Source organism: Raphanus sativus, chromosome 5, assembly GCF_000801105.2.
Source record: "Raphanus sativus cultivar WK10039 chromosome 5, ASM80110v3, whole genome shotgun sequence".
NCBI lineage: Eukaryota > Viridiplantae > Streptophyta > Magnoliopsida > Brassicales > Brassicaceae > Raphanus > Raphanus sativus.
In genome coordinates this window covers 22,419,170-22,473,928 of record NC_079515.1, presented here as the reverse complement: position 1 = coordinate 22,473,928, position 54,759 = coordinate 22,419,170, and the positions used below count along the sequence as shown (strand labels likewise).

The following is a 54,759-nucleotide window of genomic DNA, read 5'->3' as shown; positions in this document are numbered from 1 at the left end:
CTATATATGTCATCATATAATTAATTGTATTGGTCCATCATATAAATAATCATATAATTAATAGTATTTTATATGTATCATCTTATAAATAATCATATATATTATATTCTTCAAGTTTAATGTCAAATATAAAAACTATAATTTAAGTTAGTATATGAAATTAATCTTTTTGTTGTATTTTTCTTATATATATTGAAAACATTTTTTTAATAATGGTTATTGATTGTTTTGATTGTTTTTAATTTATAAAATCATTATAAATTTCTAAACCATTGGTAATTACTGTGTTTTATAAATGATTAAGTGGATCCTTATTGATGACAATTTTGAATCTATATATCAACCCAAATGTTAATCTATTTGTGCAAGTATTACATTGTATATATAAAATATTATGTAATGTAAATGCTATTATTAAAATTAAAAATACAAATGCGGTGACTCACTAACATTTGACAGGTGTTTTTTTAATGTCATGTGTATAATATATAAGATATAAAACTACAATGCACAGGATATTAAATGTACATTTTAAGTTTTTGGTAAGTGATGTCAGAAAAAAAAAAGTTTGGTAAGTAAATCATCCAGCTAAATCTGGCCAAATCATGTTAGATAATAATAGTAATTTAGATTAATTATTTGTTTTAAATGCAGTGGCAGTCTTTTGTAATATTTGAGCAACTTTAAGGGGACATAGTTAAGTGTACTTCAGCCTTAATAGTTTAGATGGTATGCCACTGACATTAAATAATATTTCCTATTTTAATGATGTCTTTTCCACTTCAATTAATGTGTTTTCCAAATTAAATTTAAATTAAATACACTTCATTAACTTCTCCATTAAATCAATGTCAAATTCAAAAAAAATACATTTTTATTAGACAAACGATTCTGGAAATTATAATATCAACTCTTCATTTAAAAAATTTGAACGAAAAAGTATTAGCATATTTGAACCTAAACTAGATAATATCCAAACGGATTTACCATTTTGGTACCTAGAGAACCATAACCAAACTTCATCCGAACGAAATATTTCGGATATTCAAATGTATTTAAATCATATTTATATACTTCAATATGTTAGCTATTTTTCGAATTAATATCCAAGATATAAACTATTTTAAGTTGGTTAAAATATTTGAAATATAAAAAGTAATCAAAAGTAAACATTTTAAAGTAGATAAACAATAATCAAAACTCCAAAAATATTTAAAATATATATTTATTCTTCATCCAAATATTCAAGTTAAACCTATTTTAATTTTTAATTTAGGTACTTTGGCTTACATTACTCAAATTTACATGTTATATTATTTTTATTTTTAGATTTAGGGAAATTTAAAGATATATAAATTTTGAAAATTCAAAAATAGTTTAAACGGGTTATCAAACCCGCAAAGATCTGAATCAAACCGGAACCAAAGTTTATAAATACCCGAATAGAGGTAGAATCTTTAAACTCAAAAAACTCAAATCTGAATAGATTTTAACCGAATTCGAGTGGATACCCAAATACCCACCCCTAACTTAGTCAATATAAAACGATTAAATATTATAAATATATTATTTAGTATAAAAAAAAACTAAAACTGAAAATTAATACCCGTGCGGTCGCACGGGTCAAGATCTAGTGATACATTGAATAAGCTCGTCGTTTCGAATTCATGATTAATGTGCTTAAGTTATATATATTACATTTAAAATATTTTATTCCTTCAGGTATTTGACTAAACTGCCGTTAGAATTTTCTGCAGTGAAGATCGTTTCTTGTTTTCAATGTATTTTATACTACAATCTTTTTGCTTATAGGTCAAACTCCACCACCTCATCTCTTTCAAATCTTTCCAACTACTGAACCTTCATCACCTTGAACCCTTCAAATATATCATCTAAATTATATATTGGAACTAACTTAACTAAGAAGATTTCTGCCACAAAGTATATCATTGCAATGATTAACCAAAGCCTCTTAGTAATCCACTAATCCCTCGAAATTTCCATGTTAATTTCTACGTAACGCCAAAAGATATCAATTTGTAACAGTGCTAATAGGGAAGAAAATTAACCTTTCCCGTTTCTATAGAAAGATATGTCGTTGAGGCAAGGAATGAAGATGAAAAATACTTGTTTCCTTATGCTTTTGAAACTTTTGTTGAAAACGTTTTTGATATTTATTTTTTTTATCGTTCACATTAAATTAATCAAAATCTTAAGGTTCTAGTAATTGTAAGAAACATAATATCAATGAAATAATTAGTTCCGACTGTATGTCGCCGTTAGGTTAATTTCATCTGTTAATTATGTAAGTTGAGTCCTAGAAAACTCTTGCGTATGAAAAGGGGAATTAATCAAACACATGCATTATAATATTACATCATCGTGTGATCTGCTACTTGAATCATCAAACGTCAATAAAAGCGAACGCGTGATTTTATAGTAATATGCTTTTATCATTTGTCCCTTAAAAGACGGCTAAAATGATGTTGAAATTGTTGTTTTGATGTAATGATGATGAGTTTTGTCTTCGCCGGTCTATTTGTATTCGAAAGATAATTATGACTATAGAATGATGAAAAATGATATCGTATTTGTTGGTATAAGATGTTACATAGTCATAATAATGGGAAAGGAAAATAAGCTAAAGAAGAAAAAAAATGGTTCAATGAATATCTATGAGTCTTCTTAGGATTCTATTTCACTGAAAAGCCTTCTGCTTGTGCGTCTCTCCTTTTCACTATATTGAGTAAGACCCACCACATTGATATGAAGAAAATTACACTCTCTTCCCCTTATGTAAAGGCGTACATACGGAGACACGTGCGAACATTCTCATGTTTACCTATACGTGTTGGGGTAGGAAAAAAAAAGAACCTATACACATCAGGAAGGTTGAATAAATAACCTCTACTACTAATCTAACACATTTTCGTGGAGAGAAAGAGAGATAGAGAGGGAGAGAGATGAATCTTCATGAGAAGGGTTTAACTTTTAAGTCTTCAGGCTTCCTTGCATGGCTTAGAGCATCTTCTAATTCTTCTTCTCCTTCTGTATTATTCCCTATGAAGATGAAAGATGTTGTATCAAGATCATATCATCAAAGTCAGATGAACATTTTGGAACGATCTCTATTCTTATACCAACCACAAGAACCACTCAACACAAACACTACGTCTATTCAATGTTTGCCTCTTCTAAACAAGCTCATGGAAGATGAAAGTCAAGCATCCGATGATATCAAAGAAGAGATAGATGATGATGTGGTTACCCTCCAAATCGGATTGCCTACCTATCACCGTGGTAACTCAGTGGAGGATGACTCAGATACAACTTCCGAGCATCATCAGAAAAAGTCCATTAAGAGAGAGAGAATAGAAGATGGTGTGGTGATGATGAAGAAGAGGATAAAGATGACGTTTGAGCAGAAGATGATTGATGATATGGAAGTCTGTGGGAAGAGATTTTGGATACCAAGTCCGGCTCAGATTCATGTCGGTCCAATGCAATTTGCTTGCTCTATTTGCAGCAAAACCTTCACTAGGTACAATAACATGCAGGTACGTCTTCTCGCTTATCATCTCTATAATATATACTTTCATACCTATCCAGTAATTCACTTACAAGCATGCTGTTCTATGGGTTGAAATCTTGATTTATAATGTAATCAAAAACATTATCACTAGATGTATTATATTAACAAAGAAGGATATATTATCACTATATCAACTTTACCTTTGCCTTTGTCCTTGTCCATTCTAACCATAAATTATTTCATTTATGGTTATATTTCCTTAGGATAAAATATTTAATACATAATAATTATTTTTGAATTAAAATAACAGAATAAATTAAACTTTGATTTCATACTTAGGAGTACTGAAATAAACATCATAACATACATAATTTTGCAAGGAAAGTTTTAAGTTTTGAATAAAAGATTTTGAACTTTAGTGGCTATTACGGTAATTAATCTCGGTTGGTGAATCATCGTATTAGATATATAAATCCCAAATCAACAAAAAGAAGATAGTTGGGTATAAAACTTCTGGATTAGTTGAGACATCTTCGAAATCTTTTGACTTTTTTCATTGTTTGTCTTGCCTTTTTTGCTGAAAAGCCAGAAAGCAAAAGAATCACGGAGTGGGATTTGGTAAAGTAATTTAGCAACAAACAAAAAAAGGAGAAAATAAAGACAAACAATGATCATACTCTACTTTTACTGAATATATGCAATCGATTACTTAAGCTAATAATCATCTGATTAAAAGGACATCTAATTAAGAATCATTGGTTTATACTTAAAAATTTCTCACTTCAAATATTTCGAATGGGTCTTCTTGTAACTTGTGTACATAGAATATATTTGTAGATTGGTGAATATCAATTCAATTTGAATCACTCAAAACTTTCTCACATATATAAGTGAAGTTTTTTTTTTTTTGGGGTCAAAAACATAAGTGAAGTTATCCACATCATTGCTAAGGTTACAATGGATTTCAATAAACAACACAGATGCATATGTGGGGACATGGATCAGAGTTCAGAAAAGGAGCTGACTCTTTGAAGGGTACAACCCAACCTGCGGCTATCCTGAGGCTGCCATGTTATTGCTGCGCGGAAGGATGCAAGAACAACATCAACCATCCGCGTGCCAAGCCCTTGAAGGATTTTCGTACACTTCAGACACATTACAAACGTAAGCATGGCTCCAAGCCTTTCTCTTGTGGAAAATGTGGCAAAGCGTTGGCCGTTAAAGGTGATTGGAGGACCCATGAGAAGAACTGTGGAAAGCTTTGGTATTGTACATGTGGATCAGATTTTAAGCACAAGAGGTCTCTTAAGGACCACATCAAGTCCTTTGGCCATGGACATTCTCCTCACCCGTCTCTTTCTTTTGATGGGTTTGAGGAGGATACGGAATGTGTCACCACGGAGTGATAGAGATGTTAGATAAACACACCGGGTGACTCTGATAATCATCGATATATCCGGTAAGATCTGAATTTTCTAATGTTGCTTCGTAACTATGCACCACAAAACATCTCAAGTCTACCAAAGAATTTTTATCTTGAAAAGGGAGAAATTCTTTGTTAGACTTGGACTCTGATATTTAAAAATATAGCAATTTTTCCAAAGAAAATGAAGCAACATTTTAAAATTTAGATCTTTTACTTGTGATATTTACGACGAGTCTACATAGAACCCGGTGAGGATTATCTAATACTAATAAAATTTAAGATATTGGTTTCACGTAGTTTGTGTGTTTAGCTAAGTACTATGGCATGTGATTTTCTTATTTAATAAGGGTGATTATCTCTTGGAATTTTGTGAAGCACGTGAATTTTCTGTTTCTCTTAATGTGTTTGCTTGTATTAGAAGAGAAAATTGGTGTGCTTCACTTCATTATTGTACGATAATCCTCAATATAGACCCTTGATATATTTTGTAATCTCTTTTTTCACTACATGTCTCCTTTCGATCTTATTTTTATCACACTTTTGCTTTGTATCTATTTGATGTGTGTGGATGATTAATCCTTTATTCGTTTGTGTCACCTCCTCGTGAAACCAGTAATCGCATTCGTCTCAATGTATTAAAAAACGTTACTGTAAGAGCACGTCATCAGACGATTAATTACATCTCATTTCAAAACGACGTCGTTTCACTTAACACCAATATTTAACGATGTCATTTTTTCTGTTAAATTTGCTGACGGCGTGCTAAATTGGGAAGTCAACGAAAACATTGTTAATTAATTCTAAAGTCAATGAAAAGTTTGTGTTTTGTTTGATCAACCCATATGTCGAGGTTTCTTTTGGTAATTCCTACAAAGTTCAGTGTTTTTTTGTCCGATTTCCCGTTTTCAATCTAGTTATATAGATCTGACCTGCCTAGTAGATAATTATGTTAACAATGAAAACCAGACCGGCCAGTCGAATCGTTAAAAACTAGATTTGAGTTAAATCGGTTTAGTTCAATAAAAAAATAGTTATTTTTTAAAAAATTAGTAATTCGGTTTGATATTAAAATCAGTTTTTTGCAAATTCAAATTAAAAATAAATAAAAATTGCAAACTTAAAAAAAAATCATATTATTTTTAATAAACAAAATTAGTTTTCATTATATTTTTATATTATTTTATAATTATATCTTATTTAGATTCTAACAATAATATAAAATTTTATAAAAGTGATTTTATAGTTATACATAGTTAATTTAAAACCGGTTGAACCAGCATTGACCAACTATAATGCCAATTCAATGTCTGGTTCGATTTAAACTTTAGTTAATACTTAGTACTTAAGTACTTTAGTAGTAAACAAATAATTTTATTTTAATAGTAAACAAATATTTTTGTTCAAAAAGATGTAGTAACGCAACGACTCAACGTTCTTCATTTGAAAAGAGTTCATATAAGACTGAGTTCGTGTGATGGTAAGTAAGAATTAGTTAGTGATACATTACATACTATATGTGATAAGATTACAACCAATAAGTCCCAATCTCTGTGTAAGGGAGTGAATGCTAGAAAGCTACAAGAAGCGGAAGTTCCGAAGATGGAGAAGGAAAACTACATGTAACAAGAGCAAGTAATAATAATCACTTGTATAACTACTCTTTGAACTACTCTCTCTCCACTGCCCTGTGCTTATTACGTCTTTGCTTCTTCCTCCTCTTGTCGCTGAAACGTTCACCTCCTGAGAACCTGTAACGTAATCAAACTCTCGCAATTTCATTAATTATACTCTCCTAATGTAATAGGGTGGGATATGTAAATCAAGCCGAAATGTATTTATAAATCTATCGATAGAAACCATGTTCAGTGTATAAAATAACTCACAGTCGTATTCTGCCCATCCTATCCGTTGGCGGACAAGATCGTAGACCACCACTTTGTCTTTAAGAACCAAATCTGCATATCAATCCAGCCAGGAGAAACCCATTCAGAACACAATAACTGCACTCGTTTTTAAGTTTCACTTGATCAAGTTACAAAAAAAAATATGAGTCATTACCACCGAGAATTGTTATACGGCGATGCGACATTCTCTGGAAACCAATGCACCATATTGAACTTCCTGACTAATAGGTAGCAAATGAAAAAGAGAAAACAAAAAAAGAAAATCAATTTTTTTTTGGTACCAGATAGATAACACGTTTACCCAAGGGCTGAAAATGAATACATGAGAACTATCTATAGAGTAACTTGAATATGCTAGAAGTTTAGCACAAGTCTCTTTCTCAGTCTCACAAAATAATAACAGCTCTAATCTGCTAGATTCAGTCCTAGGCTAGATACATTATTCCTGTAGCTAAAAGTTGAGTAGCTTAACTTTCTCAAAACCTTTATCATTGCCACAAATCCAAGACAACTTATGAAGTAGTGTATGAATATATGCTTACACTAGAAAACATCTGAAGATAGCCACGAGGGGTTAAGACCATTGATGCACCACCAGCGAAGTTCAAACTAACTTCTGGAAAGACATCAACGGCACTGCAAAACATGGATTCAAATTCTTGTTAGCATTATGAGAGATAAAGGCTTCTTATATATACAGAGGAACTTTACCCAGATGTTATATCAAAGCACTGGTAACTCTCATATGTAATTGGTCGCCCATACTGTGAAACAGCACTTGAAATCTGCAGGTTTGAACGGTTTATTAATTTTCTTTCTTGTAAGGTATAATAACATATATCTTTTAAATTTGATTGTAATCAGGAAGAGAAAAAAACACTCACAGCTTGGACGAATGGAACATAAGCTTCGTCAGGAAGATAAGCAAGAGTAGTCCCTGTATCAATGATGGTCCCATCACCAGTGGCTATTGTGAAAACAGATGGATCAATCGGTAATATCTGATTGTTCACAGCAATGCTCTGCAGGTTCACATTATAATGTGGCCTGAAAATGTTTTTTTTTTTTTTTTGCATCATCATATTATCTGAATCAAGATGTGGTGTTTTTTATATATATTTTAGTTTTTCTTTTCTATTCCAAGCTAAACAAAATCACACGTTTTATATTCCAAGCCTTGAATCTACCTCCTGGTCTTATGTAATCAAGTTCAGAGAACAACTCACTGTGATGGAACAAGAGGAGTGTAGACAGTATCAGGTCTCTTGATTTGACCAAGAACCATTACACCCCCGCCGCTTTTATCTCCCTTCAGACAATGCGAAAAAACTCGTGGTGCGAGGCCTTGAGTAGCAAGCTGTGAAATTACAGACAAACGCCCCTGGCCTAACCCAAATATGCCATCTACCGCTCGCCTAGGCCGCTGTAAATCTCCCGTTTGTAAATTGCTACACCTGTTTTTTTGTCAAATATCGAAAGATAAAGCATCACATATCAATATAACTCTTTTAAGGAATCATCATTAGTAGCTGCTAAGCTTACCCGAAGACAAAGGGAGCAGAGGAGTTTATAGCCAAGGTACTGGTGACAACAGTGTCAAAAGACATGAAATCTGAGATGTAGTAACCAGAAGTACCACTTCCGTCACCATACTTGAACGTATACGAACAAAGATTGTTAGGAGAACAGCCAGATTCCGTCTGGAAATTAGAGTAACATCTCCTATCCGAACACGAAACCATTGAAGCTGAGGATGAGGCTCCAGGATCAAAGAAACTCAGCTGAATCTGGAAACACACACATAAAGAGAGTTTAAAAACAAAAAGTGATGTCATAAAGATAAAACCCTAGAGATCATAAAGGAATATATATATACTTGGAGTTCACTAGTCTTGGGACAGCCGTTGCAAGGAGTGCAGCTAACCCATAAAACATCACTTCCCGTGTCGATTTGCACATTGAACTCTCTTGGGGGTGTCCCAAGTTTAACCTTCGTATAGTAAAGTCTGTCATTGAAAGCAAAATAACAGCAGGTAATTTATAAAACAAGACGAGATTTCTAAATAAGGATAAAAAGACAAGAGTCAAAGAAAGATTCTATTTTGAAACACATGAATGCTGACTTAGTGTCCTGCCATAGCACAAAGTTCATTTATATTTTATAATCACATCTGATATGTAAAACGCATCGAATCTTTAAAGACAGAACCGAATCACATTACTCAGCCTAACCAGAAACACATATGTTTCTCCGATTAATTTTTTTTTTTTTAAAAAGGACATTTTTGGATATGAAAAAATAAAGAGAAATTCAAAAAAGAAAAATCGATAAACAACAAACAGTGTGTTATATTATTACCCAACGAGAAACGGATCGGAGGCTCCATAAACGGGAAAATCAACAACTCCACCGACAGGAGACTGAAGTAACCTTCCATGGCGAGCTGAATCAAAAGCTCTGAGCTGAGCCAAGCTAAGTTCGTGGCTCGGCGGAATCAACCTCTCCAGCTTGAGAACCGAGTCGGAGCCGCAAACAATGGTCGTCGCAGCATGTAGCAACACGGCAAAAGCGATGATTACTCCTGCAGGAGAATACACCGCCATTTCTCCGAGTTACCGAGGAGATGGAGAGAGAGAGAGAGAGAGAGAGAGAGAGAGAGAGAGAGAGAGAAACGTCAAGTGAACGTTCCGATGACAGTACTAAAGTTTTTGTGGATTTTTTGGTGATTAATTTATTAAAAAATTTGGAATGAAGCTTCGCTTAAATTATTATCGTTTTGGCGTGTTTACAAATAATGGCGTTTTTTGGTAAATATTTGTGATCTCTGTAAGTTACTTTGCTTTTTTTCTTTTGTATCTTCATGGTTGTTGCATAAAAAGACATGTTAGTGCTGCACTGATGTAATGTGTCTATGCTCCACCAACCATGAAGCTAAGGATGTAACTTTTCTTCTTTTTTAGCTAAAGAGTTAAAAGTCAATGTTTTAAACTTTTAATAGTATCCTTTAGGCATTAATCGAAAGTTTTGATATCACCTTTGTCACTCAACTGGGAATTTTGGTTGCCGTATTATTTCTTTAAACGTAACACTCAAAATATAGTCTGTTAAATATACAGTTCAGTGCTGTATTACTGGTTTTCGATTTTAGCATTTTTAAAGGATAGGCATATATCAGTCTAAACGTCCATCACTAATATAGAGCGGAAGAAAATATTCTCTATTACGTTGAAGGTGCTAACAAAAGATAAAAGAGATACATTTATTATTGTCTTCGGTGAGCCGTTCTGAAATTTAGTTGTTCCACAGGAGCATTTGTCTTTTGAGACAAGTCTCCGGTTTAAGCATCTATCTGGTCATGTCATGGAACAGAAAGAAAAAAAGACCCTCAGATGTTTTATTTGCATAGGTGAAACTCTATCAAGAAGGTGCTCCACAAGATGTTGTTTAAAGAAATTTTTGTAGCACTTCACTATGAAACATTCCAGGTAAGGCTAAAAAACAGCTGGCAATAATAACGATGGAGGACAGTACCTCAAACAACTGAAGATCTTTCCTGTCGCCAAACGATTGAAGAAATGGTTTGCTCCACGAGCTGATCATTTCCTGTCAGACACAGCAACCAGCAGCATAGAAAGAATTAGACAAGCCATGATACAAGGTCACATTTATCAACTAGTACTTAATCACTGATAAAAACACTGTATCATGCAATGCAACCATTCCTTAATAACCTCAACATGCAAAACACTTCCGCTAATACTACACATCTCTTCATAAAGGCTAACCAAACATTCTACTGGTTTCCAATTGAAGTATGTAACAAAAAAAAACAGAGTGGAATTATTATCTGTACCTGAGAGCTAGCTCGGACAGACAGACAGACAGACAGACAGACCAATGATACTCTATGAACAGCCAAACACTCTGTGCTAATTCCGGAAATTTCACAGCTGACACAGCAGGAAAGGAATTACAGACTTATTTGCAGCTGCTATCTACAAAAACATCAACTTATCATTTAAGAAACATCACAAACCCCATTGATCATGTATATCTAAGTACATTAGCAAGACCAACGAGATGGTGCCCTAGTGGTAAAGGAGTGTCAAGTATGCACTCCCCCACTTGGGTTCAATTCTTAGTCGGGAGGGAATATTTACTTGATTTTACCTTACCGCCATGTTCCTTGAATACTTTCATATCAGCAAAATATCCGCGATTCATCTCAACGTTACTGCCCTAGATCGATCACTCACACCATTATCCACTCTAAATAACTTCTCAGTGAACTCCGAAACTAAAATTGAAAGGGGGGAAGCACAGCTTACAGTCTAGCACGTTCATCCTCAATTGCTTTCTTTTTCTCGAACTGTAACAATCCAAAACAACATTGATAGATTACCTTCTACGTGAAATGAATAGTAGTTCATCAGATTACCTTATAAAAATCGAGGAAAGAGCGGGTGGTTGATCCAAGAGCTGGAATTTGCCAAGGGAGAGATTCATGACGACTGAATTTGAAGAGTCCTTGATACTGCTGGTTCGATGCGAGACTGATCTGAATAATCGATTCAATCCTTCATTATGACTCTATAAATAAATATAGCTACAGGATAAACAAAAGCGTCTGTAGTCCAACGGTTAGGATAATTGCCTTCCAAGCAATAGACCCGGGTTCGACTACCGGCAGATGCAATCCTTTTTTTTTTCGTATTTAATACAAATTTGCTATCTGTGGTGTTCGAACTAAGAGGTGAAAGCATTCTTTAGACTTTAACATTATATAAGCTTTTCCTGTGTTATAATAAACTTTCAAGCCTAACATTTTTTTTTCAATCGCAATAAGACCACCCGCAACAGGGTATGATAACGAGTCCTTAGCATTCAATCATATGTCAAAATGAATTGAATAATATTAAAAGAGCTATTGTAGGTAAGGATTGGTCCGTTAATAAGGCATTTAAGGATTCAATCCTTATAGACGTGGCATGTTGCCATTGGCTCTCTATATCTCTCTCTTGTTTTCTCTGCTCTGTTAATTTTCTCGTCGCCTCCGATCCCGGGTGGGTCTTCTTCTCCATCATCCTGATTTGCAATCTGATAGATATCAATCTATCTGTTTCTGAGTGAATCGATCGTCTTTTGAGCGACGAGGCTTCTACTTCCGACGAAACCCCTTTAGATTTGTGCTTTTCAGGTTTGGTTCCTCTCCAATTTGTAGTTTTATCCTTTTTCCATCAATTCATTGTCAACTATCTTTGGATCGTTTCACCGATTGATATTTTGATACTTTCTTGAATGTTTGATAGAAAACCTTTAAAAGATTGAATCTGTTTTTAACATTCAACCAATCAAAAGACATTCCTTCTTGAATCTGTTTTTAGAAGTACAAAAAAGAGTATTTTTAACAGTGTTGGGCTATCCTTCTTGAATCGCTGATTCAAGTGCTTGAAGTTCGTCTAGGGATGAATGAAACTTGATGTTGTTTGATCAAGATGCATGTAGCTGTATAGTTTCTTCTTTTGACGTAACATGTTTATTTGTCAAAAAAATGTTGCAGCCGGAGCTTGTTCAGCGTGTTGAGAGAGACTTACTGAACATCTTGAGTGGCGGAACAATCGGAAACGTAAGTTCGTTTTAGTCTAATTGCTTAGTTGATATTGAGTTGTGGGTAAGGTCCATTTTTTTTTACCTGAACTTTTTGGGGTGTGTATGTAGGTAAATGAGCAGCAAGAGGAAACAGTTGCGAACGAGAATACTAGTGTTAATAATGCAAACAAGAAAATGTCTTCTTCTTCACCTGCTGATGCACCTGGTGAAAAGCCTGAAGAAGCTCTTGAGTCAGCAAGAAAAGAGTGTTCCGGTCTGGTAATAATAATAACCTCTGTGAGTTTGTTGTGAGAGGCCACATTTTGATTAACTAAAGAAACTTGTATTGTCAAAAGTACACATACATGAATCTCTGTTTGCTTCTCTATGATATAATCATCATTCTTCTTGGAAGTTCAAGCTTTTCCTTCTCTCTTTTTTCTTCGGTGGAACAACTGAATTTCTTTACAAAGTGAGGCTCACCATTGTACATACCATTTAGTTTAGGATCTTTAACTATTCAAACAAAAAAATTTTTTTAAAAAAAAATAGTATTATAAAGCTAAGGACTCCATGGTGAACCTCACGATTGCAGTTGCTCTAACATATATCTTATGGTTTCTCCATGCTTTCATTACAACTTGTATGTTTTTTTTTTCGCCACAAAGCAGTGTCTTATGTTGAGGATGATGGTGACCAAGGAGTCATATCCATGGGATAACTTCCCAACACACGCAAGAACGACGTGAACTCCCGAACCTCCGAGAGCGCGTTCTGAGCACGCGTCTCCGCCATCGAAGCCTCAAAATCCACGTAAAACATGTACTCGAAATGCTTAGCCGTCCCTACGTTCACATCATCAACGAGCCTGATCGGAAGGTTGTGATTCGGCCTAGACTCGATCTTCGTCAAGCTGATGTCCCTAAACGCAAAAGCAGAAAGTACCTTGAAAAGCACGCTAGTACCTTTCTCATGCGAGAAGACAATGCTCGTCTTGAACGGACGATCAGTTCTCGGTATGATAGGCTCACGCGCCAGCATCACGAAGCGCGTCACGTTATTCACGTCGTCTTGTATCCCGTCTTCCAAAATCTCCAGCCCGTAAATCTCGGCGGCGCGTGCGCTCGCTATCGCGGCCATGTTGTGGAGTTTGTTGGCGGCGATGAACTCAGCGGCTCCCGCGGTGTCGTCCACAGCCTCGCGAGCGACGTTGAGACCGAGCTTTGTGAGTGTGCGCTCGCACTGAGCGAGACCTTGAGGGTGTGAGATCACGCGCGTGAGGAGCTCCTTGCGTACGCCGGGAAGAGCTAGGAGACAGTGGTGAACAGGGAGATGGACTTCTCCGACGATGTGGAGACGGTGGCGGAGGAGAAGATCATAGTTACGGTGGATGGAACCGCCGAGAGAGTTCTCAACGGGTAGAACAGCGTGATCAGCGATAAAGAGCTCTACCGCTTGAAACGCAACTTCAAACTGATCGCAAGGGACAGTTTGACAGTTAGGGTAAGCCTTACCGGCGGCTGCCTCAGAGTAAGCCCCGGGAACGCCTTGATACGCGACGCGTAGGTTAGATCCGTGCATGGGAGCTGGAGAGAGATCAGTGACGCTAAGAGGCTTCTGATGATGATGATGCGGGACACGTGCAGTGCTGTTATTACCGTTCACATGATCAACTCCGACAGAAACTGGAGGCATTGGTATGGTTTCAGACTGCTTTTGAGACACAACCTTGCTTGTTAGAATAGTACATGAGCTCTGCCATTCCGAGCGATTAATTTTGCACGTGTCAGTTCTCTACGTGTTTTGTTCGGATGGATAAGATCGTCCCAACTGCGCTGCAGCTTTCATGTTTTGGCAAAGGTGTTTGAAAATTTTGAAACTGCAAGACAGGGAAATAGCAAAGTAGATAAAGCAAGAAACAATGTGGCCTGAGTAGTTCGCTTGTTTTGTCAATTCTCTACCTACTGCTACCACCTTCACCAACTCCCTCATACTTGACTTGTGGTATTAGGTTTTGTTATTTTATTGAGTTTATAAGCCATATATATCTTCTGTCCCAGTATGATCAACAAAACTTAGCCCAATGACCAATTCTCTCTAATACATCCACGTATCTAGTTTGGGCCAAGCCTATAAACCAAGAGCCTGTTGAAACTTAACCAAAACCGCAACAAATCAAAACGGAAAATCGGACAAAAAAACACTGAACTTTGTAGGAATTACCAAAAGAAACCTCGACATATGGGCTGATCAAACAAAACACAAACTTTTCATTGACTTTAGAATTAATTAACAATGTTTTCGTTGACTTCCCAATTTAGCACGCCGTCAGCAAATTTAACAGAAAAAATGACATCGTTAAATATTGGTGTTAAGTGAAACGACGTCGTTTTGAAATGAGATGAAACGACGTCGTTTTACATGATTTGAAAATAAAATCAAGTCGACCACTGGGATTGAACCCAGATTGTTTGGATCAAATGACACGGTACTTTACCACTGGGCTAGTGGCTCAATCAATGAATATACTAACACATTTAATTATATTTGGTATTGATTGAATATTAAAAAAAATTATCTAAAAACTTAAAAAGATCTTTAAAATTTCTAAAAACTGAAAAATTAATTCCAAAAAAGAAAATTTTCATTTTTCGGATTATAAAAAAAATCGAAAAAAATCGAAAAAAATTCCAAAAAGTTAAAATATTTCAAATCTGAAAACATATAATCAGAAACTATAAAAAATATATTTTTTATTATTTTTTTTGACATCTAATATATTTTATTTTTATTATTATTATTATTTATTTTTTATAGTTTCTTGTTATATGCTTTCAGATTTGAAAATTTTTATCACTTTTTTTTGAATTTGTTTTCGAATTATTTTATTTTTTCAAATTTTCTTTTAATAATTTGAAAAATGAAAATTTTCTTTTTGGCATTTTTTTATAAAAAAAAAATAAAATAAAAAAATTATTTTTTTATAGATTCTGATTGTTTTCAGATTCAAATTTCTTTATAACTTTATTTTTTGTTATTTTCGATTTTTTTTATTTATTTTCAAATTTTTTAATCCTAAAATGAAAATTTTCGTTTTTTTGGAATTTGTTTTTAAAAATGAAAATTTTGGAAGATTTTTGATTTTTTAAAGGAAAAATAAAATTTTATTTTTAATTTCAGTTTCAAAATTAATTTATAAAAAATTCTTTATTTTTCAAATTTTTAGAATTTTAAAGACTTTTTAAATTTTTACAGAATTTTTATATTCAAAATCAATACCAAATAAAAGTAAACGTGTTTGTTCATACATTGAATATGCCACTAGTCTAGTGGTAAAATACCTTGTCATTTGATCCAATCAACCCAGGTTCGAACCCCGGTGTCTACCTATTTTTATTTTCAAATCGAATAAAACGAAACGACGTCGTTTCACTTAATGTCAACAGTTAACGTTGGGTTAACGCTGTCTTAACTCTCATTTAACGGTGTGCTAATTTGGTCAGTCAATCGTAAGTTTGTTAATAATCTAAATAAGTCAACAAAAGTTCAGGTTTTTATTGGCCAGACAAGTGTACAGGTTTCTTTTGGCAATTCCTGTAAAGTTCAGTGTTTTTTTTGCCGATTTCCCAAAAAAAAATTGATTTTCTTTTTTTGTTTTCTCTTTTTCATTTGCTACCTATTAGTCAGGAAGTTCAATATGGTGCATTGGTTTCCAGAGAATGTCGCATCGCCGTATAACAATTCTCGGTGGTAATGACTCATATTTTTTTTTGTAACTTGATCAAGTGAAACTTAAAAACGAGTGCAGTTATTGTGTTCTGAATGGGTTTCTCCTGGCTGGATTGATATGCAGATTTGGTTCTTAAAGACAAAGTGGTGGTCTACGATCTTGTCCGCCAACGGATAGGATGGGCAGAATACGACTGTGAGTTATTTTATACACTGAACATGGTTTCTATCGATAGATTTATAAATACATTTCGGCTTGATTTACATATCCCACCCTATTACATTAGGAGAGTATAATTAATGAAATTGCGAGAGTTTGATTACGTTACAGGTTCTCAGGAGGTGAACGTTTCAGCGACAAGAGGAGGAAGAAGCAAAGACGTAATAAGCACAGGGCAGTGGAGAGAGAGTAGTTCAAAGAGTAGTTATACAAGTGATTATTATTACTTGCTCTTGTTACATGTAGTTTTCCTTCTCCATCTTCGGAACTTCCGCTTCTTGTAGCTTTCTAGCATTCACTCCCTTACACAGAGATTGGGACTTATTGGTTGTAATCTTATCACATATAGTATGTAATGTATCACTAACTAATTCTTACTTACCATCACACGAACTCAGTCTTATATGAACTCTTTTCAAATGAAGAACGTTGAGTCGTTGCGTTACTACATCTTTTTGAACAAAAATATTTGTTTACTATTAAAATAAAATTATTTGTTTACTACTAAAGTACTTAAGTACTAAGTATTAACTAAAGTTTAAATCGAACCAGACATTGAATTGGCATTATAGTTGGTCAATGCTGGTTCAACCGGTTTTAAATTAACTATGTATAACTATAAAATCACTTTTATAAAATTTTATATTATTGTTAGAATCTAAATAAGATATAATTATAAAATAATATAAAAATATAATGAAAACTAATTTTGTTTATTAAAAATAATATGATTTTTTTTTAAGTTTGCAATTTTTATTTATTTTTAATTTGAATTTGCAAAAAACTGATTTTAATATCAAACCGAATTACTAATTTTTTAAAAAATAACTATTTTTTTATTGAACTAAACCGATTTAACTCAAATCTAGTTTTTAACGATTCGACTGGCCGGTCTGGTTTTCATTGTTAACATAATTATCTACTAGGCAGGTCAGATCTATATAACTAGATTGAAAACTATATTTCACGTGAACAATCATCCATCACTGAGTCAATAATAGGAAAAAAATCCATAACAATTTGAGTAGAGAATAGAATGTGACACACTAACGAAAACCTTATTCATCTAACCATTAATAATAATGCAAATGCATCCACATGTCTTTTAAATCCCTCATTTTCTGCTCTTTCCCATTCTCTCTCACAAACCTCCCTCCCTCTCTCTCTCCCCTCCACACCCAATTGATTACATTGTAACTACTAGAGAATAGAGATCACGCGTTTCTATCTCCACCGACAACAACAATGGCGAACGGAGCCGATCGATTGGATCTGGACGGGAGGCCGATCAAGCCGATGACGATATGCATGATCGGCGCCGGTGGATTCATCGGCTCTCACCTCTGCGAGAAGCTCATGAACGAGACTCCGCACAAGGTCCTCGCGCTCGACGTCTACAACGACAAGATCAAGCACTTGCTGGAGCCTGATACTTCTCGGTGGGCCGAGCGGATCCAGTTCCACCGCATCAACATCAAGCACGATTCCAGACTCGAGGGACTCGTCAAGATGGCAGATCTGGTAAAATATCTATTCTCTCAGTAGTTAGTTACACACTCAGATCTGTGATTCATTATCGGAGAATCGAATTTTCAAATTACGCTTCAATCGTTTGTGTGATGTTTTGTTGTGTTGCGTTGCGTTGCAGACGATCAATCTAGCTGCGATCTGTACGCCGGCGGATTACAATACGCGTCCTCTTGACACTATCTACAGCAATTTCATCGATGCTCTCCCTGTGGTATGTTTTTTTTTAAGTGAATCAATTCAATGTTTATAGTGGTGACATTGAGTGGTGTTAATGTTAGGTTAAGTACTGCTCTGAGAACAACAAGCGTTTGATTCACTTCTCCACTTGTGAAGTCTATGGCAAAACTATAGGAAGCTTTCTTCCCAAGGATCATCCTCTGCGTCAGGTCTGAGCGTTTATATCATTTTTTCTTCTTAAGATGTGTTCAGAAATTTAATTATTCCAATTCTTGTTGTTTAGATTTCTTAAAATTGATTTAGATGGTTAAGTTAACGAGTTCGAGTCCTAGCAATATCTTCTTTTAATAGCTTTGGTAACAATGTAGTTTATTTTCCTGCAATTATACCTGAGTGTGGCTTTCTTAGTTTATGTCTTGTGGTTCTTATTATTAGTCTTGTTGACTCTGTATTTGTTGTTTCTTCACCATTCACTAGTGATGCTCGTCTTGTTTTCTTCAGGATCCTGATTTTTATGTACTCAAAGAAGATACATCCCCTTGCATATTTGGTTCTATTGAGAAGCAGAGGTGGTCTTATGCTTGCGCCAAGCAACTTATTGAGAGACTTGTCTACGGTTTGCTGTTTTTATTTTGTTTTAACATGAAAATCAAATTTAATGTACGTTAAGAGTCAGAAAAGGTTCTCACCTTTTTTTTCTGGGTTGTGGTTGCAGCTGAGGGTGCTGAAAACGGACTTGAGTTCACCATTGTTAGACCTTTTAACTGGATTGGACCTAGGATGGATTTCATCCCTGGCATTGATGGTCCTAGCGAGGGTGTTCCTCGTGTCCTAGCATGCTTTAGCAACGTAAGAATACAGACTCGGTCCAATTACCTGACTTCTTTTTGTGGCTGGTAGCTTAATTGTTTTTACTTTTTGGGGTTATTGTCAGAACCTTCTGCGGCGAGAGCCTCTCAAGCTTGTGGATGGTGGAGAATCACAGAGAACCTTCATCTACATCAAAGATGCTATTGAAGCTGTCCTTTTGATGATTGTGAGTTTGAATTAATGCTTTATCCCTGGTGATATCTCGTTTGTTGCATTGTTGTTGAAGAAGTTGCAATATCTTTACCAGGAAAATCCAGAGAGAGCAAATGGGCATATCTTCAATGTAGGCAACCCAAACAACGAAGTGACAGTAAGACAACTTGCTGAAATGATGACTGAGGTGAGAAAGCTAAATCACAAATAAGACTCTGGATTGTTTTTTTTTTCTTTTGATACACTACGGCACACTAAAATGCTACAAAAAATATATAATGGACAGGTCTACTCAAAAGTGAGTGGAGAGACGGCGATTGAGAGTCCAACGATAGACGTGAGCTCCAAAGAATTTTATGGAGAAGGTTATGATGACAGCGACAAGAGAATCCCAGACATGACCATCATAAACCGTCAACTTGGTAATTACTCTAGTTTTTGCTGTCTGCTTTTTTTTCTGTCTCTTGGAACACTTGCCAAATCAATTGTTTATCTGATATTTTTGGTCTGGGTAATAATTAGGATGGAACCCGAAGACGTCTCTCTGGGACTTGCTGGAGTCGACCTTAACTTACCAGCATAGGACCTATGCGGAAGCTGTTAAGAAGGCCACTTCAAAACCAGTCGCATCTTAGAGGTCATCACCTCGAATCATTTGGTGGCTACCATTCCATTCTTTTTGCTTTTTTTCTTCTTCTAAATTTCACCCAATATTCCCTTAAAATAGGCTATTCTAAACGAATGATTATAATATCATATGGTGGTTTGGGTACTAGTTTTCGTTTGATTGTAATAGTAATTACTGATAATTTCTTTTGAACTCGTTGTTAAAATGCTTCATATCTTTGTATTTTGTCCGAAACTAAAAAAGGGAATGGTTTGTTCAAACTATAACATTCATATTTTACATATCTTCTTTGGTATATTCAGCTCTTAATGTTTTGTATTTGGTTCATAACCTTGAACTTAAAAAATAAGTTTTCTTACCTTTTTCTACAACCATCACGTAGTTGCCAGTTAAGCAGCAGCATTGCAGTCTCTGAGAGACAGGTTTCACCACATGTCTATACAATAGTTACTGTTTACCCCAAATCCAAAGACCTTTCTTTTATTTAACCACTGAACATATACGATTTTACTAACGAATGCGTAGGCTAGTATGTTGAAACCTTGTTTGGTTCGTAGTGTTTTGTGTTTTTCTAACGTTTTTAGTGTTTTGTGGTTGGTTCATAACCTCTGTTCTTTGTGTGCGTCTCGCGTTTATTGTTCTACTTTTGTGTCCGTTTCTGTAAACACTGTTTTTTTTGCTTTCATATTTCTAAGCAATATTTCTAGGAATAATTTTCTATATAATGGACTTGTGGGTTTAAAATCTTATATTATCTATTTCCAATATGGTATTTTGAAAATTTTGTTCATTTATAGCCAGGGCATTTAATACAAAAACTTGATTTCTATCTCTACTATTTAGATTCAAATTTGATTCATTTATAAGTGTTGTTCTAATTTTTTTTGTTACACAAAAATATCACTTTACAATTTCAATGTAAATTATATTTATTTTTTTGAAAATTAATTGCAAATTATATCGATTCTATAAATAATTTTATTTATCTATATATTATAAATGTAATAAATAACAACTTAAATATATTTCTCTCATTTTTTTTAATTCGTGTGAAAAGTGTCAAAGCTAGACTTATATAGAAACAAGAGAAGGAGGGAGTAAAATGTAGAGATAGAGACGCTTGATAAATTTTGTTCATTTATAAATGCTTGTTTTCTTCCAACTTTTTATAAATACAACTCGATCATCAGATCATAGCCAGAAAATATTGATTCCTCTAAATTCTTTATTGTTGATCGAGTTTGAAATTTATATCTTCTGCAAAGCTAAGTAAAATAAACTTTGAGAGATCATACACTATATCATCATCTCGTCAAGAACATATTAGTGAACGAGAAAAAGATTTCGTTCACAAATCGATGACAAGAAGATATACTACAACTCGATAAACAAGAAACAGAAAAATATATTCAGGAGAAACATTGCCAAAGATTCCGAAATTGCCCGGTCTGGGAGAAATATACAATGGACCCTGTGTACTGGTTGTCAGGATCTACGTTTTCAAGTAGGTCAACATCTCGATCTCTCCTCTCGTCCGAGTATTCATCAAGTCTTCTTACTGTTATGCCCTATAGTAGCTATCGTCGATCCCTTATAATGGTTTAGGACAAGATTAGAAGAAGACATAATCATAATCATCATTAAACTACTAACCGGAAGATCTTTGTCTTGAGATATAAGCTTGTGTTTGCTCTTGTTGTTAGCCATGCAAGCTTTCGGAGATGAGAGATGACGATTGTGAAAGGTATAGGAAGAAGATTATATAGAAAATTTAGGTGACACGCGCGAGTATGTGAAACTTGACAAAGAGTTATTGCAAAGTGGTGATACATGTATGCATTCTTTTTGTGTTCAAAAAAAAAGTATGCATTCTTTTACACCAAAAAAGTATGCATTCTTAATAAGTATAATCAACTCTAGAATAGTATATAGTTCAAGTGAGATCTATTGACGTTATTTAAAAATAATAATAATCTGCAATATATTTCAACAAATCGAATAACTAATGGAATATTCCTTTGGTGATGCTTATGGTTAGGTCGATTATATACATTACCGTTTTGTTATGTTTACACATACTGCATGTATGATTTATCTCTGAGTTGTTTGTGTTTATATGGTATATAAGTCTATATACAAACTATATATACAAACACACCAAGAGACACACACGTAGATACCATACCTATATACACAAACATAAACATACATATACATTTTTACTTGCATGCATATATATCAATGGATGTATAGTTCCTGGTGGAGAAAGTGAAAGAGAAAGGATCTTCCAAGGGATATGCGGCGACCAACTTCAATACATGCAATGACTACTTTTACTTTATACTTTTCCTTGCCCTTTATCTTTTTCCTCTTCTTCTGCATCACTTATCAATAGTTCAATACCTCTGTTTCTATAAACCAGGGGTGTCAATTCGGACCAACCCAAATCCGTTAAACCAGTAAATATTTAAATTTGGTTCGGCCCAGAAATATTTTGGGCCTAAAGTTCAAAATCCGGCCTGGTTCTTATAAGGTTATAGGGTTTTCGGACTTTGGTTTTTTTAAAAATAATTTGTCATTATCACTTTTATCGTTTTAATACATTTAAATTTTCATCAAAAATTAGTTTTAACATTTTGTTTTAAAATATAAAGTGGATTTAAACTTTTCTTTTTTTATCAAATATTTTTTCGTATACTTTAGAAACATATTATAAACTAGCCAAATTTAATAAGATTTAAATAATCAAATATAAATTTAAACTAAACATATAAGAGAACAAAATTTATGATAAACATATCAAATGTTTTAGACTTTGTATGTTGAAAAAATATGTTATAAAAAGAAGATATATTTTGCAGAATTTAGGATGTGTGACATTTGTAATGATCAAACAATAAGATGCATTGACAATTTTCATATTTGTTTTATTAAATTTGGATAAAAATATTAAAATAATATATTAATATATTAATAGTGATTTTGATTGGAAGAAAGATAATATTTAAAGTGAAGTATAAAGTTTTGGGTTTTCGGACCGGTTCTATCCTGAACTGACTTAGATTTAAAATGTCTAAAGTCCAAATAGATTTAACCCTAAAGATGAGTTTTTATGCTTAAATCAGAACCTGGTAATTTTTATAGTCAGGTGGCCTATGACCGCGAATTTCGACCCTAATTGATATGTATATCGTAGACGCACACAAGATCGTACTTAGTGCTACATACAAATATTCTACTCTGATGGATCTTATTAATTTGACACACTTAATTATTAGTGGTGGCCGTTAGGTAAACACGCCTCATGAACAAGAGCTTGTGGCCCATTGATTTATTAGAGTGGATAAATAATTCGACGTGGTTCAAAGCTGTGGATCCAATTCCAACATCTACTAAATCATTGTGGTTTTCTCCTATTCAGTGTAAACGCCTCAAATGGCAAGAAGTGATGTTTATATTAACAATTAGGGTTAGGCATGTGACCTGTCGGCCCATGCTATGTATATACACTTGTAAATCATGCTTCATTTTATCATTTCTATGTTCTACGCAAATGATTTGGGAAATGAATCCATAATCCGTTTTTCTTATTTTCTTCACTATTTGTTTTCTGGCTATCTTCTTTCAGAAAATGGTTTTCCATTTATTAATTAATAGGCTGTTATCCACCGAAAGAGTTAGGTTCAATCAAATAGGTGGACATTTTATCTGTTAAATTTGACTTGTTTTGTTATTCGTTTGGATTCGATCCAAAAAATCTGGTTATCCTTAAATCTCTAAATCAAAATAAATATTAAAACTTAATATCCGTTAAAATAAATAAATTACAAGTACTAAAAAATTTAGAAGCGGATATCTGATCCGCTCGAACTTATATACATATAAATGTATAATCTTATATAATTATTATTTTAATGTATAATTTTATTAATTTGTTTATAAAATTACATATAAAATATAAAATTAAGAAAAATATAAAATCTTTATAAAAAACTGCAACTAAAAAATTTATTTGAGGTATTTTAGTAACTCAACTGGAATGTTGAAGCTACTGGATAAAGTCCTACTCTTTTATTTAGAGTCTAGACAACTTCGGATGGTTCTTTTCTAAAATTATTAATTTCAAAAATTCATACAACATATAATTTCATTAATTTTATTTTATCTTTTATATTATGTAATTTTTTTTAAAAAAATTATATAATATTTTGTAGATTAACTTGTATAGAACAAGTAGATAAAATATCAGTGAATATTCGTAATTATCCATAAATTTTTCAGATATCTGAAAATCAGATATCCGTATTTTTCTTAAGCAAAACAAATCAAAAAATTAGATATCTTTAAATTACAAAGCAAATCATAAGTACCAAAAAATATGGTACTATTCGATCTCTGCACACTGCAATTTTCTTAATATTAGAAAGGGAAAGGAACTTATTTTGAAATGCCAGTTACAAAAAAAAGGAACTTATTTTGGGAATTGAATCGATTAAATCCTTTTTCTTATTTTGTTTAGAAATTTGTCGCCATATCTTTCCTTTACATATTTCAGGTAAGGAATAAAGGCTTCCAACAATGCAAAGGAAATAACAAAAGCACAACGATGTTTCACAAAAAAAAAAAAGCACAGCGATGTTAACTAAAGTGAGTGGAAGTTTATCTGTATCTTTTTACCAAAAAAGAAAAGTTCCTCTCTCTCTTCACGAAAGAAAATACTATTTTATTTTTTCTAAGCTGTCGGATACACTGATGAGTGATGACTAAAAATCTCAAATCTTTTTTCTTCCTGTTCTGTTAAAGAACTGTAATAATTACATATGCATTATATTTTTTCTGAATATCACATATACATTTGGTTATTAAGTAAACTAACCAAGTTTGTTTTTTTCTGGATTAATCAGGAGGTGATCTAGTGGAAGTGACCAACCGACTAATCCCCTTAGCTCGGAAACAGTCTGAGTTTGTATCTTTAAAAGACCTAAATCATTTTGTAGTCAGTACAAATCGAACCCGAGTCCGTATTGGGGCTGAAGTTTCCTTAATACCACTAGACCAACTTGGGATGGTTAACCAAGTTTGTTTCAAAAATAGAAAAAAGTAAACTAACCCAGTACACAGATTTTCGTTTTTTCGTGTGTCTCAAATTCTCAATTATGAAATTGATTCGGATCGTTTATTGACTTAGATTTTCTATAAATACATAACTAGTTAAGTACATATATATACACGACCAAATTTACAGGTAAATCGGAAAGAAAAATGATATTATTTGATAGTTATAATCATCCAAATTCTAGCGACAACATTACAAGAAGAAGCAAAGAATTAAAAAAAATAAACTAAAGAAAAACAAGCAAAAAGTACGAATCTTCCAGCTTCTAAGATTTCTTGATTTATTCACAAGCAATGCCAATAGTTTTGGGACTAATCCTTACACAAAGGCAAAGAATCTAACTTCAGTGGTAGTCCCTTATATAAATGTATCAAAGAATAGCAACACAATCAAATTAATCTTTGCTCCTATCTTTTCCTACCAATTAACTAGAAACCAGTTATATACATCTCCATCAAAACCCTCTCTAGCAATGGCTCCTCAAAACCAACAGCCTAGGCGAACGCAACCGCAACCGCTGCCAGGTAGGGGTTTGAACCCCGTCCTATGCATCATCTTTGCTCTTGTCCTCCTAGGACTCCTTGTGGGTCTCGCTATATTGATCACATACCTCACCCTCAGGCCAAAGAAACTCGTCTATACGGTAGAAGCCGCCTCGGTCCAAGATTTTGCCATAGCCAAGGACGATCACATTAGCGCCAAATTCAACTATGTGATCAAATCATACAACCCGGAGAAACATGTCTCCGTGAGATATCACTCCATGCGCATCTCCACGGCTCACCATAACCAGTCAGTGGCTCACAAGGAGATCCCTGCCTTCAAGCAGCGTCCTAAGAACGATACAAGGATTGAGACACAGCTTGTGTCCCACAACGTCGCATTGTCTAAGTTTAATGCTAAGGACTTGAGGGCTGAAACGACCAAAGGGCTGATCGAAATGGAAGTCTATATAACGGCTAGAGTGAGTTACAAGACGTGGATTTTTCGGTCAAGGAGACGTACGTTGAAGGCTGTATGTACGCCAATAATGATCAACGTTACGGCGAACTCGTTGGATGGATTTCAGAGAGTTTTATGCAAAACTCGTCTTTAGTTTGGATTATTTATCAACTTGAAATGGTTCGATTTGTGTGCATCAATACGTTTATAAGTTAATTTGCCATGTGTCCTTGATTGATTGTGTGTATGTGTGTGTTTCTTTTGAAGTTCTTTGTTTTTTTTGTTCTTTTGTATGCATTCACTTATCCATTTTTATCTTCTCATTATTATTCTTTTTATATGATAAAATGTTTTATATTTGTATATATCAAATTAAGTTTTATTTATGTATGTATCTAGTGAGAAGTTTCTTACAATTCAACAACCCTCCTAGCAAATTTTAATATATATTTTTCCAGCTGCAAATTTTTTAGTTATACTCAATAAAATGCAAAAATATTGAACAGAAAATTAAAATAGTTTTATAGTAATTCATCTACAACTTTCTAAAACAATAAACACCTGAGATTGCATGCAGAACTAGCTAGTAACAGATACAATTCGATGGAACCTCTTAAATAAGCAGAGAGGTAAAACAAACATAAAGTAACCTTGTCTTGGCGATTAGTCACAAATATCTAAATATGCACTGTTAGTTATTTTGTGCAGTGGATCTAACCATTCACCGAATAAAACAAAACAAAATAATTAACCGCACGTTCGACTATGTTTAGCAGAGTAAACGCGTTCGTTTATAAAAAAAGATAACATCAACTTTTCTGTTTATTTTGTAATTTTCTGGAGACTGTAAATATTTTCTCTCGATTTTCTTCTTCTCCGGCAAGAAGAAGAAGAAGAAATGGATTTCGGCAACACTACCTTTTGGGACGAGATAACGTCGCATGGATATAGCATTACTGAAGATGGGACCACGTTCTGCGAGAAACAACCTATTATTGTGAACTCTATTGGCGTGTGGGAGAAGTTTCTACTACCAAGTCGTGTAGGGATGGTGATATGGGAATATAGTCTTCCCCAACTCGAGGCCGTAATCGTCATAGTACTCTGCTTATGGAATTTTATTTATTTCTTGCTAAAGAAGATACGTCTTCCCGTTCCAAGAATCACCTCCATGATGCTTGTAAGAAAGAGCCTTTCTTTTCTTTTAGATAATTTTTTTTTCACTAATCCCCGAGATCTCCTAATAAAATTGTCTGGTAATAAAGTTAAATGAAATGTTTTATGTTTTGTTGAAGGCCGGGGCAGCCTTGAGCCAGACGAGTCTTTTGCCTAATGACTGGTTGGTCCAACGCATATTTTTCCCGGATGATCTTAGGCCAAAAGTTCCCGATACGCTCGGTGCGTTTGCCTTTGTGTTCTATTGGTTCCTCGAAGGTGTTAAAATTGATGTTGGGGTGATTAGGAGGACAGGTTCGAAAGCGGTTATTACCGGAATCGTTACTGTTCTTTTCCCTATTTTCACGGCTAACATAGTGTTCGGGTCGCTGAGAGAAACTGGGGGTAAGAACTTGACAGGAGTTGAGTACAGAACAATGATTTTCATGCAGAGTATCTCGGCCTTTACGGGTATCTCAAGGCTAATAAGAGATCTAAAGATCGACCACTCAGAGTTCGGAAGGATCGTTCTCTCGACAGCCATGGTGGCTGATGCAACTGGCGTTTGTATTAACATAGTTGCCATATTTGCCTGGTCGGACTGGAGGGTCTCCTCCTTCCAAGGCATAGGAGTTCTTGGATATGTTATGGTGCTGGTTTGGATATTTAGACCGTTGATGTTGTTGGTTGTCAAACATACACCGGAAGAGAGACCCGTGAAGGAGTATTTTATCTACATCATCATCATTTTATCTTTCTTTTCTTTCCAGTATTTGAAGATGCTTCACTTTTTTCCCGCTATTGGGCCTTTCCTTTTGGGGTTGTGTGTGCCACACGGTCCTCCTTTAGGGTCTGCATTGGTACAAAAGTTTGAAAGCTTTAATACTGGGATCCTTTTGCCACTTTTCTTGTTCTTCCCAATGCTGCAAATCGATGGTCCTTGGTTAGTTGAAGAGGTCAAGAAGCTGAGGCATTACGATGGTCAGATGTATGAAGCCTTGACCATCATCGTCGTCGTCTCTGCCTCCAAGATTTTCTTCACAACTATTCCTCCACTGCTAGCTAAAATGCCTTTGACTGACTCTTTCGTTATGTCACTCATTCTCAGCAACAAAGGGTTCGTTGAGATGTGTTATTTTATGTACGCCGTTGAAAAGCAAGTGAGTACTAGTATATATATATATATATTTTTGTTTATATCCAAGAAAATTCAATCTTCTAACTCTTTTTAAAAACAAAAATTCCAATAGTTAAGCGTTATATTGTGTTTGATTTACAGACTCTTCAAGCGAAGTCGTTCACGACAGTGGCTCTAATGATTCTATTCAGCTCTACGGTATTACCAGTGGTGATACATTACCTATACGATGGGTCGAAACGTTTCATATGTTTCCAGAAGAGGAATCTAATGAGCTTGAAGCTTGGATCAGAGATGAAGATTCTAATGTGCATTCACAAATCAGACCACATCGCGGGAGTGATCAACTTTCTAGAACAATATTTCCCTCTAGAAGATTCCACGCTTAATTGCTACGTGCTCAATCTCATCGAGCTTGTTGGTTTGGACAATCCACTCTTTATCTCCCACCAAATGCAAAAGGCTGAGCCGGGACACAGGTCATATTCCACCAACGTTCTCATCGCTTTTGACACGTTCAAACATTACTGGAAATCAATATCGGTGGAATTGTTCACATCCATCTCGAACCCTAAGTACATGCACCAAGAGATTTACTCGCTTGCTCTCGACAAACAAGCTTCTTTTATTATGCTCCCTTTCCACAAAATATGGTCACTCGACCAGACAACTGTGGTCTCAGACGACGTGATACGTAGGAAAGTTAACATCAATGTCTTGAGTCAAGCGCCTTGCTCTGTGGGGGTCTTAGTCCATCGCCAAAAGATAGTGTCTGCGCAAAAGCGCAAACCCATTTTTAAGGTATATATATCGAAACTTTGGTTGTTTGCAAACGTCAGTTTTTTGTTTTCGTTTGCCTTTGTTAGGGTCGGTCTTGGGCACATCTCTATAAAATAATCGTCTTGACCTCCAAATTTTAGAGAGTATAGGTCCCAAATCGTAGAAATATTTTTTTTGACTCTAGGTTCACCAACCAATAGTGTTTGAGTATTTGATATTTGATATCTTTTAAAAAAAGAAACAAAATTTAATTTCCAAACTATATTATATTTTTAAAATAACAAATATAAATACATAAAAAATAGTAATAATTACAAAAATAAATAAATTAATATTATTAAGCTTTTAGTAAAATACTAAACCCTATACCCTAAATCCTAAACCCTAAAATCTTAGGTAAATCCTAAACCCAAAAATTTACCTAAGCTTTTTGATAATCGTAAACCCTAAATCACAAATATTAAAAACTAAATCATAATAACACTAAACCCTAAATCCTAATCACTAAACCCTAAACCCTTGGGTAAACTCCGAACCCTTGGATAAATCATAAACTCAAACATTATATATTGGTCGGTGAACCTACAGGTTCATGAATTATCCAAGAGTTCGAGGTTTACCCAAGGGTTTAGGGTTTAGTGATTAGAATTTAGGGTTTAGGGTTTAGTATTTTTATGATTTAGTTTTTAATATTTATGATTTAGGGTTTAGGATTTATCAAAAGGCTTAGGGTTTACCTAAAATTTTTTGGTTTAGGATTTAGGACATAGGTTTTAGGATTTAGGGTATAGGATTTAGTATTTTAGTGAAGACTTAATAATATTAATTTATTTATTTTTTGTAACTATTACTATTTTTATGTATTTTTTATTTATTTTAATCTAATTTGGAAATTCAATTATGTTTCCTTTTCTAAAAGATATCAAATATTAAATACTCAAACACTATTGGTTGGTGAACCTAGAGGTTCACCCTAGGGGGTGAACCCAAGAATAAGTCTTTTTTTTTAGTTGAATAATTTTTACATGTTTACTGCTTCCTAAATTTCAGCTTCCCCTGCGTTTGTTTTTTTATTTGGAAAAAAAAAACACATCTTCATTTCCCGCTTATAAAAAACAAACGCAGATATAAACCAAAAGATCAAAATAATAATTGAACATTTTTATTTGAAAAAAACTAGACATTTACACAATCATCTTGAATTTGTCTAAAACCAGGTATGCGCAATTTTTGTGGGCGGGAAAGACGACAGAGAAGCCTTGGCGATAGGGAAGCACATGATGAGGAACCAGAAAGTGAGACTAACCGTGTTGAAGCTAATCCCAGGGACAACGGTCGGTATGACCACAGGTTGGGATCAGATGCTTGACACGGGAGAGCTTAAGGAGACATTGAGGAACAATAATACACCTTTGGAAGGAGAACAGAACTTTGTGGAATATCTGGAGGAGACAGTAGACGACGGTTCCGACACATCAAGAATCCTTCTCTCAATCGCTAGTACTTTTGATTTATTCGTGGTGGGTAGGAGCAGCGGAATGGGGACCGATGTAACGCGAGCACTGGTTGAATGGACGGAGTTTGATGAGTTAGGTGTCATTGGAGATTTGTTGGTGTCGTCAGATTTTCCCCAAAGAGGGTCGGTGTTGGTGGTGCAACAACAACAGAATGTAGCTTGTAGATAATTGTATTACATTTATAAGAAGATATCAAAACAGAAATACACTTCTCATACATGATACATTTGTAGCCACAAAATTTCCAAAATAAAGCAAAATTAAGTGACAATTCGTCTCCATTTGCCTTGTGGCAAGTGTGTAGTGTGAAAATGTGTTCTTTTAGAGCACTTCAAACAAAGGTTTTAGGAGGAGTTCTAAAGATTTTAAAAAATTAAAAAAAAAAATAGGAGAAAGAGTGTGTAAAAATTCTTACTTTGTGGGTTTTAAAAACCTATTAATATACTCAAAAGACATTTGTCAATTCATTAAGAAGTATAAGTGATTTAATTGGTTTTAACAACATAAAAAATAAATGACTAATTATTATATTAATTTTTTTTTTAAAAAAAAAAACTTACATAGTTTCTTACTTATGGAGGTGCTCTACAATTAAAAACAACTATACAAATATAAATTAAAACTACTTTTTGAGATTTTGGGTATCATACTTGTAAATATCCATTATTAATTCATAATGGAATTGTCTAAAACACACACACACACATATATATTGGCTGTAACTGGGTCAATACAATTTAGAATTAGAATATGTGAAATGGGTCATTCTATTAATTTCACAGATTTATTTATCATTTGCTGTGAATGAAATGAAACGATCTTTCTACCAATTCTAAAAATAATTAGATAAAAACAAAGAAAATAATTCCATAACAAATTTGTTCATGAATGAATAGAATGAATTTCATTCTAATTTTTTGCAGTATTCTATTTTTATCATTCCATTTTTTTTTCCATTAATTCCATTTTAGTTTACCAATTGCACCCATTAAAAGAAACATGGGATGAAGAGCAATGTAGCTACAAATAGCATAGAAAACAAAATAAGCATGCATGGCTAATTGTTAAGTGAGAATTGAGAGATACGTCTATTGTTTGCAGGTAATTCAAGTTTAGTCATTTTCCTAACTCTAAATTTATTACAAACTTTTCTTCTAGACTTCTCCTCAATTGAACTACAAACCCTAAACCATTCCACAAGATCTAGTTCCTAAAGCTAATCTTTGCCAATTCTCATTTTATCTCCCTAAAATGGATCAACGTGTACAGATGGATTACTGGGACGTTGCATGGCGAGGCTACAAGGAAGACAAGAACACGTCTCTATTCTGCGAGACACATCCTTTCACGTTAAACTCGCACGGTGTATGGGAGAGATTAAATTACAAGTCACGAGGAATGAGCTTCTGGGAATATCCGCTACCTAATCTCGAGATCATAATATTGTCTACTTTTGTTCTTTGGCGTCTCTTCGAATTCTCATGCAACAAAATCGGTCTTCGAGTACCTAGATTCACTCATATGATGATTGTGAGTTTCTTATCCAAATATACCTCCCACATGTTTTTCATTTCAACAAATTACAATGCATTTCTAAAAAATGAAATTTCTTGTCGTTGAAGGCAGGGGTGATCTTAGGCAAAACTTGTCACTTAAGCAACACCTCTTGGCTCCATAACATATATTCAGGGGTGGTCCTGAGCATAGCGAGGTGAAACATCCGCTTAGGGCCCCCAAATTTTTTACAAAAATTAGTATGGAAAAAGGCCCCCGATTTGCAAAATTTTTTTTTTTTGAAAATTCCTTACTAAATTGTTTAGGGTCTCCACCATATCAGGGACGCCCCTGCATATATTTCCCTGATGATAGCCGACCAAAGATCGCGGAGACACTGGGGGCTTTCGGGTTCCTTTTATATTGGTTCCTGAAAGGTGTCACAATGGATGCTGGAACTGGATTGAAGATGGGGAAAAAAGCTAGTGTGATTGGGTTCACTACAATGTTCGTACCCTTGATATGTGGCAACATCATGTTTAGATTGAGAAAACGAAGAGGCAATGTAACCTTGCTGACGATGGAATACAGGTTGCTCATGTTCTTGCAAAGCATATCCGCATTCACAAGCATTGACACACTCCTAAGAGACCTCAAGATCAAACACTCGGAGTTTGGACGGATAGCACTTTCGGGTGCCATGGTGAGTGACATGTTGGCTTTTGTTACAACGTTTTTGAATGCCATGCACTGGGAAGGATATGACGGATTGGTCCAAACCATATTTAGCTGCTTCTTTTTTGCCTTTCTGGTATATGTGGTGAGGCCAGCTATGTACTGGGTGATCAAGCAGACTCCAGAAGGGAGGCCGGTCAAGGATATTTATATCTACTTGATTTTGGCGCTCGCTTTCTTCTCATTCCAATATTTTAAGATGATTGGTCTTTTTGGACCCGCAGGATCGTTTGTTCTTGGCTTGGCTGTTCCCCATGGATATCCTTTAGGTTCAACTTTTGTTCAAAAGTTTGAGAGCTTTAATCTTGGAGTCATCTTTCCTCTCTTTGGATCATTAACCATGATGCAACTGGATCTCCCATGGTTATTTAAAGAGTGTGGAAATCTTGTACGGATGGAGGGCCAGCTATATGAGGCCGTTTCCCTTATTCTTTTTGTGACTATCACAAAATTCATTGCTTCCACCATAGCTGCGTATGCTTTTAAAATGCCATTAAGAGACTCTTTTGCTCTAGCTCTTGTTTATAATAACAAGGGGGTTTTCGAGCTCTCCTACTTCGCGTATGCTGTTGAAATAAAGGTACCATTCATTCTATATATATGAAGATTTTTTTTGTTCACCAATATATATGAAGATTATATATATGGTTAACTTCTTTTGTTAACATCACACATATTAAGTTATTGAACATCTTTGACAGAAAGTAACACCAGAAGTTTTCACAATCATAGCTACATTCATCTTCTTAAACTCGTTCTTCATACCAATGGCCTTGGAGCTCGTCCATGACCCAACCGAAAGATTCAAATGCTACCAAAAAAGGAATATGGTAATTTTGAAAGACGGTGCAGAGCTCCAATCTCTTGTGTGCATCTACAAACCTGATCACATAACTTCTATGATCAGCCTTTCAGGAGCTTTCAACCCATCAGAAGATTCTCCAATGGCATGCAATGTACTCCACCTCATCGAACTTATGGGTCAAGCAAGTCCTATGTTCATTTCCCACCAGTTGCAACAACCAGAGCCCGGAAGTATTTCTTGTTCCGATAGCGTTATAAGTTCATTCCGTCGCTTCCACAAACAATTCTTTGAATATATATCATTGAATATTTTCACTTCAGTCTCTATATACAAACAGATGCATGAGGATATCTGTTGGCTAGCTCTATCTAGAAGCCTATATCTGATTCTGCTTCCTTTCCACCGTACCTGGTCTGTTGATCGCTCCACGGTTATCTCCAACGATGATAAGCTGAGAATGATCAACATTAACGTCTTAAGACGAGCCCCGTGCTCTGTTGGAATCTTTATCTATCGCAAACCCATCGTGGAACATCATATGACTGAGTATCACAGCAAGGTACTGATATTATCCAAAAAACATGTTCGATTTTTTAATTTAGTTCTAAAAAGCCCTATCTATCATTTTTGCCTAGCTATGTGGAGATATTAGGCCAAAATTTTATAAAACAAGATACTTTCATTTTAAGAAGAAATACTTTTGGAGGTGTGTAATGGAAAAAAAAATCAAGTGGAACTTTTTTCTTTCTTTTTTTTTTGAGAAAATGTTAAGTTAATTCAAACAAAAAATGCTGTTTTACACTGTGTTTTTTTAATCAGTTTTTGGGTGTTCGCATGTACAATTTTGTTTGCAATGCACGTGAAAATGAAAAAAAGGCTAGTGTATAACCTTATCAAGCTCTCACCTATGCAGATATGTTTAATTTTTAACGATGGAAAGGACGATAGAGATGTTAGATAAGATACGTTAGTTATAGATAAACATGTATCTGATTTGTGTATATCCAATCCTATAGATAAGGATGGACATCATGTATATATATCAATGCTGTGAATACATAACGCTCCACGGAGACTTACATTATAACATGGTATCAGAAGCTTAACCTAGCCACCAAGCTCTTTGATCCTCTCCGCTTTCTCTTTTTCTCTTCTTTCTTTCTCCATTAAATCTCTCCTTTTCTCTCTATTCTTCGCCATGGCTGCCACATCTTCCTTAACCGATAAGCCTTTTGGCATCTCTCAAATCAAAGCGTATATTCCGATCACGCTTGATATGGCGAAACTTAACTATCAAGTATGGCGAGAAGTCTTTGAAACTCACTGTACAAGTTTCGGTGTTCTCGGACACATTGATGGCTCCTTGTCATCTACTCCTGAAACAGAAAAACAATGGAAAGAACATGATGGCCTAGTGAAGATGTGGATCTATGGAACAATAACTGACTCCATTCTCGATACCATCCTTACCACCAAGTGTACTGCTCGTGATCTATGGTTGAAAATCGAGCATCTCTTCCGAGATAACAAAGAAGCACGAGCCCTACAACTTGAGAACGAGCTACGCACCATTGTCATCGGTGATCTATCGATTCACGACTACTGCACCAAGTTGAAGACACTGTCGGATCTCTTAGCAAACCTGGACTCACCGGTGTCTGATAAGTCCTTGGTTATGCATCTTCTCAACGGGTTGTCGGAGAAGTACGACAACATCATTAACGTCATCAAACACAGAGTGCCATTCCCCAGCTTTCTTGAAACACGTTCGATGCTGTCTATGGAAGAAGATCGTTTGGCTAAACAAGTAAAGCCTAATGTCACTCACAATGACAAAACCTCTGCTCCAGCGCTTCTTTACACCGACTCTGCCTCTCACCAACAGAGATCAAACAATGGCACCAACAACAACAGTTACCACAACAACAATGGCGGCTCGTATCGTGGAAATCGTGGTCGTGGACGTGGGGGTCGCAACAATCGTGGTCGTGGACGCTTCAACTATTGGAACAATCCTATCTACACTCCAAATTGGCAGATTGGACAACCACAATGGCCACAATTCTATCAGCAGTCACCGTTTGTCAATGCTTACCCCATGGGCCAACAACGACCTATTATGAACGCTGGTGCACCAATGCAACCCGGTCTTCTCGGTCCACGTCCAGACGCTAGACAAGCAAATGAAGCCCATTCCATTGTATCGCAACCAACGCTCACTGCGATCCCTGCAAACCTAGCTCATGCGTTCAACACCATGACACTTGAGGATCCTAACAATGCGACGTGGTACTTCGATACTGGAGCTACCAATCACATAGCATCAGATCAAGGTACTCTTCGTTCCTCTGTTAATATAAGTAATTTACCTTCTGTCATGGTTGGAAACGGCTCGTTTGCTCCTGTCACGAAACTTGGTCAGGGAGTTATTCCATCTTTCTCTCGTCCTTTTCATCTTCGTAATGTTCTCGTGTGTCCTTCTATTATCAAGAATTTAATCTCTGTTCGCAAATTTGTGACTGATAATTTTTGCTCACTTGAATTTGATCCCTTTGGTTTTTCTATTAAGGATCTTCGCAATCGGACAACTATGCTCCGATGCAATAGTCAAGGACCGCTCTACCCTATCAAACCATCTTCACAGTCTCCTCTTGCTTTGCTTTCTTCTCATCATAACTCTTCTCTCTGGCATCGAAGATTAGGTCATCCAAGTGACCAAAGTCTTCAACGTATTCTTTCTTCGCTTTCTCTTAATTTCAAAAAGACTGACTTGACAAGTTTGTGTCAAGCATGTCAACTTGGTAAACATACCAGACTTCCTTTCTTTACATCTAATAACAGTGTTTCTCACCCTTTTGAGATTATTCATTCAGACATTTGGACTTCACCTGTCCTAAGTGTTAGTGGTTTCAAATATTATCTCCTTTTTCTTGATCAATACTCTCACTTTGTCTGGATTTATCCTCTTCATCGCAAAAGCGATACCTTTTCCAAGTATGTTCATTTTACTAGATATGTGCAGACTCAATTCAACTGCACAATCAAAGCTTTACAATGTGATAACGGTGGGGAGTATGATAATAAGGCATTTAAAGACTTCTTTGCGACGCAAGGCACCACATTTCGGTTCTCATGCCCATATACATCTCAACAAAACGGCCGCGCAGAAAGGATGCTTCGCACCATCAACAATCTTGTTCGCACAATGATCCATCAAGCCTCTTTGCCACACTCATTTTGGGTCGAAGCTCTTCACACTGCAGTTCACCTTCTCAACCTGCTACCATCCTCTGCCATCAACAACGAAGTACCAATCACGAAGCTGTTCAATATAGCACCTCGATACACGCATCTCCGAACATTTGGGTGCCTCTGCTATCCCAACCTGCTCAAAACCAGTGCTCACAAGCTTGCGCCACGGTCCACTCCATGCATCTTCCTTGGCTACCCTACTGATCACCGTGGTTACAGATGCCTCGACTTGAACACTCGCAAAATCATACTCTCCCGCCATGTCACGTTTGATGAAAACACTTTTCCTTTTCCCACCAGTTCCGCTCCTTCAGTAAGTCCTCCTCTTATTCCTTTACCTCCTCCACCTATTATGAAAACCACCTCTGCTCCTCCAATCATTCCTTTGGCTGCTCTTCCTTCTCAGTCAAGTCATCCCATGACTACTCGCAGTAAAAGTGGTATCTTTAAACCACGAACTCCGTTATGTCTTCACACGGACGTAACTATATCTCCTCTACCTTCTTCTCACGTGCAGGCTGCTAAGGATCCGAACTGGAATCCTTCCATGACAGAGGAGTATAATGCTCATATTAAACGTGGAACGTGGAAACTCGTACCACGGCCTGTTGCTACTAATATTATTCGCTCTATGTGGCTTTACAGGCACAAGTTCAATGCCGACGGAACTATAAGTCGTCACAAGTCTCGCCTGGTAGCAAATGGGAAGTCACAACAACCTGGCATCGATTGCAACGAAACGTTCAGTCCTGTTGTCAAACCAGCAACCATCAGAACAGTGCTCAACGTTGCGACTGCACGCGACTGGCCCCTTCACCAGCTTGACGTCAAGAACGCCTTCCTCCATGGTGACCTTGAAGAAACAGTCTACATGCATCAACCTCCGGGCTTTGTTGATCCCACAAAACCTGATCACGTGTGTCTCCTTCAGAGAGCTATTTACGGACTCAAACAGGCTCCTAGAACCTGGAACACCAGATTTGCCACTGCCGCAAAGAAAATTGGCTTCATTCAAAGCAAGTCCGATGCCTCTCTGTTTATCCTCTGTAGTCAATCAGAGATAGCATATCTCTTATTGTACGTTGACGACATTGTGCTCACGGCCTCAACACAGAGTCTTCTTAATCGGATCATCACAGCTCTCAAGACTGAGTTTGATATGACTGATATGGGCAATCTTCATCATTTTCTTGGCATTTCTGTGCAGCGTGATGCTCAAGGCCTGTTTCTCCAACAACAAAACTATGCCGCTGACATTCTCCATCGTGCTGGTATGACCGACTGCAACCCATGTCTAACCCCTGCAGATACAAAGACCAAACTTGCAGCTGACGATAGCCCACGAGTGTCTGATCCTTCATTGTATCGTAGCCTTGCTGGCGCCTTGCAATACCTCACATTCACTCGACCCGACATAGCATTTGCCGTCCAACAAGTTTGCTTGTTCATGCATGATCCACGAGAAGCGCATCTCAATGCCCTCAAGCGTATACTCAGATATGTGAAAGGCACCATTTCTCATGGTCTGCGGTTGTACAAGTCAACTACAACGAGTCTTGTTGCATACTCTGACGCTGACTGGGCTGGCTGCCCATCCACTCGACGCTCCACTTCCGGCTACTGTGTGTTCCTTGGTGATAACCTGATCTCGTGGTCTTCTAAACGTCAGGATGTTGTCTCGCGCTCAAGTGCCGAAGCTGAATATCGTGGTGTTGCAAATGCAGTATCTGAAGCCACTTGGTTACGAAAGCTCTTACTAGAAATGAAGATTCCAATACCACGAGCTACCATTGTCTTTTGTGATAATATCTCAGCTATCTACATGTCTTCTAATCCAGTACAACATCAACGGACCAAACATGTTGAGATAGACATTCATTTCGTCAGGGAAAAAGTGGCGACTGGTGAGGTTCGTGTTCTTCATGTACCCTCTGCACGACAGTTTGCTGACATCTTCACAAAAGGACTGTCTTCACCATTGTTCTTGGACTTTCGGGACAGTCTAAGCGTTCGAGCATCTGCCGCTTCGACTGTGGGGGAGTGTTAGATAAGATACGTTAGTTATAGATAAACATGTATCTGATTTGTGTATATCCAATCCTATAGATAAGGATGGACATCATGTATATATATCAATGCTGTGAATACATAACGCTCCACGGAGACTTACATTATAACAAGAGAGGCTTTGGCGGTAACTAATCGAATGAGACTGACAGAGAAACGGATAAGCTTGACTATCATAAGATTCATTCCAAAAATTTCTGAAAAAGAGAATTTGGGGGAGACCTTCGAAATGGTTAGCCTGAAGGAGGCCGTGGCTAACATTATTGGGTTCGACGACAAAGAAAATGATGAATATGTGACTTATATTGATAGAGCGATTTCCGATGGATCTGAGACTTCCAAAATCTTGCGATCCATGGGCAATGATTATGACTTGTTCGTAGTCGGGAGAAGCAGCGGAGTAGGCACTGAGGCTACAAATGGAATTAGTGAATGGGTAGAGTTCGATGAATTGGGACCCCTTGGAGATTTATTAGCATCACATGAGTTTCCATCTAGAGCGTCAGTGTTGGTTGTACAAAAACAAGAATACATTCATAGTGCCAAAAGCAAAAGAGGGTTATCTAAGTGATGCATGTGAGATATGTTCACTGCTCAGCTCTTTGATTTTTGTTTGTCATAAAAATAGTTTAGGATGAAGTTATGGATTCAATTTTCTTCTGAATATGATATATTGGTGTATATATTCCGGTTAAGTGATTTGGTTAGTTAGTTGATTTAAAACTCTACATGTATAGCTAACTATATATACTTGTAAATCATCATTTTAGTAAATATGTTATATTTGAGAAATTGCCAAATATACCACTTTCATGATACCACTTTTCATTTCTACCTTAACCAACTTTACTATTAAAATTTTAGTAGGCAAATTACTTTTATATCTCTAACTAATAAAGCTTAAAACTATTTTTTTTCTTCTCCAACATCTCACAATTACTTTTATCTCATCATCTCAGATTCAAATCGGAGTTGAGGAATTATCTGGCGGTGACGAAAAAAAGATCCGAAAACGCTGAAGATTTTTACGGCGAGATCAACGAGATCCGATGAAATTACAAAGAGATCCGACGACGACGAGGAACTCAAACGAACAAGTCGACATTTCGGTGATGACGACTTCTCTCTTATTCTAACGAGTATTCCAGCAAGTTCAGTTGGAATCAGTTCCATCGATTCACATACGAGATGAAGGTGGTTCAACTACTAGGATGGAATCGACTGATTATATTGCAGAGATGGAGACAAAAGAGCTGGCCGCAAAGAAAGAGTCAACGGATTCGATTACTGAATTGATTCAGACCAAGAGGTTGACGAGCATTCTGTTCATCGCCATGAGAAGTTAGAAACAGAGGTACCAATCTCTCTTTTGGAACCAAGCCATAAGATAGATGAAATGGAGTCTGTTTTGATTGAGAACGGTGGCTCTACACTTCTAGTCAATGATTCACATTATGATTAAGCTGGTGGTATTTGGAGTGTGCCAAGGTTGAACAACCATACATTTTGGATATGGATGTGGTGGAAAAGTTGACTAAAAAGTCAGTAGAAGCTGTTGATGTAGTTGCACACAAGTTGTTTGATATATTGTTCATGAGCCTTTCGTACGATAAAATAAAGGAAATGTCGGAAGAATTGGAATTTCAAATACAAGGAGATAATGTTTGCGAGAGGAAGGAAAAAGCAGCCACATGTTCAGAAGAAGAAGCTACTCAAATCATGGAAATTCAAATTCAAAGCCTTGGTTATCAATTATAGTATCTTCTTATAAAGTATTACTGATTTATAAATTATTTATAAACATTTATAAATTATTTATAAACATTTATAAATTATTTATAAATATTTATAAGTGTTTATGCTACTGATGTTGAAGAGCTTGTTCTCCTGAAATTTTCCAAAACATGGAGGTTTAAGTTGAGAATTAGCTCGTATACTATGGAGAGCAGACAATTTTTTTTTTAAAATGATTTATAAGCCTCTATAAAACGTTATAAGACGTCATAAAATAATTACCTTTTGATATTCTTCAAATTTTTATAAATGCTTTTATAAATCCTTATAAATAACTTTAAATATTCTTATAAAACTAAAGAATACGTGCATGCTTTGTAAAGAGATGATGATACATGGCAGATTCCAAGGTACATGCGGACAGCAAGTAAGGCTCCACCGCTTCATAAATTTTACATATCCTTATAAATTGTTTAATAATCCTTTATAATGGTGTATAAACTTTATAAATTATTTTTATAAATTATTATACAAACCATTATAAATTGTTTTATAAGACTTTCTAAATGGTTATAGACTCTTTTAGTTGATTTATAAACCTATACAACTCTTAAAATACCTCTTATAAATTGAATATAAGCTTTCATAAAGTGTTTATAAACCCCTATTAGTAGTATACATACCTCTTATAAATTATTTATAAACTTTCATAATGTTTTTATAAAAATTTATAAATGGTTTATAGATTCTATAACTTGTTTTATATACCTTTATTAATGTTTTATATACTCTTACAAATAATTTTACATACCTTTATAAGGCTTTGTAAAGAGATGATGATACATGGCAGATTCTGAGGCACATGCGGACAGCAAGCAAGGCTCCACCGCTTCAGAAATTTTACATATCCTTATAAATTGTTTTATAATCTATTATAAGGGTGTATACACTTTATAAATTATTTTTATAAATTCTTATAATTTTTTTTATCAGAATAGATATTTTCGAACAGCTCAAGAAGAACCTCTAAACAATTTTCATACCTTTTATAATTTATTAATTGTTTTATAAACCTTTATAAATGGATTTTACTATTTCATATATCCATATGATTGGTTTTATAAAGCTTTATAAACATACATGAATAGTTTTATTCTGAGAACCAGACTGGCATGACTACCCAAAGTGGGAGCCGCAAGACTTAGCACGTGCTGTCCCATATCTTTCGTTTCAAGGAGTTGATCTTCTCACAGTAAATTAACTGCCTCATGAACTTAGCATATGAATATTGTTGTAACATCGCTCCCTCTGCATAGGCTGAGACTCTTTGTTAAGTCTTATTGAGCTTTCTATGTTTTAACAAATGCAGAAAATGCTCAGGTACAATCCTGCTGAGAGAATTGCAGCAAAAACAGCACTCGATCGCCCTTACTTTAACAGCCTTGACAAGTCCCAGTTCTGAAGTTTCCCTTCAATCCAAGAATACTACTTTATCTTTGAGTTGAGAAGTTTAATTGCTGTATCTTGTTGTCATCGCTAGGTGAAACATCAACATTTGATTTCTGTTGCTTTCCAGACACATTAGTGTTCCATGATTGAATTGGTCTTTTCTATACTGAGTGTAAACAATGTTAAGATTCTCTTAAGATTGCTTCTTTATTTTGTAATCATACAAAACTTGTTGCTCTGCTTTCTCAAGATGTCATCTTCACCATAAGCGAAGAGAAAGAATTTCTAATAATATTATCAAACCCTAAATATTACGTAGAATGATATTAGAATTTAAAAATGATCTATAAACTCTTCTAACTGATTTATAAACTCTTATAAATTGGGTTATGAAGATTATTAAATTCTTATAATCTTTCAAATAAACCCTAATAAATAGATATAAAGACTCTTATAAATAGATTTATAAACACTTATAAATAGATTTATAAACCTTGTAAATTAATTTATAAACACTTATAAGTTCTGGTAAATAGTTTTATAAACCCTTTTAAATAGTTTTATAAACCTTTATAAATAGTTATATAAATATTTATATTTGTTTTATAAACATTTATAAACCGTTTATAGACTTTATAAAGTTCATAAAAGTTCGTCTTCAGATTCTGCCAAACGAAATACTTCAACTTGTGCCTCATCACAGTGGCAATCTGAGGAGTTTCCACCAGGGATCAATACAACTCCCACCGAGCTGTTACAGGCGTTGTTGGAATCAGAGACAGTCTGCTAGCTAAGGTCGCTTACACACTCCTCGCTACAAGTAGTAGTAGTCTCAAGAACAGACTTTGGCGATAAATTCATTGGAGTGGCTTCAAATAGTATCTTTAGCTCTTCAAACGCACTAGTGAAACAAGGAGTTCTTTCTCTTGCATAGATTAACATATATGCATCCTTTGATAGAACACATTCTTCCCTAATTCTCCAGACCTGCGAAAGGAAAATTTGCATTTGTTGATACCCTTTCAGAGAAGTCTACTAAAGAAGTAAAGTGCACAAATCAAAACAAAACCAGTGATCGATAGCTTATATTATTACCTTTACGTCATCAAAATGATGCCATGTCTCAGGAGCTGATTTCATATAAGCTGAGTAATGGCCAAAATGTATACCATTCCCGAGATGCTCCACCATGGCATAGAAATGGGATCTGGATTCACTATCTTGTGAAAGAGAAGAATGAAAGCTCCTCCAACGCCCCAATTTGAAATCGTCTCCAATTCGAGCCTAAGTGAACTCGCCGCCATCGCTTGATCTCATAGCCACCATCGCTCGATCTTGTCGCCGCCGTCGCTCAATCTCGCCGCCGTCGTCGTTCGATCTTGCTGCGTCGTCGCTGATCTAGCCGCCGTCGCCGATCGAGAAGTCGCGTTGCATCGCCGTGATCTGTCGAAAATTTTTCTCGAGAGTGAAAAAGATATGAAATTAGGTTATAATTGTGAGAGGGTTATTTTTGTCTTTTGCCTATTAATGATCTAGGTATTTCTGAAAATGTCTTCCTTCTAAGTGTATATATGAAAAGTGGTACAAAACAAAGTGTAGTTGTGAAATTTTCCCGTTATATTTTGATAACAAACTTCTCCATTCTCTTTTTCAAAGCTAGTTCTTAATATGGTATCAAAGCTAAAATTAAGCTTAATTTTTACTTGATTAATCTTGTTAGAATTCGTTATACATCGATTTCCAAGCTTATATGGTGTATTTGAAGAAGATTCCCCGTCGATCGACCTGTATCACAACCTGTGCTGCTCCGATGGTTTTCCGGCGACACCTGGCCCGGATTACGAGGCTTCTTAAAGATTTTGATCACTTCTTAGATTAGAATATCAAAATCAGAGTACTTTTACTTTATAGAAGGTGTCCCACGTTTCAATTCAAACCAAGAACTGCCAACCATCTTTATCATACATTTGTTTTTACATAAAAAAATATTCTATTAAAACTGAATTAGAACACCCAATAAAATTGATAATAAATAAATTCCTTGAAAAAAAAGTTCTCCTAACTAAAAGATCAGCACCACCTTCATAACAAATGCAGAAAATGCTCAGGTACAATCCTGCTGAGAGAATTGCAGCAAAAACAGCACTCGATCACCCTTACTTTAACAGCCTTGACAAGTCTCAGTTCTGAAGTTTCCCTTCAATCCAAGAATACTACTTTATCTTTGAGTTGAGAAGTTTAATTGCTGTATCTTGTTGTCATCGCTAGGTGAAACATCAACATTTGATTTCTGTTGCTTTCCAGACACATTAGTGTTCCATGATTGAATTGGTCTTTTCTATACTGAGTGTAAACAATGTTAAGATTCTCTTAAGATTGCTTCTTTATTTTGTAATCATACAAAACTTGTTGCTCTGCTTTCTCAAGATGTCATCTTCACCATAAGCGAAGAGAAAGGATTTCTAATAATATTATCAAACCCCAAATATTACGTAGAATGATATTAGAATTTAAAAATGATCTATAAACTCTTCTAACTGATTTATAAACTCTTATAAATTGGGTTATGAAGATTATTAAATTCTTATAATCTTTCAAATAAACCCTAATAAATAGATATAAAGACTCTTATAAATAGATTTATAAACACTTATAAATAGATTTATAAACCTTGTAAATTAATTTATAAACACTTATAAGTTCTTGTAAATAGTTTTATAAACCCTTTTAAATAGTTTTATAAACCTTTATAAATAGTTATATAAATATTTATATTTGTTTTATAAACATTTATAAACCGTTTATAGACTTTATAAAGTTCATAAAAGTTCGTCTTCAGATTCTGCCAAACGAAATACTTCAACTTGTGCCTCATCACAGTGGCAATCTGAGGAGTTTCCACCAGGGATCAATACAACTCCCACCGAGCTGTTACAGGCATTGTTGGAATCAGAGACAGTCTGCTAGCTAAGGTCGCTTACACACTCCTCGCTATAGGTAGTAGTAGTCTCAAGAACAGACTTTGGCGATAAATTCATTGGAGTGGCTTCAAATAGTATCTTCAGCTCTTCAAACGCACTAGTGAAACAAGGAGTTCTTTCTCTTGCATAGATTAACATATATGCATCCTTTGATAGAACACATTCTTCCCTAATTCTCCAGACCTGCGAAAGGAAAATTTGCATTTGTTGATACCCTTTCAGAGAAGTCTACCAAAGAAGTAAAGTGCACAAATCAAAACAAAACCAGTGATCGATAGCTTATATTATTACCTTTACGTCATCAAAATGATGCCATGTCTCAGGAGCTGATTTCATATAAGCTGAGTAATGGCCAAAATGTATACCATTCCCGAGATGCTCCACCATGGCATAGAAATGGGATCTGGATTCACTATCTTGTGAAAGAGAAGAATGAAAGCTCCTCCAATGCCCCAATTTGAAATCGTCTCCAATTCGAGCCTAAGTGAACTCGCCGCCATCGCTTGATCTCATAGCCACCATCGCTCGATCTTGTCGCCGCCGTCGCTCAATCTTGCCGCCGTCGTCGTTCGATCTCGCTGCGTCGTCGCTGATCTAGCTGCCGTCGCCGATCGAGAAGTCGCGTTGCATCGCCGTGATCTGTCGAAGATTTTTCTCGAGAGTGAAAAAGATATGAAATTAGGTTATAATTGTGAGAGGGTTATTTTTGTCTTTTGCCTATTAATGATCTAGGTATTTCTGAAAATGTCTTCCTTCTAAGTGTATATATGAAAAGTGGTACAAAACAAAGTGTAGTTGTGAAATTTTCCCGTTATATTTTGATAACAAACTTCTCCATTCTCTTTTTCAAAGCTGGTTCTTAATATGGTATCAAAGCTAAAATTAAGCTTAATTTTCACTTGATTAATCTTGTTAGAATTCGTTATACATCGATTTCCAAGCTTATATGGTGTATTTGAAAAAGATTCCCCGTCGATCGACCTGTATCACAACCTGTGCTGCTCCGATGGTTTTCCGGTGACACCTGGCCCGGATTACGAGGCTTCTTAAAGATTTTGATCACTTCTTAGATTAGAATATCAAAATCAGACTACTTTTACTTTATAGAAGGTGTCCCACGTTTCAATTCAAACCAAGAACTGCTAACCATCTTTATCATACATTTGTTTTTACATAAAAAATATTCTATTAAAACTGAATTAGAACATCCAATAAAATTGATAATAAATAAATTTCTTGAAAAAAAGTTCTCCTAACTAAAAGATCAGCACCACCTTCATAATATTACTTACAAATTAACCCTTGAAAAACTTTTTTAACCGTAAAACGTAAGGAGTGGCGTTTTTTTCTGAGCCTGCCTGATCGGATGATCCTCTACCAACTATTTCTACAATTACTATAACAATTCAGAAATAGATGATCTTACAATAAAACACGATCCTTTTAACACATATACCGAAATAGAAAAAAACGTTTTAATTAACTTTGTTAGCCGTAACAGGTTAATTTTTAGGTCTAGATGGATAACCATCTCATTTTAGAGCCGTCGGCTAGAGTGTTTATTTAGAGTGTCCTGATTAATGAGACCATGGTTTTTTAAAACAACGCCATAAGAGAGGGAGATAACACATGGACACTAGATTTATCCACAATTTCTGATTATCTTGGAGATATTTACGGGATTTAAGAAACCATTTGACCGGTCTTTTTAGTTCTTCCTTTGACTGGAAAACAAAGAATTTTCGTTGATAAATTTTGTTCCAGATGGATGCACAAGAGGAGACATGGCATAAAGGGATATTGGAGGACCATATGAAAAGAGAAGACATGGGGACAAATAAAAATTGCGATGTAACCCCACATATAATGTTGAACTCACGCGGTGCCTGGGAGCCACTGGCTTCTGGATCTGGAGGAATACCATTCTGGGAGTACCCGCTTCCTAAACTAGAGATCATAATTTTCTCCACATTCATATCCTGGCGTTTTTTTGATATCTTGTTCAAGAAGTTAGGTGTTCCTATTCCAAGGTTCACCTCCATGATGCTTGTAAGTATATACGGTTTAAAGTTTTTCGATATGATTGGATAATATAAAAGGTTGGTCCTGAGATCTTGGGAACTTTAAATAATTTAGTAAAAGATTTAGTATTAAAAAAACAATTTAGGAATATATATGGGAAAACGTGCTATTTCCCTACGAAAATTATCGTATCCTCCCAAATGTCTCCCAAACTATGACCTCATCCTATATTTCCCCGAAACCAAAGTTCGAAATCTATTTCTCCATGAAATTCAATTCTATATTGGTTAAGATAATTTCCGGTACAATCACAAAACCAAACCCAAAAAACTCATAAATGAAACCGAAACCGGTTCAAAAATAAACATTTACCCAGACTGACCCGACTCGTTGACCCATCCTGTTTAAAATCAGAAATTGATTTGCCCTAAAAACCAGAACCCTAAAACTGCATAAACCTTCGATTCTCTTCACCCTCAAATTTCCATGGTGAGAGTAAGCACTGATGTTTGGGTCTTTAAATTTCGTGTTTGGGGATTCTTCTGGATCATCAAATGGGCGTCGAAGAGGTAGACGATTTGTAGGTGTCCCGAAGAATTGTTGGTGTTGTGAATCCGTCGTTCCGTTAATGTCAAATTCGACTCCCAATCCTTACAGAAGATACTTTCGATGTGTCGACGAAATCCCTGAGAAACTTGTCGATTTCACCTTCATCTCTCTCTACTGCTTCTTCATCAAAAGTTTCGCTCCTATCGACATTATCATCTGAAGCCATCTCTCTGGTTTCTTCTCTTTTGTTCTAGGGTTTTAATTTTGATTCTTTGTGTTCTAGGTTGAAAGTTGAAATCGGGGATAAGTGATGAGTTTATCGGTTCTGGTTTTTAGTTTCTGGTTTAACCATTGTTATCGGATCTTAATCGGGTCATAACTGGTTTTTAATTGGTTTAAAATTGGTTAAATTAACCAAAACGGTTTTAGTTTATAGGTTAAAACCGAGTAATTGAATTTTATGGGGTTATAGCTATCGAATTTTTATTTCAGGGAGATACAGAAGGTATGCTATAGTTTTATGGAGAAATAAGTTTCAAACTTTGGTTTCGGGGAGATATAGGATGAGATCATAGTTTGGGAGACATTTGGGAGGATACGATAGTTTTCGTGGGGAAATAGCACGTTTTCCCAATATATATATATATATATATAATATATATATATATTCAAAAAAATCTTGGCTCATGATCACCTCTGATTATGTAACAATGTTTTCTTGTTCTTGAAAGGTTGGAGCAGTCTTAAGTGAGTCGTTTCAGCCGATGCAGATGTCATGGTTTCGACACATTTTTATCCCTGATGATTATATGCCAAATGTTGCTGAGACCATTGGTACATTTGCTTTCACTCTAAATTGGTTCCTAAGGGGTGTGACTACGAATGTTGGCATGCTTAAAAAGTCCAAAACTAAGAGTACTGCAATTGGAGTCACCTCAATGATAATCCCATGGTATATTGGAAAAATCGTTTATGCATCTAGAGAGAAATCAAGCATCCTAACCATGAGACGTGTGGAGTATTCTATAATTATATTCACCACGACCATGGCGCCATTCACTTGCATCAACATGCTCCTTACAGACCTCAAAGTAGTTCACACTGAGTTCGGCCAAATCGCTCAGTCTTCAGCAATGGTAATAGATGTGCTTGCTTTTTCCATGAGCGTATGGGCTAACGCTGGCTACAGTTATAGAACTGGTATGCGGATGGGAGTTGCTCTTATGATCTTCTTTGTTTTCTTGTACCTCGTGCGACAAGCCATGCTTTGGGTGGTTAGACATACACCAGAGGGAGCACCTGTGAAAAGCATTTATCTCTACATTGGTCTCTTGCTAGCTTACTTGTCTCACCTTTATTGGACTCGCTTCTTGTTCTTCGGACCGTTGGGTGCGTTTGTTCTTGGTTTGGCAATCCCAGACGGACCACCACTAGGATCGCTCTTTATAAAAAGATTCGACAGTTTCAATGAGGGCATTTTCTTACCACTCTTTGGATCATTTACCATGATGAAATTAGATTGGTCGTTTCTAATAAAGGAGATTGGAAGTGGAAAGTTTCTCCATGGACATACCTACGAGTGTTTTTCATTCATTCTCGTCTTATACGTAGCGAAGTTTGTGACGTCTTTCCTCTCAGCCATAGCTGCAAGGATGCCATTGAGAGACTCAGTTATTCTAGGTATCATTATGGGCACCAAGAGTAGTTTCGAGCTGGCTTACGTACTTCAAGCCTTCGAAAAAGAGGTAAGAATCTTGTTGCTATAGTTGTCCACTTAATTCATTAGGCAAATGCAATAAATAACACACAAAAATTATTACAAAAATAAGTAAATAACAAAAAATTAATAGTATTTATTTAAAGGATAAAATGACTAAATTTTTCAAAATCCTAAACTCTTAACCTAATTTCATCTCCTAAATATTAAACAGTGCTCTAATCATTAGATCCAAACCTAAATCTAAAATAAAATTTTTTTAACATTTAATTACTGATATTTTGAGATTTTGTTCTCATTATGTAATATTTTGAAATAAAAACTATTTCTCTAATTCATTTTAATGTTTCTGTCTTTAAACAGGCAATTAGTGTGGAGATTTTCTCGCTTATGGGCATATACATTCTCGCAAACTCTTTGTTAACACCGATGGCTATACATTTCTTGTACGACCGGGCCAAGAGATTTGCGTGTTACGGGAGAAGAAGCTTGAAACATAGGTCGGAACTACAAATGTTGGTGTGCATCAACAAGCCTGACAATATTACATCCATGATCAACCTTCTAAGAGCTACCGCACCATCTAAAGACTCTCCAGTGTCGTGTTGTGTTCTTCACTTACTTGAGCTTGTGGGTAAAGCTACTCCCATGTTTATCTCCCACCAGCTTCAGAAACCAAAGCCTGGAAGCAGATCTTACTCGGAAAATGTCATAAGCTCTTTCAAACTGTTTCAAGAGATTAATAGGGACTACACATCTATACACGTGTTCACCTCTTTAACTGCAGCTAAAGAGATGCATGAACACATTTGTTGGTTTGCTCTTGATAAAAGTTCGTATCTTATTCTCCTCTCTTTTCACCGCACTTGGGGGGCTAATGGTTATGGCGTTACCTCCGACGATCAAACACTAAGACATCTTAATCGTAACGTCCTGAAACGAGCACCTTGCTCGGTAGGAATCCTTGTTTATCGTAAACCAATGTGGCCACCCAAATCAATAGAGTCTCCATGCAGGGTACGTAACTTGTTCAACCATTCTATATTGTTTTTTTATTCAGGCGTTAGCTAATATTTTATTTTTGTCCTGATCCTGAGTTAATTTTTTAGATATTTCGATTTAAATAAAGTTAATTTTAGATATTCCAATTTAAATAAGGGCTAATTTGCTTAAAACCAAAGGTTGAACCTGTGGCACAAGAAAACCAATTCTTTTGTAGTATCACTAGGCCTCCAACACTTTGGCACCACTCGACATTGTTTTTTTTTGTCTTCCATATATAAAAATAACTCAACATCCCTTTGTAATAAGATTGTTACACAAATAAGTGCAGGTGTGCTTGGTTTACGTGGGAGGTGACGATGACAAAGAAGCATTAGCATTAGCAGACCACATGAGAGGTAACCAGAACGTGAGTGTAACGGTGCTGACTCTGATCCCTATATCGAAAACCGAGGAGGGCAGCGAGTTGAGTCAGAGTCAAATGGTAGACACGTGCCAAGTTGAAGAGAAGCCAGGAGATAACTCCATCACGTACATTGTTAGGATGGTGGAGGATGGGAATAAGACTTCTGAGATTCTGCACTCCGTGGCTTATGACTATGATATGTTTTTAGTCGGGAGAAGTAGCGGGATCGGTACTGCGGTCACCAAAGGACTCGGTGATTGGATGGAGTTCGATGAACTCGGAGTCATAGGTGATTTGATAGCATCTGAAGATTTTCCTTCTAGAGCATCAGTCTTGGTCATCCAACAACAAGAGTGAGCTATAGAGCATAGTAGATTTTCTCTCTTCCTAAAGTAAAATTAAACAAAGCTTCAATCATTGTTGAGATTGAGATCATTTACGACCAAGAAACGTAAATTGGATCTTGTACTTTTTATCCATAGGACTCTCAAACGTAGATTGCTCCTTGTGTTGAAATGGTTATATAGAAAACATGTATAGTGGGCAAAAGGTGTAGTTTGTATGGAATGATACAAGATATTCAATTTTATCCAAAAAAACCCTCAATTTTTAAAAAATATTTTAATACTTATTTATTATTTTATTATAACCGACAATATTATATGTCTGATGATAAAAGATAAAGTTTACATAGACGATTCAACAACTCGAACCGTCCTATGAAGATCTGACCATTATGTTGAAACCGCTCTCTTCGAAACTTGAAACCTAGATTTTCTATAATTTACAAGAAGTTGCATAGTCTAGGGTTCGAACTCCAAACTTGAGTGTAGAAGTCTTTAAACCTTAACCAGTAGGTTGCAGTATTTTCACAATTTATTATTTGTTACAAATTATTTATTTATAATTACTCTACGTACCCCTGATTATTCGACGGTCTTATTTGCGACATTTTTGAATTTTTCTATTAAATCCAGCTAACTTGCATACAATCAATTTAAAAAGAGTTAATTAGTCAAAATTCCGAATTAAATCATATATAAGAGCACCATTAAATCATATTCCGATCCAAAATTAGTATATTACATGTTATCGGATAATAAGAGCACCATTGACCATTAAGGGAGTGCTTATTGATCTTTTAATTAAAAAAAGGGAAATGAAGAAGAAGAAGAAAATGCAGCTTAATGAGACGTTGTAAGCGAGTTGCTTGAACTGTTCGCGGATTCCACTGACAGGTGGCAATCCGCGATCAGTTCATTTTTTAATTTTTATTTTTCAACAAAAAGAAAATTAAAAAAAAATCTTAAACACCCCACTTAAGCAACTTCGCTCTAAGAGCATCATTAACCATTAGGGGTGCTTAATCATTTTTTTAACAATAAATATGTGTTAAGCAATTTTCTTAAGCAACATCTAATTAACAACCTCCAATGCAAGTATCTTATTTATGAGTTCTTAAAAAAAAATTAAACATTGATTTATTTAAGATAAAATTTATTTATTATATAAAATATATTAAAAGATAACATTTAAAACATAGATTTAAATAAAAACATAAAAACAAACATTAATAAATAAACGAGAATAATTTGAAATCTTGTCCCGAGATCAGTTGTTGTCTCCATCATGTCCAAATCTACGTCATTTATTTTCAACCAAATCAGCTTTCAGTTGTTGATGCATTTGTCTATCACGAATTGTAGTTTCCATATGCATCATATCGGCGATCCTTGAAGGGGTATCTGTAGAAAACATGAGATCGACAGTGTCTTCTCCTTGTTGGAACCCTGAAACATCATAATGAGTGTATACATCTTGTTCGTCTACTACTATATTATCATCTCGTTCATTTTCTACTATCATGTTATGGACTATGATACATGCTCTCATAATCTTTCCAACTTTAACAATAGCAAAGCGAGCTTGCAAGACTCCAAAAGCACGCTCGACATCTTTTCGGACAGCTTCTTGACGTTTAGCAAATAAAACTGCTTGCGGGCTTTGTGGTAGTGGAATAGATTGGATAAAAGTTGCCCATTTCGGATAAATATCATCGGTGAGATAATAAGCCAAACGATACTCTCTTCCATTGACGGAGTAAGTGACTTGCGGAGCTTGACCGTTAATTATGTCATCAAAAACAGGTGAACGATCAAGAACATTTATATCATTTAAGGTATCTGGAAGTCCAAAAAATGCATGACATATCCAGAGATCATATGAAACAACCGCCTCTATCACGATAGTTGGTTTACTCGAACCTCGAGAATATTGCCCTTTCCAAGTGGTGGGATAATTCTTCCACTCCCAATGCATACAGTCGATGCTTCATATCATCCCGAGAAATCCACGTCTCTCTCCAATATAAAGTAGACGTTAAAGATCAGCCGGTGTTGGTCTTCTTAAGTACTCATCGCCGAACAATTGAATTATTCCTTCCACAAAATTCTCTAAACATGACCGACTTTTAGTTTCAGCGAGCCGAAGGTATTCGTTGACCGTATCAGTCGTACTACCATATGTCAATAAACGAATGGATGCTGTACACTTTTGGAGTATTGAGAGACCAGACTTTCTGAGACCATCTCTCATTTGACGAAAGAAGTCAACTTCGTTGGCAAGTCGATTCACAATGTGCGTGAATAATGGCCTGTTCATTCTAAAACGTCGTCAGAACTGATTATTAGTATACGTTGGAGTTTCACTGAAATAATCATTCCATAAACGTACATTTCCTTCCTCCCGATGTCTTTCGATATAAGCTCGTTATTTCATTTTCTTCTTTCGTTCTTCTTGATCAGCACGGACATACTCGTCATCTTTGTTTTTTTTTAAAATACTCGTCATCTATGTCCAAAGTAGAGGGGAAAGAGAAACTACGGCGCCATATTTATCATTCATCGGAGTCGCAACACGTGTCCTCTGTAAATTCAAAAACCCTAATCCCAAAAACTCAATTTTTCTCTTTCTTTCTCAGTTAAAACTGATGTTAGGGCATCTCCAACCCAACTCCATTTTTAACTCCGCATGTCATTTTGAAGGAAAAAATGAATTTTTACATTGGAGATGCTCTTAGCAATTCCATGATCGAATCACTTCCGACGCATACCTTCTTCCCTCGGTACTGAAACCCGATTCTCCTCCGTATTGGCCTCTTCCAATCGCCAAGTTTCCCCCTTTCTCTTCACCATGTCTTCCTCTCGCCCCTCTGCTTTTGACGCTCTCATGTCCAACGCCCGCGCATCTTCCGCCGCCAAGAAGAAGAAGAAGAACACCCCACCACCACAAGCTTCCACTTCATCTCCCTCCCCGATCAAAAGGAAAACCCAAGACCCCGATTCCGCAAAGGTGGAAGCTTTTTCAGATTCTGCGAAAAAGTCGAAGTCTTTGACCACCCAGACCGATGATGAACTCAAGAGTAAGGTCGTGTTGCTGAAGAGGAAGCCTGGCGACTTCGATCCCGAGAGAGTGTCGTGGTGGGAGAAAGGGGAGAGAGTTCCGTTTCTGTTTGTCGCGTTGGCTTTTGACTTGGTTTCAGGTGAGAGTGGGAGGATTGTGATTACTGATATTCTGTGTAATATGCTGAGGACTGTTATTGCCACCACTCCTGATGATTTGGTCGCTACGGTTTATCTCGCTGCCAACGAGATTGCTCCTGCTCATGAAGGGGTGGAGTTGGGGATTGGTGAAGGTTCTATTGTTAAGACTATCTCTGAAGCTTTTGGTAGAACTGAAGCGCATGTTAAGAATCTTAATACGGTATCTATGTATGATCAATTTTCAAAAAAAAAAAATCCATAGGCAGTGGCTAGACATGTTATAGAAGATTATTGTCTAGACAGATTTTTTTGAAGGCTAGACTAATTTTCTATAATATTGTTCTGGAAAAAATAGTTTAGTTTATTATCAAGTTTGGCAACTAGGCACCGCTTAGACCAATTTTTTTAGAACACTGAGGCGCAGGTTAAGAAGTTTCGTAATTGATTTTTATTTATAGGAACTGGGAGACTTGGGGCTTGTAGCAAAAGGAAGCCGTTCGTCTCAGACTATGATGTTCAAGCCAGAACCATTGACTGTTGTCAAAGTTTTCAATACATTTCGACAAATTGCTAAGGTACTTAAAAGCCTTTTCTTTT

The 54,759-nt window shown here is 35.7% G+C and overlaps 11 protein-coding genes, 1 long non-coding RNA gene, 1 other non-coding gene and 1 pseudogene across 13 annotated transcripts in view; 10 read left to right on the top strand and 4 right to left on the bottom strand.

Moving 5' to 3' along the window:
- Positions 1-2,864: 2,864 nt before the first annotated feature.
- LOC108805287 (zinc finger protein WIP3) lies at positions 2,865-5,464 on the top strand. Its single transcript, XM_018577295.2, has 2 exons — positions 2,865-3,557; positions 4,513-5,464. Exons 1-2 carry the CDS (start codon positions 2,964-2,966, stop codon positions 4,936-4,938), a joined length of 1,020 nt encoding a protein of 339 aa, XP_018432797.1. The 5' UTR covers positions 2,865-2,963; the 3' UTR covers positions 4,939-5,464.
- Positions 5,465-6,372: 908 nt separating this feature from the next.
- LOC108856733 (aspartic proteinase 36) lies at positions 6,373-9,577 on the bottom strand. Its single transcript, XM_018630603.2, has 10 exons — positions 9,222-9,577; positions 8,739-8,868; positions 8,405-8,649; positions 8,089-8,316; positions 7,747-7,909; positions 7,574-7,647; positions 7,405-7,498; positions 7,017-7,083; positions 6,842-6,913; positions 6,373-6,706 (listed from the first exon to the last, which is right to left on the bottom strand). Exons 1-10 carry the CDS (start codon positions 9,464-9,466, stop codon positions 6,534-6,536), a joined length of 1,491 nt encoding a protein of 496 aa, XP_018486105.1. The 5' UTR covers positions 9,467-9,577; the 3' UTR covers positions 6,373-6,533.
- Positions 9,578-10,236: 659 nt separating this feature from the next.
- LOC108860344 (uncharacterized) lies at positions 10,237-11,626 on the bottom strand (annotated as a pseudogene).
- TRNAG-UCC (transfer RNA glycine (anticodon UCC)) lies at positions 11,487-11,558 on the top strand. The gene has a single exon. It is a non-coding gene; the product is annotated as a tRNA-Gly (tRNA).
- A 116-nt stretch (positions 11,627-11,742) lies between the features above and the next one.
- On the top strand, positions 11,743-12,866 carry LOC108857315 (uncharacterized). Its single transcript, XR_001950339.2, has 3 exons — positions 11,743-12,060; positions 12,424-12,489; positions 12,582-12,866. It is a non-coding gene; the product is annotated as an uncharacterized LOC108857315 (long non-coding RNA).
- A 204-nt stretch (positions 12,867-13,070) lies between these two features.
- On the bottom strand, positions 13,071-14,491 carry LOC108857314 (arogenate dehydratase/prephenate dehydratase 6, chloroplastic). Its single transcript, XM_018631288.2, is given in 1 exon segment — positions 13,071-14,491. A coding segment is annotated over 1 exon segment (1,317 nt). The 5' UTR covers positions 14,445-14,491; the 3' UTR covers positions 13,071-13,127.
- A 1,572-nt stretch (positions 14,492-16,063) lies between these two features.
- LOC130512343 (aspartic proteinase 36-like) lies at positions 16,064-16,846 on the top strand. Its single transcript, XM_057010218.1, has 3 exons — positions 16,064-16,202; positions 16,306-16,377; positions 16,513-16,846. Exons 1-3 carry the CDS (start codon positions 16,172-16,174, stop codon positions 16,683-16,685), a joined length of 276 nt encoding a protein of 91 aa, XP_056866198.1. The 5' UTR covers positions 16,064-16,171; the 3' UTR covers positions 16,686-16,846.
- A 667-nt stretch (positions 16,847-17,513) lies between these two features.
- LOC108856200 (UDP-D-apiose/UDP-D-xylose synthase 2) lies at positions 17,514-20,054 on the top strand. The gene is made up of 9 exons (XM_018629954.2): positions 17,514-17,922; positions 18,050-18,142; positions 18,210-18,317; positions 18,610-18,724; positions 18,824-18,957; positions 19,043-19,144; positions 19,226-19,318; positions 19,418-19,553; positions 19,654-20,054. Exons 1-9 carry the CDS (start codon positions 17,647-17,649, stop codon positions 19,764-19,766), a joined length of 1,170 nt encoding a protein of 389 aa, XP_018485456.1. The 5' UTR covers positions 17,514-17,646; the 3' UTR covers positions 19,767-20,054.
- Positions 20,055-25,261: 5,207 nt separating this feature from the next.
- On the top strand, positions 25,262-26,174 carry LOC108859079 (uncharacterized protein At1g08160-like). The gene has a single exon (XM_018632927.2). It carries the CDS (start codon positions 25,348-25,350, stop codon positions 25,969-25,971), a length of 624 nt encoding a protein of 207 aa, XP_018488429.1. The 5' UTR covers positions 25,262-25,347; the 3' UTR covers positions 25,972-26,174.
- A 541-nt stretch (positions 26,175-26,715) lies between these two features.
- On the top strand, positions 26,716-30,575 carry LOC108858540 (cation/H(+) antiporter 5). Its single transcript, XM_018632455.2, has 4 exons — positions 26,716-26,997; positions 27,113-28,132; positions 28,252-28,911; positions 30,108-30,575. The coding sequence occupies exons 1-4, from the start codon at positions 26,716-26,718 to the stop codon at positions 30,573-30,575; spliced, it is 2,430 nt and encodes an 809-aa protein (XP_018487957.2).
- Positions 30,576-31,658: 1,083 nt separating this feature from the next.
- On the top strand, positions 31,659-34,329 carry LOC108837635 (cation/H(+) antiporter 6A-like). The gene is made up of 4 exons (XM_056985792.1): positions 31,659-31,770; positions 32,228-33,216; positions 33,338-34,000; positions 34,261-34,329. The coding sequence occupies exons 1-4, from the start codon at positions 31,659-31,661 to the stop codon at positions 34,327-34,329; spliced, it is 1,833 nt and encodes a 610-aa protein (XP_056841772.1).
- Positions 34,330-46,553: 12,224 nt separating this feature from the next.
- On the top strand, positions 46,554-51,111 carry LOC108860750 (cation/H(+) antiporter 6B-like). Its single transcript, XM_018634601.2, has 4 exons — positions 46,554-46,973; positions 48,227-49,240; positions 49,576-50,229; positions 50,546-51,111. Exons 1-4 carry the CDS (start codon positions 46,689-46,691, stop codon positions 50,975-50,977), a joined length of 2,385 nt encoding a protein of 794 aa, XP_018490103.1. The 5' UTR covers positions 46,554-46,688; the 3' UTR covers positions 50,978-51,111.
- A 1,153-nt stretch (positions 51,112-52,264) lies between these two features.
- LOC130494941 (uncharacterized) lies at positions 52,265-53,814 on the bottom strand. The gene is made up of 2 exons (XM_056985790.1): positions 53,733-53,814; positions 52,265-52,803 (listed from the first exon to the last, which is right to left on the bottom strand). Exons 1-2 carry the CDS (start codon positions 53,812-53,814, stop codon positions 52,265-52,267), a joined length of 621 nt encoding a protein of 206 aa, XP_056841770.1.
- Positions 53,627-54,759, top strand: part of LOC108857052 (DNA ligase 1) — a 3,297-nt gene continuing 2,164 nt past the window's right edge. Inside the window, exons 1-2 of the mRNA XM_018630975.2 lie at positions 53,627-54,382; positions 54,621-54,737. Of these exons, the coding sequence (XP_018486477.1) occupies positions 53,813-54,382; positions 54,621-54,737 (687 nt within the window). The 5' untranslated portion in view covers positions 53,627-53,812. The remainder of the gene's footprint in view (positions 54,383-54,620; positions 54,738-54,759) is intronic.

What these genes read in the sequence shown, in the direction of transcription:
- LOC108805287 (XM_018577295.2), top strand. Translation starts at nt 2,964, where the DNA reads ATGAATCTTCATGAGAAGGGTTTAACTTTTAAGTCTTCAGGCTTCCTT. An exon ending in CTAGGTACAATAACATGCAG is followed by an intron (nt 3,558 to 4,512) that starts GTACGTCTTCTC and finishes TAAACAACACAG; the next exon opens with ATGCATATGTGGGGACATGG.
- LOC108858540 (XM_018632455.2), top strand. Translation starts at nt 26,716, where the DNA reads ATGGATTTCGGCAACACTACCTTTTGGGACGAGATAACGTCGCATGGA. An exon ending in GAATCACCTCCATGATGCTT is followed by an intron (nt 26,998 to 27,112) that starts GTAAGAAAGAGC and finishes GTTTTGTTGAAG; the next exon opens with GCCGGGGCAGCCTTGAGCCA. An exon ending in AGCGCAAACCCATTTTTAAG is followed by an intron (nt 28,912 to 30,107) that starts GTATATATATCG and finishes GTCTAAAACCAG; the next exon opens with GTATGCGCAATTTTTGTGGG.
- LOC130512343 (XM_057010218.1), top strand. Translation starts at nt 16,172, where the DNA reads ATGTCGCATCGCCGTATAACAATTCTCGGTG. An exon ending in CCGTATAACAATTCTCGGTG is followed by an intron (nt 16,203 to 16,305) that starts GTAATGACTCAT and finishes ATTGATATGCAG; the next exon opens with ATTTGGTTCTTAAAGACAAA. An exon ending in AGGATGGGCAGAATACGACT is followed by an intron (nt 16,378 to 16,512) that starts GTGAGTTATTTT and finishes ATTACGTTACAG; the next exon opens with GTTCTCAGGAGGTGAACGTT.
- LOC108837635 (XM_056985792.1), top strand. Translation starts at nt 31,659, where the DNA reads ATGGATCAACGTGTACAGATGGATTACTGGGACGTTGCATGGCGAGGC. An exon ending in TTTCACGTTAAACTCGCACG is followed by an intron (nt 31,771 to 32,227) that starts GTGTATGGGAGA and finishes TAAATTGTTTAG; the next exon opens with GGTCTCCACCATATCAGGGA. An exon ending in CGTATGCTGTTGAAATAAAG is followed by an intron (nt 33,217 to 33,337) that starts GTACCATTCATT and finishes CATCTTTGACAG; the next exon opens with AAAGTAACACCAGAAGTTTT.
- LOC130494941 (XM_056985790.1), bottom strand. Translation starts at nt 53,814, where the DNA reads ATGGTGAAGAGAAAGGGGGAAACTTGGCGATTGGAAGAGGCCAATACG. An exon ending in TTCAGTACCGAGGGAAGAAG is followed by an intron (nt 52,804 to 53,732) that starts GTATGCGTCGGA and finishes TTGGACTTCCAG; the next exon opens with ATACCTTAAATGATATAAAT.
- LOC108856200 (XM_018629954.2), top strand. Translation starts at nt 17,647, where the DNA reads ATGGCGAACGGAGCCGATCGATTGGATCTGGACGGGAGGCCGATCAAG. An exon ending in TCGTCAAGATGGCAGATCTG is followed by an intron (nt 17,923 to 18,049) that starts GTAAAATATCTA and finishes GTTGCGTTGCAG; the next exon opens with ACGATCAATCTAGCTGCGAT. An exon ending in TCCTAGCATGCTTTAGCAAC is followed by an intron (nt 18,958 to 19,042) that starts GTAAGAATACAG and finishes GGTTATTGTCAG; the next exon opens with AACCTTCTGCGGCGAGAGCC.
- LOC108856733 (XM_018630603.2), bottom strand. Translation starts at nt 9,466, where the DNA reads ATGGCGGTGTATTCTCCTGCAGGAGTAATCATCGCTTTTGCCGTGTTG. An exon ending in CCAAGACTAGTGAACTCCAA is followed by an intron (nt 8,650 to 8,738) that starts GTATATATATAT and finishes GTGTGTTTCCAG; the next exon opens with ATTCAGCTGAGTTTCTTTGA. An exon ending in AGGATGGGCAGAATACGACT is followed by an intron (nt 6,707 to 6,841) that starts GTGAGTTATTTT and finishes ATTACGTTACAG; the next exon opens with GTTCTCAGGAGGTGAACGTT.
- LOC108859079 (XM_018632927.2), top strand. Translation starts at nt 25,348, where the DNA reads ATGGCTCCTCAAAACCAACAGCCTAGGCGAACGCAACCGCAACCGCTG.
- LOC108860750 (XM_018634601.2), top strand. Translation starts at nt 46,689, where the DNA reads ATGGATGCACAAGAGGAGACATGGCATAAAGGGATATTGGAGGACCAT. An exon ending in GGTTCACCTCCATGATGCTT is followed by an intron (nt 46,974 to 48,226) that starts GTAAGTATATAC and finishes TGTTCTTGAAAG; the next exon opens with GTTGGAGCAGTCTTAAGTGA. An exon ending in CAATAGAGTCTCCATGCAGG is followed by an intron (nt 50,230 to 50,545) that starts GTACGTAACTTG and finishes AAATAAGTGCAG; the next exon opens with GTGTGCTTGGTTTACGTGGG.